The 72,089-nt window shown below is 31.5% G+C and overlaps 6 protein-coding genes and 1 pseudogene across 7 annotated transcripts in view; 2 read left to right on the forward strand and 5 right to left on the reverse strand.

The window, feature by feature from the left end:
• LOC125817947 (cell division cycle protein 48 homolog) overlaps window positions 1-1,547 on the reverse strand; it is a 5,745-nt gene extending 4,198 nt beyond the window's left edge. The window contains exons 1-2 of the mRNA XM_049497448.1: window positions 1,437-1,547; window positions 1,181-1,346 (exon numbers count right to left, since the gene is read on the reverse strand). Coding sequence (XP_049353405.1) covers window positions 1,181-1,346; window positions 1,437-1,465 — 195 coding nt within the window. The 5' untranslated portion in view covers window positions 1,466-1,547. The remainder of the gene's footprint in view (window positions 1-1,180; window positions 1,347-1,436) is intronic.
• Window positions 1,548-10,680: 9,133 nt separating this feature from the next.
• LOC125817986 (ABC transporter G family member 3) lies at window positions 10,681-19,391 on the forward strand. Its single transcript, XM_049497487.1, has 11 exons — window positions 10,681-11,318; window positions 11,405-11,484; window positions 13,311-13,597; window positions 14,559-14,730; window positions 15,497-15,610; window positions 15,936-16,064; window positions 16,836-17,027; window positions 17,374-17,460; window positions 18,418-18,690; window positions 18,887-18,994; window positions 19,105-19,391. The coding sequence occupies exons 1-11, from the start codon at window positions 10,847-10,849 to the stop codon at window positions 19,360-19,362; spliced, it is 2,172 nt and encodes a 723-aa protein (XP_049353444.1). The 5' UTR covers window positions 10,681-10,846; the 3' UTR covers window positions 19,363-19,391.
• A 445-nt stretch (window positions 19,392-19,836) lies between these two features.
• Window positions 19,837-22,600, reverse strand: LOC125817961 (elongation factor 1-alpha-like). Its single transcript, XM_049497464.1, has 3 exons — window positions 22,546-22,600; window positions 21,297-21,775; window positions 19,837-21,031 (listed from the first exon to the last, which is right to left on the reverse strand). Exons 2-3 carry the CDS (start codon window positions 21,756-21,758, stop codon window positions 20,150-20,152), a joined length of 1,344 nt encoding a protein of 447 aa, XP_049353421.1. The 5' UTR covers window positions 21,759-21,775; window positions 22,546-22,600; the 3' UTR covers window positions 19,837-20,149.
• Window positions 22,601-23,871: 1,271 nt separating this feature from the next.
• Window positions 23,872-30,676, reverse strand: LOC125817981 (protein disulfide-isomerase 5-1). 2 transcript variants are annotated; one of them, XM_049497482.1, is made up of 5 exons: window positions 30,468-30,676; window positions 27,254-27,312; window positions 25,549-25,724; window positions 24,384-24,489; window positions 23,872-24,251 (listed from the first exon to the last, which is right to left on the reverse strand). In XM_049497482.1, exons 1-4 carry the CDS (start codon window positions 30,585-30,587, stop codon window positions 24,395-24,397), a joined length of 450 nt encoding a protein of 149 aa, XP_049353439.1. In that variant the 5' UTR covers window positions 30,588-30,676; the 3' UTR covers window positions 23,872-24,251; window positions 24,384-24,394. The 2 variants fall into 2 exon arrangements, with proteins under 2 accessions (XP_049353439.1, XP_049353440.1); XM_049497483.1 differs by having other exon boundaries at window positions 24,179-24,222; window positions 30,468-30,669.
• Window positions 30,677-31,630: 954 nt separating this feature from the next.
• On the reverse strand, window positions 31,631-33,021 carry LOC125818326 (acyltransferase Pun1-like; annotated as a pseudogene).
• An 8,347-nt stretch (window positions 33,022-41,368) lies between these two features.
• Window positions 41,369-45,551, forward strand: LOC125818327 (putative disease resistance RPP13-like protein 1). Its single transcript, XM_049497863.1, has 2 exons — window positions 41,369-41,401; window positions 41,496-45,551. Exon 2 carries the CDS (start codon window positions 41,505-41,507, stop codon window positions 45,549-45,551), a length of 4,047 nt encoding a protein of 1,348 aa, XP_049353820.1. The 5' UTR covers window positions 41,369-41,401; window positions 41,496-41,504.
• A 13,387-nt stretch (window positions 45,552-58,938) lies between these two features.
• LOC125817970 (alpha carbonic anhydrase 7-like) lies at window positions 58,939-61,657 on the reverse strand. Its single transcript, XM_049497473.1, has 7 exons — window positions 61,522-61,657; window positions 60,789-61,009; window positions 60,182-60,288; window positions 59,814-59,916; window positions 59,502-59,669; window positions 59,311-59,364; window positions 58,939-59,061 (listed from the first exon to the last, which is right to left on the reverse strand). Exons 1-7 carry the CDS (start codon window positions 61,610-61,612, stop codon window positions 58,978-58,980), a joined length of 828 nt encoding a protein of 275 aa, XP_049353430.1. The 5' UTR covers window positions 61,613-61,657; the 3' UTR covers window positions 58,939-58,977.
• Between the last annotated feature and the right edge of the window lie 10,432 nt (window positions 61,658-72,089).

The following is a 72,089-nucleotide window of genomic DNA, read 5'->3' on the forward strand; positions in this document are numbered from 1 at the left end:
TGGAGAAAAACAAACTAGAAAATCAATGACCCTTGATACCCTAAAACAACTCAATCCCCATTCTGTTTGGGACAAGTTAAGTTGTCAAACTCTGAGTGAGCAACGACACCAAATAAGCAATGTAAAACATCAAAAAAAGTTGGAGTCAAAAGGAAAAGAATCTATTGATTTAGTGTAACGGAGGATTTTGAACAGAGTCCACTGCATGAACTATATTCAATGTTTTTCCATCAAAGATGTCAAATACAGACCTTATTTCACAACCTTAACAGCACAAAATCTATAAACACCAACACTATCCTACTTTTAAATCTAAAAGAAGGTTTCCATACCATCCTAATCACCGAGAAATAGCAAAACAGATCCCACTGCATGAACTACTTATTCACTCAATGCTTTCCTATCAAAGATGTAGAATACACAGGGGCGGAGGGGCGGACCTACAGAGAGTTTCGGGTGCTCGAGCACCCATTGACCCCAACAAAAATTTTGTATATATATATATCGAAAATACTGGAAAATGGATTAAAACAACTCGCGAACACCCACTGAACAAACGTCCTATAGGTACTTTGGCTCAGGAGTAAAATTCCAAGGTCATTGATGCCGTAAATTTTTGTTGAAAAAAGCTAACTCAAACTTCTTCATTGTTTTTTTTTTCACTCTTATTTTTGTACATTTTCACTGTTGACTTTTTGCTCAAATTTTTTATTATTTTTAAATTTCCTATTTTTTGTATTTCGTTTACTAACTAAACTATAAAAATATTAGTCAGCTTCTAAAAATATATTTTTTTTGCTAGCACCTTTAAGTTAAAAGGATTTGAACACCCACCACCATCAAATACTGGATCTGCCACTAAGAATACAGACCTTATATCACGACCTCAACAGCACAAAATCTATGAACACTAATACTATCACACTTTCAAATCTAAAATAAGGTTTCTATACTATCCTGATCACCGAAAAAACAACAAACACTCACCGAGAACCTAAACAAACAAGAAATAAGTCATTAGACAGTAAAAACTCTACACAATTAGAGATAGTTCAAACTCGAAACCCTAGAAAATCATCATCAATCCAAAAATCACTAAATAATCATCATAAATTCTGCATAAATTGACCAAAACACCAGAAATACTACAACAGTAAGTTTCAAACTAAAGTTCAAAAACCTTGATGAGAATTGTATCTCCACGAAAAAGCTGAAGTTTCTCCATAGTAGCAGGATGTAAAGCGACGACGGAGTTATCATCATTCACCGTTTCATCTACAATAAGCCTATTCGCAGCTTTCTTCCGCTCCAAAATCGCCGTAGAAAAATCCTTCTTAGCATTTTTTCTGCAAAAAAAATCATAAAAATTGTGAATCGAATTGTAAATCTTACCAAATCGATACTGAATTTCAAAGATGAAGAAGAAGAGAACTCACGAGTCAGATGACTCGGCCTGGTGAGACATTTTTTCGAATCGTTCGCGATCTAGAAAGTTGTGTTAGCACAGAGAAATGGGGAAGAGGAACTGAAAAATACGAGTAGATATTTTTTTCTATTGAGAATTATTTTCCGGGGCTTTATATAAGCGAGAGTTTTTCCTTCTTTTTTTCTTTTTTTCTGTTTTTTGGTTACCTATGTGTATTGGGAAAAGGTATTACTACAAAATATTCTTAAATTTGGACTATTATTTTAATTAGTCTAAGTAGGATTAAGAGTATTTTGATTAGAAATTGAATTACATTAGTGTCCTATTTGATTTAGAGAAACTTTGGAGGGCAGAAAGTTTTTTTTTCTTGTGTAATCACTCTAAAATATTACCATAACCACCAAGAAACAGTTACAAATAGAGACTAGAGAGTACCTATTTTTGATAACATAAGCTAGGCCTCTAACTAAACAAGTAGGGTGTGCATTGATCGGTTCGATTCGGTTTCGTTTTATGTATTATCGGTTTGGTTTATCGGTTTTTGATTTTTAAATATGCTAAATCAATAACAAACCAATAAGATATTCTTTATTGGTTTTCAGTTTATCGGTTTTTGGTCATTAACAGTTCGGTTTTCGGTTCTGCCCAATAAGAAAATGCTCATAAAATAAATATATGATTTCTCACTTCTTTAACAATTTGACACGATACAGTGAGACAATCAAATCAGTTATAAATGTTTTGATATAGTAAAACAAGAAATATAATGAGAAATTGCATCAATAAGAGTAGATGTATGAAGACTATAATAACATGCTACAACCAAAACATAATATGGAATTTTTTATGTGAAGTAGAAGTACTATGACGTGTGAAATGTGTAGACCGTAGTGTAGAGTATTGATATAATGTCTAGTTATGTTAAATTATTAATATTTAATATTTATGAAGGGTATAGTAGTAACTTACTATCGTCTGGGTTATAGGTTTACCCAATAACCCAATACTAAAAATCGATACCAAATCAATAACTCAATAATTTTTTTTATAAAATCATTAAAACTCCGTTAATCCAATAACCCAATAACAATGACTCAATAATAAAAAATTGATTTAATTTATTGATTAATTCGATTTTCGCACATTCCTACAAACAAGAAGTCTAATTGCATAGTAAGTGTTGAATGAAATGTCTACATTTCTGAACCTTCTTTGAATTACTAAGAAAGTGTAATCTCTCTATTATCTCTTTTTTTATTTGTGTTACTGCTTCATTTGTATGTACATTTTTCCTTTTGAACTTTTTTTTTCAGTTTCTAGCTCGTCAAGTGTGATATAGTATTGATCCACTAATAGACGCAAAAATCTCCTTTTGAAACTGTCCACTGTTTCACCTTTATTCTGTCTAGATCCCATTGTTTGTAAGTGTTATGCTTGTCCATTGAGTCATCTCTTGTCATACACATTTAGTCCATTTGCATTCCTCAAATAGATGCACAGTGGTCTCCATTACCTTCTCATCACATAGGCAACATTCAGTGTCATCAACCAGTCAGAGGCGTATCCAGGATTTCGGCTAGATGAGTGCACAATTACGAAAAAATGTATCTCTAATATAAATTTGATCGATTTAACTTTTAGTTCGTAATATGAATCATTCAAATTTAAAAATTATAGGTCTAAAATATATAATACTATTAGTTTTAAATTTTAATATGCACATTTGATTTAATTATATAAAAAATTTACAATGCTAAATTTTTTAATTAGGAATTCTCAATGTAACACACTTGAAAATTTTGAAAGAATAAAGGAAAAAAAACAAAAGAAAAATTAGTTGAAACGACAAAAGTGTAACTGATAACCACTTGGAAAAGTGTTACTCAAAGATACAAGATAGATATAAGATTTAAATTTCTATCTCTCACTTAGAGAAGTGCACCCAATCATCATCGCATTTTTATATGATACTTTGAACATTGGTTCACATATCTATATTTAAATATATTTTTAAAAATATAACACTTGGGTTCACATGAACCCACGGCACCCCCTCTAGATATGCCTCTGATCAACCTGAATGTGCAGTCTCAACTTCCTTTCATGTGTGAGAAATCAACCTTGTAGAGCCAACCACACCATGAATATGTGCTTAAGTAAAGCTATCATACTCCAAACTAAGTCAACAGTTCACAGTTATGGTCTATTTTATAATTGCCAAATAGCTTCTTGTGATAGAATAGTTACCATTTTGTGTCAGCCTGTATTTGTCTTAGTTGTATCGACCATGCACATGTTCCTTTATTGCATTGAGTTTTCTTCAATACCCTACAAATAAGCCCTACATATCTTATATATTTCATTTAGTATACTTTGGGGGAGAATCAACACTGCTCCCCGGAAGTTATGTATATAAAATAGTACAACATTTATCACTTGTAATATGTCAGCATATGAGAGTTTTTTTGAGTATGTCACTTTAATCCTTTGAATAATCTTGACAATCAAGGACCAACAATCTATTTTCTTCCATTTCTTCGGTGATAGAAGAAGTCCAAGATACTTTATAGGGAGTTAAAAGGTTATTGTAATGAGGATTTGGGATGAAATTTTTAAAATTAATTTGTAGAGTAATAATGTTTCAATATATATAATTTGGTTTGTGAATAAGTTGAGTTTCTTTTTTCACTAACATTCGTTGTTCATTTGCGCTCAAATGTGAACTTCTTGTAATCTCTTGTTGGGTCATCCTTTGATATGAGATTTGAATCTCTTTTTATTTTATATTAAGATTAATTCTCAGGTACTGGTACACACATTACGTATAATTATTGTTGATCTTTATTTGCGTCTTTTTATTTTTATTTTTTATTAAAGGTCATTAATGATTGTTCCGATATGAAGATTAATACTTCCTCCGTCCCAATTTATGTGGCACTTTTCGTTTTTCGAGAGTCAAACAGTTTAAGTTTGACCGAAAATTTGTGCATGGAATCTTCAAATTTTTTTGAAATGAAATTTATATATTTGTAAACTACGTAAAAAGTACTATAAATCGCAATAATTGATAATTCAAAATGTTTAAAAGATCTATGAATAACTTATGATCAAAGATAGACTTGTTTGAATCTTGAAATCTGAAAAGTGCCATATAAAATGAAACGGAGGGAGTAATATTTATATAAGAATCAATCAAATAGATAATGTAATGGTGAAATTTAGAAAGCACTTAACTTGTTCTGACGAACGACAATCTGGGATACCATTATATTATGCATGCCCCCGATGTATGCACTTGCTGCTTTCAATAAAAAAATATTTTGTCACAATATGGCAAGAACCGCCCTTTCGTATAATAGTATTGTTTTAATTTTTTGATCACGTAAATAAATAACACATTTTTCAGGAAAAAAGAACAACCTATGACATTATAACAATAATAAAATACCCAATGAAATTTTACTAAGTAGGGCGTGTGAATAATAGAATGTACACAAATCTTACTATTATCTAGAAAAGGTAGTTAGAAAGACGGTTTCGAATAGAACCTCAACTCAAGTGCATCAAACTAAAAGTACAAGATGAACAAACAATAAAAATACATGCAACATATACCTTTAGGTGATTAAATTTATAAAACTAATTACTAGGACTAACAACTAAGCTTTCATGTAATTTGAATTAGAGGCAGAGTTAGCATATAATATGCTCTATTTGTCCTAATTTATGTTACAATTTTCATTTTTCGAGAGTCAAATAGTCTAAGTTTGATCGGGAATTTGTGCAGGAAATTTTTAAATTCTTTGAAATGAAATTTATATATTTGTAAATTACGTAAAAGTACTATAAGTCACAATAATTGATAATTCAAAATGTTTAAAAGATCTATAAAAAACATATGTTAAAAGATAGATTTGTTCGAATCTCAAAATTTGAAAGTGCCACATAAAGTAAGACTTTTGACTTGTGAGTATGAATTTATTGAAATCAGTAACTTTTGTGTAAATTTTATTTATATCACTATTTATTAATTTGAGATTATTTTAGAAGTTTAAAATTTTTAAATTATAAATCCTCTTCTGATCGATAAGAAGATGATCATATTTTTAGTGTAACTTATGTAATTATTTATGTCATGATTTACCATTAATTATTTATCATCTCCATGTTCTTCAATATAATTATCTCATTGCTTTGTTACTTAATCTGCATGGAATAATTCTAAACTTATAAATAATGATTTCTTTTTATTATAATGGTGGAATGGTGGATTTGGAGCTTCGGACTTTTTAAAATGGTGTGTGGCTGTTAAAATAAAATTGTGTTATTTGAGGTTTAAACTTGAAACTTCTTGATTCAAAAAGGCATATTTTTGTCAAGAGTGTTCAACTTTAAATAAATACCCTTTAAATGTAAAATTTGACATATATATACAACGTAATTTTTCGATAAAGGATTGCCAACTGAACGCTCTGGGATGGCTATAACTCCACCCCTGACTGCTAGATTAATGTAAATTATCTGAAGTGGCATGATATTTCTTAACGAGCGTGAGATATCCATTCTAATTAACCTAACTATTTTATTTCTCAATTGTAATTTAATGCAATTTATGACACATTCAACAACAATATATAATGCAAAACTATTTTTGGATTAAAATTTTCTTAGATAAAATTATGTCTCTGACATTGACATATGGGTTCATCATTTTCTTACATTTTCCAAGAAAGCTAAGGTAACTTCAAACTCAAGCTATACTAGCCATGATAGGGAAATGAAAAGAGAAGGCAAATGAGTAATAATTATTACTCCTTCAATTTTATGTGACACTTTTTAAATTTTGAAATTCAAACGAGTTTATTTTGTATTGTAAATTTTTCATAAATCTTTTCAATATTTTGAATTATCAATTATTATTACTTATAATACATTTTATATAGTTTATAAATATATAAATTTTATATTAAAAAAAAATTTAGATTTTATGCGTAAATTTTCAATCAAACTTAAATGGTATATTCTTAAAAAATGAAAAGTGTCACGTAAATTGAAATAGAGGAAATAATAATTAAAAAGAGGAAGCAACCAAGATATAACTTTTGAAATGATAACTAAACGGGCATTAAATATGCTAGAACTAATTAAGTTGCTAAATAAGTTTGAAATAAAGGTTGCTATTCACTTTAATTCATGTCCAATTAAAGGCAATTTGATCTTCTAAAGTAAAACCAAAATATAAAAAAAGAAGCAAACAATCATCAGCCTATTTCCCTTTTAAGTTTCATTTTTACCTCTTTTGGACCCATAAATTTTTATGGAAATATATATTCCAGACCAAAAAAAAAAAAACACAACAGAATGGTAAGACGGTGAAAATTATGAGATTTTGAATCTCGAATATGAAAAAAAAATTATATTAAGGAGTGTTTATCTCTTAAATAGATTTTGTGTATGCAAATTTAGAGTAGTCAAAATTCTAATGTGAATATCAGACTTTTAGTAAAAGTAAAAAAATTATGAGATGTTAAAGCTTAAATTTCTACAAATACAAAAAATATTAGTATTATGTAATGTTTTTTAATCTAATAAAATTTTAGCAGATAAAAAATTTATACTCAATGGAAAATTATATGACATGCTTTTTCTTTTTGTTAGTTTGTATAAAAAAAATTATTATTTTTTAGTATTTAATTTTAAAATTCAATTTTATCTTTATTGAGATACTTTTTTGTGATCCATTTTACTACTTGTTATGAATATCGGGGATTGCTATTTTAGAATTAAGATAAATTAATTATTTTCTACATTTATGCTTACTCTGATAACTGTGTGAATAGAGATTAATATGGTGAAATGATATGTATCATTAAATTGACAAAAGACAAAATAGGGGCAATTCAATCAAATTATTCAATTATTTTTTTCTTAAAGACATTAAAAAAACATTATAAGTAAAAAATAGATGAAGAAAAAAAGTAGTTATAGTCACACAATATTTTAAAATTTATTTGAAATCATAAATTTCATAAATATGTATATTGTTCTTAATTATCGCGCTCAAATATAACAACATACATTAAGGATGGAGGGAGTAAATTCAACAAAATAATTAAAGTAGGTATAAATTGACTCAAACATAATATTCAAGAATTTTTTTAAGAAGAAAAACACAAATAAAAGGATGAAACTTGAAAGGGTGATGAGTACGGGTTCCAATTTTCATTTCATCTTGACAAAAATCTTTGTCATTTAAATAATATTTCATCAAATAAAATTGTATTTGATAAATATCAATAACTCTCGAATAAAGTATTAGAACGAAAAGATCCGGGGTAGGGACAAAAGACACCCTTTTGACAATAGTATAATATTTTCTCCTTTTACAAATGTTAAGGTGGCATTTGTCTAAACATGTCTTAATCATGAATGGTGCAAGCTGGAAAAACAAAGAAAACAAAAAGTATAGTGTTAATAGACCACTAAGCATTTCTTTAATTATGATAATACATATAATTATCATTAATCTTATTAATAAAGATACTTAGATCCCACTCAACATAATTCAAATTCTAGAGCTATCTTTTTCTTTTCAGAGGGAAAAAAAAAAAGGTTAGTGTTCCTCTCTTTTCTTTGACTTTCTTTTTCCCACTAATTAATATAATACTTTAATTATCAATTTAATTAGAACACTAACCAATTTTTCATTTTAATTGGCACTCATGTACTTTTAGAAATTACATAAATAAGTTGAATAACACAATTATCAGAATAATATCATCAACATTCCCAATACAGGTTAAGCAAAATGCAATAATTTGCAATTTTTTTTTTTTAAATAATCTTAATAATAACTACATCCTATTCAATGAAATTAATAATAGAGGGTATTATTCTTATTCTAATACATTATGTTAGTATTGTTCTTATTCTAGCCCCCCATATTCATTTAATATTTGGTAACAAAATATTTAATACAATAAATCAAATAACTGATCACATAATTAATTTTATGTAACTAATCTCAATATTATTGATACACTATATTCATTACCCCTTTAGTCTAGTATAAGTGAATTATTAAAGTATTACATAAATCAAAGTACTTCCTCGTGTTTTTCGATTGTTGTTGTAATTTTCGATAGTCAATTTAACTCACGTTTAAAATTAAATAAGATTACATTTTAGTAAGAGATTCAAAAATATATAAAAAATATTATAAATTATAAATTTTTTCTCATATCAATATAATGAAAAATATATATATATATATATAATGTTAGTCAAAATTCATAATGCTCGACTCTTAAAAAGAAAATTATGACAAGTTAAAAGGAACCCGATTCAATAATATTACCCTTTGTAATCAACGCAATACAATAAAATCATCACTTGTCAATAAATTAATGTAATCTTAAATTTATGATGAACTGATAAGTACTTTCCTCTGTTTTAAATTTAAATTTAATCGAGTCTCAACACCGCAAAAAAAAAAAGGTGGTGCTAAATTTTTGAACCCAGAAAAAAAGGGGCTAAAATGATTCCATGTCCAAGTCTGAAAGAGTAAAGACAACACTTGCTCTATTTCAGTGTTTCAGTGAGCAGCAGTCTTTACGCTCTCTCTCTAAAGTATTCTTCATCTCTCTCTTCTCTTTTCTCTTCAGTGTTCAGAATTCAGATCCAGGTTTGTGTTCTTTCTTCCTTACACCTAATGGTAGCTTCTCTTTTTTGCTTTTTTCGATGCTCAAATCAATCTCTGTCATAGTTTTTTCGCCATTTGGATTGGGTGGTCTTTTCTGCTGCTCCAATTGTTTTGCACTAGTTTAATTGAACTACTAGTATGCTTGAATCTCTTGTTTTAGGGGGAATTTTAGTAGCTGCTCGATTTGACTATCTGAACTTACATTATTCGCTAATGTTTGATTTACCAACTTGTAATCCGTAAAAAAAAAATCTGTATTTTTTTTTTGGGTTAAAAATAATTATTCTGTTTTGAGTTTGTTTTTGTTTCTGCTTTTGTGGGTGAGCTTTTTGGGTTAGGAGAGTTGAGAGTTTTTTGTTTGCTGAGAAAACATTGCTAAGTGTTGGCTAGAGCTAAAAAGTTTGGTGCTTGATGTTTGATTCAAATAGATGAAATTAAGTTTATAGCATTTCTCTTGAAAAGATAAAAAAAAAAGGGATTCTTTTTTCTATGGGAATATTTCTGGGTTAAAAAGATTTATAGGTATTCTTCAACTCATTTGATCACTATATCTAGTTACTATTCCTGATTTTTCTTTTCGAAAATATACCTAAATATCATATATATTTTTGCGAGTTTCGTGCTTTGAACTATCATGTGTTTGCGTTTTCTACCTAAACATCACCAATTATTTATTGAAAACACACCTTGACTAGTATCTAATGGTGCGTGGTGTGCACTCTCTTTTTCTAATTTAAAAATGGTGCCAAATGGCTCTCCACACAGATAATTAAAGGAAATAATTGGAATTTTTTAAAAAAATTTAAGAGATAATAATCAGAAACACACCTGAAGTATCACGTTTTGTGAGTGTTCTGGCTGAACTGTCCGTGTTTCCTACGTGAACTATTATTAACTATTTATCAAAGTACTCTTTGAAATTAATGAGTCAACTGCCATGTGGATGAAATTTATGGGCAAATTAAGTTGTCACGTGCCTTTTGGCGATTGTAGTCAAAACAGTTGATCTAGTTAGCTTCGAGGTGTGTTTGATAAATAGTTGGTGATAATTCAGGTAGGAATCACAAACGCCTGATAGTCTAGGTATAGAACTCACTAAAAAGTGACACTTCAGGTTTAAAGTTTGATCATTTTTTCTTAAACTTACACTAGGTCCTGTTTTTGCTGAAAGTTTTCTTCTAATGGGGTTAGAAACTTATATGTTAGCGTATGATAATGGATATTAAGAGAACTTCTAGTTTTAAAGAATACCCTTTTTATCTTTTCAAAACAAATTGAAGTATTCGAAATGAAATTGGTTCGAATAGAGCGGAATGAATATAGAAGATTCATATAGCTGGTGCAAGTCTGCAACTAATTTGGGATGGAGGCATGGTGATGAATTGATTGATATAAATTTGAAATGGTTCTTGTTTCACAACCAGCTATTGGTTCCATTTGATGCATAAGAGTCTATACGAAAGCCCTTTTGATGCTTAAAGTTGTTTGAATGTGGTTTCTTCTACTATTGTTGTAACTTCTTCTTCATTTTTCGTTTTTTCAGTGATTTGTAACTGTATATTTACAGAGTAGTTGCTTGCGACTCTGTCGAGGGGATTGAAAGAAGTTTTGAAAATCTCGTCAGAAAACACTTGCAGTTTTTCTCTCCCCTACGTATCAACTTGCAGTTCAGTGTGCCATTTCAGAATAGTTGAGCAGAATTGGAGAACTGAAAAGAAATGGAAGAAATACAGTCCCAATCGGATCATTATAGGTCTTCATCTTCTTCGGCAAGTAGTCCAGCGAGTAGGGTGCCATCAAGTAATTTCTTCTACTTGAGGAAACCTGGTTCACTTAGACAACCAATTTCATTTGAAGATTCACCTGATTGGGAAGACACGGATATTGAAGTCAGAGTGGACGAAGGAGGTGATTCCATCAATGCTGCAACTACACCAGCCTCCCCTTCCCTGTCAAAGCTTAACAGTGGTTCGTTGCCGTCTCCACCTTTACCAGATGGGGCAGTTATTACAAGGAAAATTGCTGGCGCATCTATTGCCTGGAAGGATTTGACAGTTACAATAAAGGGAAAACGGAAATACTCTGATAAGGTGGTCAAGAGTTCGAATGGTTATGCATTACCTGGTACAATGACTGTAATTATGGGACCTGCCAAGTCAGGGAAATCAACGCTCTTGAGAGCCCTTTCAGGTTTGTGTTCTATAGGGAAACGTCTATTGGATTGCGTATCAATCTGTATGAATCGTTCATAACCCATTTTTGTTTCTCTTCCTTAGGAAGGTTGCCTGATTCAGCCAGAATGTATGGTGAGGTTTTTGTAAATGGGACGAAAATGTGCATGCCTTATGGCTCCTATGTAAGTCTATGCTTTTTAACTTTGTAGTTGAGTTGCTGTTCATAGTAAGCAAAATGTTGTCCGTGGCTATTTTTCTTTAATATCCTGTGTGGAAACTATCTGACATGAACCTTTACAGTGTATTTGTGCGGTTTACTTGCTTTGCTGTTTAAAAATTAAGACTGTGAACATGCATGGAAGATAATAAAATATCAAGAAATGGAAGTTGAAGGAAAAAATAAAATGTGATTATTTAAATGGTTTACATTTTACAACATGTTCTAAATATCATTATAGAGTTACCATTTTGATTCACCTCTCATGAATGCGACCTCTTAAATGGAGAAGGTATTACAAGAAAAATATAGAATTACTATTTAATTTATCATATTGTAGAAAAATTTGGACTTGTAGTAACTCCATCCAAAACTGAGAAATTAAATATTTAAGGTGCATTTCTCTGCTCCTTCAGTTTTGTTAAGGTGCATATTTCTTATTCAAGTATTGATCTCAAACCTACTGAAGAAGTCCATCTGAAAAAGAGGTGGAAAGAAGGAGAGGAGTAATTCTCAGGAGTTTATTAGCATCCAGAGAAAAAGGGATATTCAATCTTTAGTTTCACTCAAAACTTATAGGGAGTTTATTAGTATCGAGAAAAACAGGGATATTCAGTCTTTAATTTCACTCTATGGGAACTGTAAAGCCCATATGGCTTATACTATATTTTTCTGACCCCAATGGAGGCAATTGGAGCCACAAACATTTAGTGATTAAAATTAGCATCCTGCAACTTGTTACACAGGAAGAGTAGCCATCACCAATATAGCTAATCCCTTAAGCAACTCTATGGTGTTCTGACTACAATGCTCAATTTGGATTTGTTCAAAAATATTGACCTTAGCCTGAACTTGACCTTTAAAACTAGCTCATCGAGTGAGGATTGTCCAAACCATATAAAGAGGCTACAACCAACCTCCAACCAATGTGAGACTCTAATCCCCACACACTCGAGGCTAGACATTTGGAGGGTGTGATGCCATCCATGGCAATTCAACGTCATTAAAATACAAGGATGAAGTTTTGGAAGCTCCAAAAAGACCAGGACAAGATCTCAAACAAAGAAGTTTTAAGACAAGCTTAATGGACTTCAATTAGCAATAAAAAAATCGTCTTATGATGGAAAAATCTCCATCCCATGGAAGATCTTCTGACCAAGTCTTACAATTATTTAGAGGTCAAAATTGACCTCCAAGAGGAAGTGGAATGTGGCCTGAATCTGCCCTGAAAAGGAGCAAGTACAACAGCCAAAAACTTACGTTTTCTAAACCTAGTTTCTAGAATCTATCTTTAAGACTTGTTTAATTTTATGTTGAGTGCATTGAACAAAGTGTACGCATCCTTCTATGCAACAGGGAATACCATTCCTATTTAGTTTTGTTTTTTACCAACCCCTTTCTTTACTTACTATATAAAAGGGTGCTTTATTCCTTCACTGTACCTCAAAAATGAAGATCAATATTATTTTTGTGAGTTCCACGAGGGCAAATGTGGGAAAATACAAGAACTTAATGAAAGTTCTTTTTATCACAACTGCCAGCCCTTCTTGTTCACGGGTGTATAAAAAGCACATTATACTAGAATCTACTCATGTCTTCACTCCTCTCAATACACAACCCAAACAATAATGCGTAAATGTGATGGTCGGTGGCTTAATGCAAATTTATTGCAGTCTTATTAAGGAAAGAGAGAATAATATTACTTCATTCAGTTTGATTTTAAGAGATGAGGAACTTGACTAGTCTTTATCATGAGCTCTGCCTTTTGATATGGAATTTTTTTGCCTGCAGGGATTTGTTGACAGAGAAACTACTCTTATTGGAACGTTGACAGTGCGTGAATTCCTCTACTACTCAGCATTGCTTCAGCTTCCTGGTTTTCTTTGTCAGAAAAGGAGTGTGGTGGAGGATGCTATTGATTCTATGTCACTGGGAGATTATGCTAATAAACTTATAGGTGGACACTGCTACATGAAAGGTCTTCGAAGTGGCGAGAGAAGGCGTGTCAGTATTGCCAGGGAACTTGTTATGAGACCACACATTTTATTTATAGATGAACCCCTTTATCGGCTTGACAGGTTTACTTCTTACACCAAGTTTAAATATCAAAAGGATTGTCACTGAACACTGTTAACTTTATACTAAGCTATTCATTGTTGGTAAATGCCTCCCTAATATGTCATGGATTAGATGGGAAAGGAGATTTATTGGCTGGTCTTATGTGTTACATATGCAGTGACAGAGAAAATGATTGAGTTTACTATCACCAAATAAATCTACATAAACTTCATCAAAAAAAGAAAAGAAAAGAGATCCACATAATCCTGCACATAAGTTACAAATATGTTACCTGCCTCAGAGCCTTCTCGTCTTTATTGGGTCATCAAATAATTCTGAACTAAATCTTGCATACAAACATCACACATACTTCCCCCCAACTAGGCCGATCCTTGGTCAGTCTAGTTTGCATCATAAAAACTTGATGTCATTGCTTTCCTCCCTGTCAACAAGAAGCCAATTAACTTTTGATACTTCCAGAGTTTCATCAGTACTACTATGTGCTGATGTGGGGTTTATATAGCCTTGGGCTCTCCCCCCTCAAGAGCTAGCTTTTGGGGTGTGGTTCTCCTTGGGTTGTAACTTCAATCAAATGAATGGCCTTTTTTGATTCTCTATAAAGTTTTTCTTCCAATCAATTTTTTTTTTTTTTTGAGATGATAACAAGTTTTATAATACTAAAAGCACAAATATTTATAGGGAGATGAAGTCAAAAAATTATCAACTGGCAAAAGTTCTATTCTTCCTTACAGAGACTCTGGTACTTCTAATAGAGACTCAGTGGCATCTATTTATTCCCGTTTACACCAGAATGAAACAACATGGCCAGTATAATCTTACTTGTAATTCACACAACAAAAAGAGAAGATCTTGTGATTCATTGCGGTTGAGATTTGCCGTTTTAGGCTCTTCACTCTATTATATATGTTTATTAATGCATTACTCCTAGTTACCTGATGTTCAATCAATTGTCACATTCAGTGTTTCTGCACTTCTGATGATGGTTACACTGAAGAAGCTCGCAAGTACCGGCTGCACTCTGATATTCACCATTTACCAAAGCAGTACTGAAGTTTTTGGCCTTTTTGATCGCATTTGCCTCCTCTCAAATGGAAATACATTGTTTTTTGGGGAAACTTTGGCTTGCTTGCAGGTAATATATTTGAGTATGCTTCCACACACTATGCCCTTCTTGATTCTTGTACAGTTGCTTTTCAGCAATCAGGAGTGCATCAAATAGAACAATTATATACTGAAAGATACAAATTGGTGTTGTGATAAGGCTTTAGTTGCTCGTTTCTTGTATGTAAGATTCATAGATAATTGAGGGATGTGGTTTATTTGAAAACTAAGAAGCCAAATGTATAATTCAGATGACACTCTTACTATAGGATAAAAGTGATCCCTGTAGTTGAGGCTTAAATGGTTTATGTATTACCATTCATTTAAGGGTGGTAATTATTTTGAATTACATAGTTTCCCATAGTTAGGATTATTACATTTTGTTGCCTGCTTCTCTTAGAATTGGGATGTGGATGCAAGATTGTCCCTGTTGAAACTTATTTTGCAACATTGAGTATCTGGATTTTAGTAGTCAAAAGTGGGTCATGTACAAGCATCTTCTGGTCAAAGCTGTCTATATCTCAGTATATAGTAGCATTATCAATAGGAGGAAATCAGTAACATTTACTTTGCTAGTTTCTAGGTAAGAGGAAATCATATATTTGAATTATTGGGGCAAAACTTATTCCCAAGGGCTAATATTGCACAATCACAGGGTTGTGGGGGAAAGAAGGAAATGATTTTGTTTTTTTATTTGGGGGTGGGGGTCGGTTAGAAGCTGTGTTTTCTTACACAGTATTAGGTTCTTGATAAGAATAACTGTCAGAGACTGACATCATTTTTTGGTGATGGTGAAGCACTTTTCAAATGCTGGTTTTCCTTGCCCAATCATGCAAAGTCCTTCAGATCATTTCTTACGTGCCATAAACACAGAGTTTGACAGGATCATCGCGATGTGCAAAAGTTGGCAGGTATTTTCCTGAAAATGTTTGGACTCCTTAATTTATTGCCTTAGCAACTCAATCATACTGATTCTTGCTGGTTTGTTAGCTAACAATATGAATAGAACATCTACGGTCTACTTTTGTGGAATATACTACCATCATCATGCATGACTCACTCATGCTGCTGTTCTATTGATTAGAGTCAATTCTTCTTCTAAAGAGGAGTATGTCATCGTTTAGGAAAGCTATCATAAGAGTGTCCAACTGTTCCCTCACAACCCTTCCCCTCCAAGAAAATGAAAAAGAATTTATGGTTTTCCTCTTAAGTTTGTATAACTTGTTTTCTGGACAGGATGACCACGGAGACTTGTCAGCAGTGAACATGGATACTGCTGTTGCTATACGTACCCTTGAAGCAACCTATAAATCGTCGGCAGATGCTGTTTCTCTCGAGACTATGATAGTGAAGCTCACTGAGAAGGTATGTTTTTACAGGAGATCTGATATCTGTCACTATTAACTTCATACAGAACTTGAATACTCCTACCTGTGAAATATAAATACTTATCTTGTATCCTCAAAAAAAAAAATACATATCTTGGGAGCTAACATATTTAATTCATTCTTGGGAGCTAACATATTTAATTCATTCAGTTGACGATGAAATTATTGTGGCAAACAGTTACTCCCTTCCTTCCATTTATATGGAACTTTTTCCTTATAGTCCGATCCAAAAAGAATGACACCTTTGTGTATTTGGAAATAATTCAACTTTAAAATGTTTTCATTTTACGCTTGATGACATGTTTCTCTGGCCACATAAATGCCATGGCAAGTTTAAGACTACAAGTTTAAAAGTCTTTCTTTCTTAAACTCCGTGCCAAGTCAAACTATGTTGTGTAGGTTGGAATGGAGTGAGTACTTCTTTAAGATGTAGTTTGCTGTTTGATGATTAAGAAATAATGGTTGTCCGGAGAATGACCAAAACCCTTGAAGGATGCAATTGTTATACACTCTCTGGTCATTCATCTTAGTCACTTCAAAATTTTGTTATTTCCCTCAGAACTCTTTAAAGTTTTAAATAATTAACTAAAGTATTTTTCTTCCTAAATTAGTAGTAAGATTTTAGCTTTATCAAACAACCATTATTGCTAGCGCCTGAACTTAGTAAGATTTTTAGGTTTTTTAAACAAACATTATTTCTAGCACCTGAACTCCAATATACTCCCTGATTTATTGCTATGTTGTTCAGGAAGGTCCATCTCTCAAAAGCAAGGGAATGGTAGGCAACTTAACACGAGTTGCAGTGTTGACTTGGAGATCCTTATTGATTATGTCAAGGGAGTGGAAATACTATTGGCTTAGGTTGATTCTATATATGCTTCTCGCACTTTGCATCGGTACTGTATTTTCTGGATTGGGGCATACCTTATCATCTGTTGTGGTAAGCTGATAACCATCAAGACATTAGATATGCCTATTTTCTCCTTTGATATTTCTTACTTAAGTAGTATGCTATATAATGTGTGGGCATGCCATCTTCTGAGCAGTTTGGTTATTTACCTAAAATGGTAAATTTTGTTTGCCAAGGCAACTTTTGATTTTATTTGTGTTATATGTTGAAAAGAGGAAATTATGTACAGCAAGAAATGCATGTATCCAAGATTGTTTGGTTATTTATGGACTGAGTTTCTCCACTATGATGTTAGATGTTCTTCTCATGATAACTTTTTGCGATCAATCTTCCTTATTTTTCTGATTTAAACATTGACATCTTTATTGTGATGCAGACACGAGTCGCAGCAATTTTTGTATTTGTTTCATTCACCTCTCTATTGAGCATTGCCGGTGTACCTGCACAGATGAAAGAAATTAAGGTGATCCCTATAGCTTTTTTGTGATTCTTTTGGATAACATGCATGAATGATTCTATGAAACTTATTGCTTATATAGTGATTTCATGTTGGAAATGAATGCAAGAGATGCATGTTTTCGAACATAAGAGGCCACATGATAGGGAAACTATAGACAGTGCTCATTCTCTTATTGTTGCTTAGTAGGCCATGACCATTCTTGTCAAGACTCAAGACGGTGTAATCTCTAATCCAGTTCCATCTTCAATTCCCTGGAATATCAAGTTCAGTATTAGAGAACCTATTCTATAGTTTTCTGTTATTCCCGGTTTCAATCCCCATATCAGAATCACTAGAGGTTATTTTCCACCCTTTTATTTTTTGATGACTGATCATCTCTATGCAAACTAAATGATCGCTTAAATTGTGAAGTTACGAGGTCTACATGTGATACTTGTATTGCAATTTTGGGGGATATATATTAAGAATGTGTACTTGAATGTATTCGACTGCAATGCTCCGTCAGGTGAATTATCTTATACTCAATTACAAAGTATAAACTTTCCCAGCATGTTGCATTTAAGTCAAACTCTTGGCTCAAATTCGTCAGGCCAAAAAAGAATGCTTTTGGACTTGCATCTTGAAAGCAACTTTTATGTGAGTAGATTCATGGAAATATTGCTTTTATGTGAGTGGATTCATGAAAATATTGTAAGGCTGAAGGCCTTGTGACATTAAGGTCTTAGAGACTATTCTTCCTGGAAACAGGATAGTTAGTATAGTATGTATCCAACCTTTCCTTCAATGGAGGTAAGGTAACTATATAATCTGTCACTGATTTCTATTTATCTTTTACTTTCTGTTGCAAAAGTTAGGTTTCGTTATTGAATGCTGTGTAGGCCAGTTTGTTCTTTGATCATCCAGCTCAAAAGAAAACAGGAAAAAAACAAAGACTAATCAGGGTGTTTCTATTACATGCAGATATACGCATGTGAAGAATCAAACCAGCATTCTGGTGCATTTATTTTCCTACTTGGGCAGCTTTTTGCCAGCATACCTTTCTTGTTTCTCATCTCCATTTCATCAAGTCTCGTCTTCTATTTTCTTGTTGGCCTGCGGGATGAGTTCAGCATGCTGATGTATTTCGTGCTGAATTTCTTCACATTCCTATTGGTAAATGAAGGGTTGGTACTCGCTGTTACTTCCATTTGGCAAGACATCTTCTGGAGCATCTTGATTTTTGTCTCCATACAAGTGAGTTTCGTGTTAAATCTTGATGTATTGAAGATATTATTTACCACGAATGAAGTTTACATATTTCAAGAAAAACTAGTATTGCAATTTTACTGATCTATAGGGTTGTTACACATGAGATCTTCCCTAGTCTAGGATTTATTTGATTTGACATCTTTCTTCTTCCATTCAACGGCTGTGGTCTTCTACATTTCAGGTGATGATGATGCTTTCTGCTGGCTTTTTAAGAATCCGAAGTTCTTTGCCAGGACCAGTATGGATGTACCCCATTTCTTATATAGCTTTTCATACTTACTCTATCCAGGCAAGTTCAAAAATGGTCAAACAATTGGCTATAAATTCTTTCAAATGCATGTACTTGATCACTAGGTGGTCATCTCTTATAAATATCTTAAAATCGCGTCTTTATTTCAGGGGCTCTTGGAGAACGAGTACATCGAGACCTCTTTTGCAGTTGGTCAGGTGAGGACCATATCTGGTAATCAGGCTTTGCAAAATGTATATGACATATCTGCTGATAGCAACTCTAAGTGGAAAAATTTGTTAGTATTGTTTCTTATGGCTGTTGCATACAGAGTTCTTGTTTTTGTTTTGCTCAAGTTTTATGTCAGGAAAAACCTCTTTGTACCCAAACTATTTCTCTGTAACCAAAATACAAGGAATTCAAGATAAATACTATACTCCTAGCAACTTTTGGTTCAGTTTCTTGGTTCATAGCTTTTATACAATGTGGGACAGTGGGAGTATATCTATGTTGTTTGGACTGTCCAAAATGTTGCTGCACCCATGTCGACTCTCTAAATATGCACTACTTTTGGAGTATACGACATGCACCTGATGGCTGTCCCCAGAACCCAAAAATTGTGTATTTGCAGCTACCTATTAGGTTGTTGCCTGATACAATGGGAAACCTCAATTTGTCTAAGTCAGCTTCTAAATATTTATCCAGAGATGTTGTGTTCTAAGTGACCTTGATTATTAGTGGATGATCATAATGGTAGGTAATCTTTTCTCATTTGTCTAAGCTTTAGTGAGCGGAGTTTTTTAATAATAACGGGTAGCAAGTATTCAATGAAATAGTTGAGTTGCGCACAACTCCAGAGACTTCAAGGGAAAAGACAGGATGGATAATGCAAGAAAAGATAATCAGCACAAAAACAGATAAGTACGATTTACGTATTATAAGAAACACAAATAACATATCTTTAGAGACGTCTTGGATGGACCAAGACACCTCTAAAGAAAAACCAAACGACTCGAACTATGTCTTTTGCCACCGTCTGTCAAGCACCCAGTTCTGGGAAAGGATACCTGACATACAAGGCAGAAAACAAGAACCCAACAACAACATAAAAGACTGAACATGAACAGGAAGAGTAAAGCATAGCAAGTTTTCGTAACACACTTTATTATAGTAGATATCGATATCTCTGGGTACTCCAGAGTTGAACTGCGCCATTCATTTTTTCTTCTGAGCAGCCTTGGTGACCTTGGCTCCAGATGGGTCCTTCTTGTCAACACTCTTGATAACACCAACAGCAACAGTTTGACGCATGTCCCTCACAGCAAAACGTCCCAATGGTGGGTACTCAGAGAAGGTCTCAACAACCATGGGCTTGGTGGGAATCATCTTAACCATACCAGCATCACCGTTCTTCAAGAACTTAGGCTCCTTCTCGAGTTCCTTACCAGAACGCCTGTCAATCTTAGTCAAGATCTCAGCAAACTTGACAGCAATATGGGAGGTGTGACAGTCCAACACTGGAGCATATCCATTTCCAATTTGTCCTGGATGGTTCATGATGATGACCTGAGCGGTGAAGCTAGCAGCCCCCTTAGCAGGGTCATCCTTGGAGTTGGAAGCAACAAATCCACGCTTAAGATCCTTAACCGCAACATTCTTGACGTTGAAACCAACATTATCACCAGGAAGTGCCTCCTGAAGAGCTTCATGATGCATCTCAACAGACTTAACTTCAGTAGTCAGACCAGTAGGACCAAAAGTCACAACCATACCAGGCTTAATGACACCAGTCTCAACACGACCAACAGGAACAGTCCCAATCCCCCCAATCTTATAGACATCCTGAAGTGGAAGACGCAGGGGTTTGTCCGAGGGCCTCTTAGGCTCATTAAGCTGGTCAAGTGCCTCAAGAAGTGTTGGACCCTTGTACCAGTCCAAGTTAGTTGATCTCTCAATCATATTATCTCCTTCGAAACCAGAAATGGGCACGAATGGGATCTTGTCAGGGTTGTAACCAACCTTCTTAAGGTAAGAAGACACTTCCTTCACAATTTCATCATACCTTGCCTTGGAGTACTTAGGTGTGGTAGCATCCATCTACACAAGGAATAAAAACATATTAGCAAAACATGAAACATCATTCTTCAGTTAACATCAGTTAGAGTAGGTTAAAGTCCCAATCATTGGGGAATGAACTCGTAATCTGCTTATATAGCTAGCATTTGGGGTTGAGTTAGGTCCAGATGCTATATATACCAAAATCAGGTCCATCCCCATTTGGGCTCCCGGTCCACACTTCAGTTGGGCAACTGGGCATGAAGGAAGTACTGGGAAATGAATCACACTTGAAGAAAGAGCAAACCTTGTTGCAGCAGCAAATCATTTGCCTTACACCAAGTGTGAAAGCAAGCAACGCATGTTCACGAGTCTGTCCATCCTTAGAGATACCAGCTTCAAAACCACCAGTCGTGGAGTCGATAATCAGGACAGCACAGTCAGCTTGAGAGGTACCAGTAATCATGTTCTTGATGAAATCCCTATGACCAGGAGCATCAATAACAGTACAGTAGTACTTGGTAGTCTCAAACTTCCACAAAGCAATATCAATTGTTATACCGCGTTCACGTTCAGCTTTGAGCTTGTCAAGAACCCAGGCATACTTGAATGACCTCTTGTTCATCTCAGCTGCTTCTTTCTCAAACCTCTCGATGACACGCTTATCGATACCACCTAGCTTGTAGATCAAGTGACCAGTGGTAGTCGATTTTCCAGAGTCAACATGGCCAATAACCACAATGTTGATGTGAACCTTCTCTTTACCCATGTTGATCAACTAAAAGTCTGTCAACAATAGAAACAAATGTCAAAAACATCTAAAAGTTTTGTGTTCTATGTCTATAAGAATCTGACAATTCAATCAAAACACAGACAGAGAAATTCTGAAAACTCGATTACATCAAAATCGAGTTTTGGTAGCCAATCAACGAAACAGATAATCCAACGATGATCAAACAATATACACAAAGACCGAACAATCTACAAGGCAAATGTTCTTCTCCAGGAACCATGAGACATTTAAGATGAACAAAACTAATGAACTTTAGTCACAAATCTTGAATTAAATTAATCAAAGCTACTATCAAATATATAGAAACAGAGCAATAATGAACATGAATCAAATTACTCATCAATCATGGAACAAATTTGCAAGAAAACTAATCAAAGCTAGTACTCCCTATGTGGCACAGTTTAACTTGACACAATATTTAAAAGAATGATATTTGTGGTTCAAAAAAAATCTTTAAATATTTGTATAGCTATAAATCAATTCATTACGAGTAAAAATAAAGTTTTAAAGGTTAATTGTTTCTCATAATAAAGTGACATTTCTTTTTTGGGACAGATCAAAAAAAAAAAAAAGGTCACACAGAATGGGACGGATCGGAAAGCGTACTAAATATATAGAAACTCAGCAAACATCAACCAAATTTGCATCAAATTACACTAGCTAGTATCAATTTTATAAAAAAAACTGATGGATCATGGAACAAATTTGCATGAAATATACATAAACTAAGCAAAAATGAGTGATGGAATATCATTTATCTAACCTTGAGAAGCACAGCACATATAATAAGTTGAAAAATGAAGGAGAATTTAAGTTTACAAAAGGTTATTGGTTCTATATATATAGAGGAGGATGAGTGAGCTTAAGTCGGTTTACGTTTTTTAAAAAATAAAATAATTAATATTTAAATAGGAAAAAAAACAAGTCAAACATCTTAACATCATGTCTTGAATGCAATTGATCAAATTTACTTGGCCTCCAAGTCTAAACATTACATTCTATGTCCACATTTCTCTTTTTATTTTTATTTTTTATGACATTATGATGTTGACATATTCCAACACTTTTTTTGAAATTATTTTACTACCATATCAACAAATTCAATATAATCTCATAAGTTAAAGTTTATTTTAATCTTAAAATTATTAGTATTATAAAAGTATAATGTAACAACAAGAAGTAAAATTTCATGGGTGTGGTGTTGAGAAGATAAAGTGTATGTAGACTTTACTCCTACCTCGTAAAGATAGATAGATTGTTTTTAAAAGACCCACAGTTTAGGTAACATATAACAGAGTTGATTTAAAAAGAAAAAGACAAAAACAATAAAGACACCGCAAATAATAGGAGAAACATTCTAAAGGATATTGAAATTTAGTTGTCGTATGATCGTACAAATATAGTGTGAGATGTTTTGTGCATCGAACTGATCTTTTATTTCGTGCTCTATTGACATTGTTAATGTTTATTAATCAAACCTAAACCTTACGCAACCAAAACCAAAACATTCTGATTTTTTAATGCTATTTCCTAGTAATATTGTGTGTATTTTTGAAAACATTATGTTATTCATGTCTACTCATACGAGACATGAATGCACATTTTGCTCCCATATTGATCCGGAATAGCATTCATTGACTACTTTTCGATCTCGTCTTTGAAAAATAAGCAGTATCGCGATAGTTTAATTTTACAAATGAAATTTAATGATAATATTCTGAAGTTTCACCTATGAAAATTCAAACCCTATAACAATATATCTATTTTTCGATTACAAGAACTGAAAAACAGTATTTACAAACGTTGTGGAATTTAATTTACAGTTTAATTCCAAAATGCTAATACGGTAACAACAACAACAACAACAACATACCCAATGAAATCCCACTAGGTGGGGTCCGGGGAGGGTAGAGTGTACGCAGACCTTAACAACAGCAAGGAGGACAACTCCTGCCCCCGTGCCGGAAGGTCAAAGAAGTTGGTGATTTAGCAACAGGAAACTCGATGAACAACGATCATAATTATAATGATCCTAAGCTAGCGAAATTCCTTTTGAAAAAGCATAACGATCAGGGACCCATGAAATTTCAAAATATTTGCAAGCATTATATTTTTTGGTCTTGTCATTACAGCTGCATTAGCTAAATATGACATCTTTACTCTTAGCCAAAAAGAATAGTAGTAACAAATTTCATATCTAACATCTCTGTTATCCTCTTCTCCTTTCGAGTATCTTCGGAGTTTTACATTAATCATTTAAGAAATCAACTCCTTCATCGTTTGCCAATGTCAGCCTACTCGGATTCAACAAAATCTTAGACAAGAAAACTAGGAGAAAAGAAGCCATCACCAGTACAGTGTCACTGTAAAAGAAGATGGTGGTAGTCTTCATCCGTTCTTCTAATCTTCTCAGTATTTTGCTTAGGAAACACTCCCTCCCCTGAAACATAGCAAAAATGTACCTGTTACCTGTCATTGTCAAACCACATTTCAGTGGACACTTGGGGATTTGGACCAAAAAGGGATGAATGCAGTGGTTTTCAACTTTGTATGAAATGATTTTAGATCGAAATGCAAAACTCGGAGGCATTTAGAGTTTACCTGACAGTAAGTTATAACTCTTTATCATCATCTGCTTCAGCTTTTGTTGCTGCTTTCTCTGCTTCTTCTAGCGCAAAAACTTTCAGCGATTCAATATCCCTCGGTCCTACAGCAACAGATGTAAAATACAGGATTCCCAGTCAAATAAAAGTTTAATGGGCACTGCAGTGGTGAGACCAGCTTATTACATCCTATAAATTCAAAACTTGGTGACACAAGCACATAAACGGCGAGCTGCGAGCTAACACCTAAATAAAATAGTGAAAGATGACACGGTACCTTGAATTTTAGCATGAATAGAAGCTAAACAACCGACTTAAAATGTTCAATTACGGACCTATACAACAACATACTCAGTAAAATCCCACAAGTAGGGTCTGGGGAAGGTGGGCATGTGGGGTGTAAGCAGACCTTACCCCTACCTTTGTGGGGTAGAGAGGTTGCTTATGATAGACCCTCGGTTTAAGAAAATCGGTATTCAGAACAGTTTGAAAGAAATGCAAGAGTAAAACGCTATGAAGTTACAGACTTAGATCACACATCAATTATTATCTACAAAAATCTGATCAACTTTCCTTTAAAAAACATCACTCTAGACACATAAATCACTAAATGTGGCTGCTATATAACCAAACATTTCAGCTACTTATCCACTTTCTTTTAGTATTCTTCATGTGGCTGACCTTACAGCAAAACATTCAGCTTCATAATCTCATCACAGGCGTCCTAAGAGTAAGTTGACATGGCCCACAAGCTCCATTACTAGATGTCCAAATATGTTTGATAACTAAACACTCCTTGCACTCAGCAAGAAATGGCTAAAACCTGCCTCCACCAAATTCATATGATAAACTTTCCAGTTTTAGATGTCCCAAATATGTTCGACACAGGCTTACACTATTATCTTGTTCAAGAATTCACTTCACTTAAAAAAACAAAAATAAATTTAAAGCATGATATGTAACGCTTATATTGTTGCACTAACTTCAATATTATCTTCTACACAAACTGATATAATCACAGGACAATTCAGAAAAGCAGATACAGATTGGTTGAGTAGAAAAACAAATCCAAATTACGTATCCTTGTAATTTGAAACAAGAAAAAGGATATTTTAAATCGACTATGAGATAGTTAAGATAAATTTCAAAGAAAAACCTTCTACCTTGGTACTTTGCGACTTCTTCTCCATTGTAGAAGATTTTGAATGTGGGGTATGAATGGATATCAACTTTGTTACACACTGGTTTATCTGTACCACAATCAACTTGTCCCACCTCTATCTCATCCTCCCCTTCCATTGTTTTCCCCAAATCATCCCAAAGTGTTCCCAGGTTCTTGCTGAAAAAAGGTTTCAGAATTAGCAAAACAGAAGACTCATGCGAGGAAAATACAGCAATGAACATATCAATGACTAAAATTCTGATGTATATGAATAAAAATCAGAAGTAAAACAGTCATCATCCTTTCCATTAATTATATCACTCACTTAATGATATAACGACTTTATCTACTTATTGGCAATATGCCTGACCTTGCAGTGAAGAGGCAAGCCACATTCATGCACTACAAGTTGTTCAGAGCATCAATGCACCTTTAGGAATTTAAATTTGGAAGTTCAATAAAAGCCTTCATGGATCAAGTGGGATATAGAACTCATATGTGGAGAACAAATGATGTCACTATGCCGTTTAAGTGAGGAGTGTGGAGGAATATTATGAAGGGGTGGAAAATTTTTTATGGTAACATTTCTTTAGAGTTGGAGATGGGAGAAGAGTAAATTTTTGGAGCCATAAGTGGTGTGGGGGACTTTTGGCTGTGTATTAGCAGATGATATATACATGGGTTCACGATGTATTGCCACTAGAAACCATGACATTGGCATTGGACTTGTGTTAGAGGATGAGTTCCCATATATGCATAGAGTTTCATGCCAAAGGGACTTATCTGTCCGGCAAATCAGGGGAAATCTAAGGGGGAAGGACGTTTTGAGACTTGAGTTACAGGAGGGATTTCCAAGATTGGGAGATGAATGAGTTTTAAAGATTGCTTGCTTTACTTCATAAGTGTGGTGAGCCAGCTGGTAGACTTGAGGCTTTGAGTTGGGAGTTGGGGAATAACAAAGTTTTCTACCTTACCTATCAAAAAACAATAATAATAACAAAGTTTTCTCTGTGAAGGCCTCCTATGAAAAGCTTTTAATTAGGGAGGAGGATAGTTCTCCATTGACTACAATGTAGCAGAAGATGATCCACATCCTCCCCTGCTTCCTTGTATAGGTAACACCAACTAATGCAAACAACTTTATGTTTCCTAAGGTTTGGGTTTTCCACCATCAAAATCACCCCTCCTAGTAGTTGACTATGTGAAAGAAACACCTTCCTTGGCTCCATAGTGATCCAAATCGAGTTGACAAAAAGAAGAAAGTGTGCAATATGCTAATAATGGTAATTAGCATGTATATAAAACGTGCTTTAGACTTTCCTGCATTTGACCAAGAGGATTCTTCACGTGCATTGCTAACAGAAGAATGTTCGATGCTGCTTAACACGGAGACGGTAACAATGGCTTCGAACCATGTTACAAGCATCCCTTTCAAAGATTTTTGCCCTAATTGGTTATCATTTAGATACTGATAGTAGACTTATGTAGCAATAAACACTAAGCTGCACTTGTCTTTTCAGAAGACAAACATTTCAGCATAGTTTCCAAATGGTTATAACAGATTACTACCAATTCATGATTTTACTAGGAAGCAGATGCTGCTGACATTTGATAATTTAGTCATCCCTGTATATCCCAGACAAACCCACCATTTCATCTGAAGGACAAGACGACATACTAGAGCAGGCTAGTTTTAAAAGACTTACCAGTGCTTACACCACGGAACACAAAATTTGACAAACCATGCCGTGTCCTTCTCGCTTATCTAAATGAAACACAAAAGAACAACATGAGTATGGTATAGGAGCCATTCAAAGAATTGCAAAAAAAAAAAACACCAGCGAACTCAATACTGCAACTACTATTTGTTTCAATGTTGATCACTAATTGATGGTAAAACAAATCATCAAAAAACATAAAGAGAACTTAAATATTTTACTTAACACGTAAACTGCTTATCTATTAAATTGGTCTCAATACTTGGGGGGTCATTAGGTTCAAAAACAAATTATGCAGAAGTTGGTAGTGCAGAGATTAGTAGGTAGGGATGGTAATGCAAGGATATGGGTACTACTGTGGAGAATATTTTTGTTGTATGTTTGATTTGTTTCAACTATGCAATGCGTAATTTGAAGTATGTGTTTACTTTTAAAATAAGATAAGTTTATTTACTTCTAAACTATGCAATGTGTAATTGAAGTAGTTCTGAATGTTTAGACAATCATTTTGTTATCAAATCAGTCATCAGCCAAATTTTTTTTGGTATACTTGAGAAAACTTGAGAGCTTTTTCGTCTTTTTAGTTGTTTCAATGCATGTATTCTTATTCCACATTTTATCTGCATAAAACAAAATTCATAACTTATACATGTATTATTTATGGCAACATAGAATAAAGCAACCAAATATGGTATAACTATTAAGAAATAAGCAACCAAATGGTGTATAATTTAAGGCCAAGTACATAAGCACCTCCTAAACTTGTTCGACACTTTCATTTTGACACCTGAACGGGGAGTAGTATCTACTGAACACTTGAACTCGAGCCAAAATGTGCCCATTAGACACAATTACACTTATTTTTAGTGTAAGTGGAACAACTTTTTTCTTTCATTTTCCTCCTACTCTCTCGCTCACCACCATCAACCACATTCCTCTTCCATCCCGCCACCATAACCAGAAGAAAGCCCCTACAGAAATTTCCTTTCTTTACAAAATGTCTAATAATTCACTTTCTTCTTTGTTCTCAGCCAATTAAATGCTCTAGAAACCATAAAAAAACTCTAACCCCACCTGCAGACGTCAAATTCTTCCAAGAAAGCATCTCATGGTTATTCTCTAACTTGCTTGGACTCGGGTGTGGATCTAGAGGTCAGATCCTCTATGATCTAAATATAAGATTCGGGGATATGGATCCATGTGCGGATACGGGTACCACAATTCGGCTAAAAATAGAGTTATAAACCTAAATTATGAGATATTATGTAGAAAATTCGAGAAGAAAAGAATGATCAAGAGGAGAATCTTGGATGGAGATACAAAGAAAGGGAGTGACAATAGAAATTTATATATACAAGATATTTCATTTTCTTCAATTTCACCTTAGGTTTTATTTTGATTACAGAAATCATTGAATCTATCCAAAATTTCTCCCTCGAATTTGGTCAAAGCATCCAATACCGGTTGACCAGATCGGGTATGGATCCCACACCCACGTCATGTCGACATGGGTGTGGCACCGAAAGTGTAGAGTCCGAGCAACTTAGGTTATTCTATATTCAAATCCTGAAATTGGTCCATCTAAATTTCCAAACCATTCTCCATCCTTTTTTCTATTTCTAGTTTCATTCACCATTATTGAATCATCCTCTGAACTCACAAACTTTGTGGTTTTGCTAACTAGAAATTCTAAGACCCATCTGGGGTTCACTCACAAGCACTAAACAACTTTTTTAACAGCTTGGTTTCTCAATCTATAGCAGCTAGAGTTCAGCTTAATGGATATTATTTGCGCTACGAGGTGGTTGGTATCAGACAATGGGGGGTTTGGCTGGCGATGGGTTTGGGACAATGGCAGGTAAGGGACGACAAGGGATTGGGGATGACTGATTTTTCTTCTTTTGTTTCCTTTGTTGACATGTCTTTCTAATTGGCCTTGTTTGCCATGCCACGTGCATGATAGTCATGCACCACACATAATTTAGAATTATCAAAGTTGCATTTAAAAGTTACATTTTTCTACAACATAAAGTATTTAATAGATGCTAATTGTAGTTCAAGTGTCAAAATGGAAGTATTAAACAAGTTGTGTGTGTGTGCGTGTATTTGGCCATAATTTAATGTTGGTTTTTATGCAGGTATTATAATGCTTATACATCATCAAACAATCCCTTAATGCTTATCCCCTACTTTAAAACAGTTGTGTCAAACATGCTCCAGTGCATACTAAACTCTTAGTATATTAGAGAGATAATCCTTAAGTACAGAGTAATGAAATTTTATCGACTAGACAAACCATTTATATTAAGTGAATACAGCTGACCCCAACTAGCTTGGTATTGAGGCGTAGATGTTGTTACAATCTCCTAATCACATTACACAGAAAAATAAATCTGTGAAACAATTAGGAGCATTGTAAGGACACTTGCATCTCATGCAATTCCAACCCAAAATGACACATAACATGTTCCAATATGGACTATGATGCTCAAACTCTTTAAATATGTTGCTGCACACATATCATATCCGCAAAAAATGTACTACTTCCGGACAAACAGACACTGAGACACACACTCGTCGACATTTTTTTGAAGAGTTCAAGCAATATCAAATATGGAAACACTCATTTCTTACATTGACAAACAAAACAAAAGTCGAACAAACAATCAAATTAACAGACACCCAGATCAAATTTAGACATCATCACTCAATAACTAATGAAATACTTATCTTTTAAAAAACAAAACAGCAAAATAGGAACAATAATTACTTGAAAAATCATCAAACAAAAAATGTTGTTGCACCCGTATCATAACCATTAAAAATGTACTACTTTCGAACGATCCGACACACACCAAACCAACAGACACCCAGATCAAATTTAGACATCATCACTCAACCACTAACAAAATATCATCTCAAATGACACAACAACAGCATAATAAGAGCAACAATTACACAAAAAGTCAAAACACGTACATGTTACAGATCGTATAAACCCTAGTAATCTTCTACAAGGCAAAACTAATCTCTGATCTAAAAAACAACAAACTAAACTCTATATTGCTCAAACTCTTCAAAAATGTCCACAAGTGCGTATCAATCCACCAAAATTAGTATATTTTGCAGAATCCGACACGGGTGCGACAGTATTTTTGAAGAGTTCGAGCAACACAAAAGCAACAAAAATAAGTTTTATTACCTTATCATTGAACGTATCGCCTGTGAGGGTAATAACTTCAGCTTTAGCGATGTATATCGAACTCAACAAAAAGATGCAACACAATAAGATACAGGAAAATGGGTTCATATAGCGTTTCATTGCAGCCCAGATTTTGATTTTTTTTACTGAAAATTGCTCTGAATTTGAACGAGATTTGGATGCCTGAATCGAATTTTGAAGACGATGGGGAAATTTTGAAAAGGAGGAAAGGGAGAGAGAGTGAAAGATAAAGGGTGTTTGGGGATATTTCTAAAAGTTTATGGACCATTTTGTCTTATAATGTTTCTTTTGTGGGTGAACTTCAATTTGAAGTTTGGTCCCATTATTTGGTGGCGTTTGGTCATGTTTCATTCTGATATTTAAAAAAAAATTGTATTATGAGTGAAAATTGATATGTGCAAATGACCACGAAATAAATTAGAGTTGTTTTTTTAATTTTCGTGAGAAAATATTTTAGATTGTTTTTGAATTATTTTAAAATTTTATGAGCAAACGTGTTTTCACGGTAAAACGTCACCTATTCGCTTTTTCTTCTTGAAAAACTAAAGTAAATAGTGTTCACCTACAAATATATAATATATGCATGTCGTTTAGGAAAAGTAAACGATGAATCTGACGAGTTATTTGAATGGAAAAAAGCCTTTTTTAAGATACAAGAAATATTATTAATATAAGGTTGACTAACATATTTTATAGTGTATAACAATATAATTTTCTTTTGACATTGTTGTGTCACTACAAAGGTTATTAAAGAGGGTGATAGGTAGTCTATTTTTGAACCATCATTTAAATTATATTCGCAATGTATAAGAATTTACAAGTTTACTACTATTAAATATGAGTCTGAAGTGGTAAAAATCTTATATATGAACTTCAGTCATTCAAGGAATTTTTGTGTGAACTTTGTGGTCAAATGAATGACATTCGAAATTCTTAAAGAAATATAAGACATATATGACTAAAGTTCACGTGAATAAATTTTTTCCCCAAAACAATTCAACCTTTAAATTTTTTTAAGGTAGATAAATTCAAAGAGGTTTTACATGAAATAACAAACATACCATAAAATAGAAATTAATGAAAATTTATAGTCTTGTTGAATTATAAGCTCCTTGTGACATGAATGCACATGTAGGAATAATTTAGAAAGCTTCCATGCAATATTTCTCTTTGTCCTCATGAACATTATCACCAACAGGACTAGCAAATTGTAGAAATTCCTTGTCTTGTTCAAAAATGGACATTTGTTGTTGATTCAAGTTAATAAACACTTCAATTCCTTTATTTTGATCTTGTGTATTCATCAAATAAATCATATTGCTAAATGGTGTAATTGCTATGCTTGCTCTTGTAGGTCTCCCCCATCCAAAATCCAATTCTTGGAATGGAATGTTACATACACTACTACATCGATACACATCGTGACATGAACTCTTCTGACGATACGATTGATCATCCTTTGTTCCTGTATTTATTTTATTTGCGTATTCAAGCATCTCTGATACCCATTTGTTTTCTTTGAAATTGTCTCTGGTGGAAAGCTCGTGTTTGGACTTTCTTATATCGGCTACTAATTTTGGTAACCTAAGGTCTTCTAGGTTATATATTGGTGTAGAGAAGGCGGTGAGAATGTTCCCGATTGTGGATGTTGATTTTATTGAAGGTGGAATTGTTTTTCGTAAATCAGATACTAAAATCATTTGAGACGAAGAATCATTACCATTTGATATGTTTGCACCAGCAATTGCTGCACATTTGTAAACAATTACACTAACAACCTCAGTAGTTGTTGGATTTTGCACTATTGATGATGGATCATCAACGATCATTGCTTTGAGAGCTCTTATATTGGATTTAGATAAAAAAAACCTCTTTTCAAATTCGACACTTTCTTTTGCATTTGGCTCAACCACAACGGGAAACTTAGTGGGCCATCGGGTAGAGATGGCATTAATGAGTCCTGAACATAATACGAAGGACATGATAATTCACCATTTGGATGTTCTCGGGTTAATGTAGCCCAATCCTTCAAAAAGGAGAAGGCACTACGCGCATCACCCACCTTATGTGACATACACACACTTATTGCCATTCCTCCACAATCAAAGTGGCTAAGTTGAGCTACGCTCAATCGGCCACCATCATTTGCATGAGGAACATTCTTCCAGGATAACCCTGGAGGAAATGTTAAGTCTGGGCGATGAACGACTTGATCCATTGGACAATTAACTTCAACTTCAAAGAACTCAGCCTCAGTGTCATCACAGTGAATAGTGGCATTATCTCTTAAACCTCCAACCCATGGTTGATGATAAGTCAATGCTTTTGAAAATGAGTTTTCTAGAAGTTTAGAGAGTTGTTTTGGACCTTGTTCTAGTTGGTGTTTTGGGTAAAATAAAACAAGGGGCATATAAAAATTACCCATACATTGATCAAGAAGTGAAAGTTTGTGAATTCTTTGAGTTGGAGTGGGAGAAAAAGGTTTCACAACTTTCTTGGAGATTGTTGATAGCAATCTTGAAAAACTAGACATTTTTAATTATTTCTTTTAAATGCAAAATTAAAATCTCACACTAATGAATTTTTCTTCTAAGTATTTTGTTACTATATATAGATACATTGGAACACAGCATTTAAATACTAGCCAAAAAAGTATAAACAATTTTTTTTCTCACTTTGGAATGATTGGTCAAATTTGGATTGCCATATACTATATAATATAACTCTTATGTTATTTATTTAGTCAAAGAGCACCATTTGGAACTGTTCTAGCAATGTCAAAGATCTCAATCAGCTTTATCAAGATATAATATCGGCGTGATGTGATCGAGCTAAATTTAGATGAATCAAAATAAATATTGTCAAACTATATTGAATATGGGTTAAAAATATGAATCATATCCCAACTCGTTCAACTCTTAATAATTTTTTATTTTCTTAATTTGCTTGTATACTCATAGAAAAGCTAAGTAAATAAATTGTTCTTTATTATAGCTTTACATGATATATCAAATAATAAAAAAATATTTTTTATTTGAATTTTTGACAAGATTTATCATTAGTCAATTTAGGTTACATACTTAACTCAAATTATTTCAAACTCTTAAACGAGCTAACAAATCAAGATAAACTAGATTAATAATGGACAAATTAATACTTAAACGTATTAAACGAACAAAATTTTCATAAACTAGTTTTATCACCACAACATCGATTATTAATTATTTTTAAAATAATGGAATAAATACATGAGCAGGGCACACATAACATTGCAAACTCCTAAAACAATATCTTTTTTTTTTTGCCCATATTTTTTTTTTCCAACTTTGCACTGTGATAATATTATTTTAAATTAAAAAAACAGCAAGAAAGTCAAACTTCTTTGATATGATGAATGTAAAATATTGAACAACTGATATCTGGTCTTAGTACATAATTACGTATCATGATTCATGCTAACTTTATGGTGTAACTTATTTTTTAAAATTATTTTTTCGTATTCAACGTGTATATAATTTAAACTCATTCGAAAAATAATTTCTTTCAGTGTTAATTTTTTTTTATATCATTGTGTTAATTTAATCGGTGCCAACATGTTACTCTTTTAGTTTTTAGATTATAATATCAAATTTAATTAGTATTAAACGTTATGTATTATTAAAAATAAAATTCATAATAATATAATAAAAGAAGTTATATATAGACAGTATATCAAACTTAAATTCTAATAAGTCCCACAAATCAAATTACTATTATAGTGTTGTCTCAATTATAAAGAACATATATAATGGGATAATCAATGGTCAACTTTCTTTATATGATTTTTTTCATTATCTTTTCTTTATTTATTTTACTCTATTTTTTTAAAAAGATATTTTTTATTAATAAAAATAAATAGTCAACTTTGGATTGCTATACTAGCTCTTAAAATTTCAAGGTAAAGGGCGGGACCCAATTTGGCAATCTCAAGTTTTTATTTATTTTTGAATTTTATAAATTTAATGTTCGTCATCCATTCGAAATTCGACTAATTTGAACTTTATTAAAAAGTTTCACCTAAAAAATAAAAAAAAATATTTTTTGACTTCACTTTTTCAAAAATAATATTAACCTTTTATTTTTTTAAAAACGGCAGTCAACTTTTTTGTGTAAAATTCTTACACTTAAAGCAATTATTTTCTGCATGGCAATTTGGTCTTTGACATAATTGTAATAATTAATTATAATGAAGTGTTGAACACAGATTTGCTTATTGGAATAAATAGCTGACAATTTCTTGAAGAAAATGAAAACAACAACTACTATAATATATTTGTAAAAAATACACTCTATGATTTTATGTCACTACGACCAGAGAAGTTCTAACTCGTCGAGAATCTATTTGAGTCATAGAAAGATAAAATTAACATAAATAAATCATATTTTTAAGATACAACTAAAATAGGTTTAGTGTAACTTTTTCTTTTTTTTATTTGATGAAAAATTTAAACACATACGTTAATCTATTAACGTCTAAATTTTATAACATAAAACAGAAGTTTTTCTTAAACTTTATAAAGTGGAAGTTTCTCTTCATAAAAAAAAACTAACTCAAAATCTTCATTAAAAAAATATTGAATTTTTTAGTTTCTAAAATAGGAAAATACAATACATAGTTTTAATCTAAAGATATATCATGGTAAAGAGAATACTAAAGTAAAATCCCTAATGCTTATTAGATATGGTAGAAATTTTAGTTGTAGTATTTTTCTGTCTCTTTGATAGTTTCTTCATTTCTTAATTTTTCTGATCTTTTTACTTCTCATTTCATGTTTCATTTTTATTTTGACAAGAAAAAAACATTCTAAATTTAATATATAATTTGTCTAAGAGGATTATGAATATGCACAACACATAATTAATGTGTGTATATGTATATGTCTAAAAAGTTTCTTTGAGAACTCTTTGTTCTTTTTCCTTCATTAAAAAAATGATAAAATAAGATTCATCTAAGCACTAATCTAAAAGAAAAATAAAGAAAAAACAATGTTCAATGTTTATCTTAGCACTTATTCTAAGAGAAAAATCTTGTTTATGACTTTTAATTATTTATAAACGAAATTTTGAATAAACTAGAACATCAATAATATCTTTCAAATCTTCCACTAATTTGTATATTAATCTTGAATCAATGAATAAAAGATGAAAAGAAATAAATTTCTAATTTTAGTTAAAAAAATTGTGGGGTAGATTGTTGGGTGGTCAGGTTGTGCTATGACCCGTCAATCTTTCGAAAATCTTCAAAATAAAACCTTCAAATTTTTAATGTGGTGTCGACTGTTGGGTAGTCAGATTGAGGATCAGTGCAGGGTTATGAAATTTGAGGAAGAAGTGAAAAGAGTAATATTTTATCGTGGAAGAAAAAATTACACTTTATAAAGTGTAAGAAAAACTCCACTTTATAAAGTGACAGATAAAGCTTTGTTTTATAAAGGGTAAGAAAACTTTCCATTTTATGTTAAAATTTAGGCGTGCCGTTTAAATTTTTGATAAAACGAAAAAAAAACTACACTGAGCATATTTTAGTTACATCCTAAAAATCTGACTTATTTATGTTAATTTTATCTTTTTATGACTCAAATAGGTTATGGACTGTCCTTACTTATAGTTAAAGGTGAATTTAGAGCAAATTATATAAGTTCAACAAAAATATTAACAATAACTTTCAACCCGAACCATAATATCTATATATTGTACCATATAATAAGAGGCTACAAACACATAATTATTATTTAATTTATTATTTTATAAATTTGATGTTCGTTATTCTTTTTGAAATTAAATCAATTGAACTTCATTGAAAAGTCTCACCTCAAAAAGAAAATATATTTCTTTTATGGGATAATTTCAAAGACCTTCCTCTAGGTTTCGCTCTATAACACTCACCTCCTTTATGATTTACAATATTACGCTTGAACTTATTTAAATAAACATAAATTCATTATAATTTAACAAATTTATCCCTCTTTATATTAATCCATAGTATTAAAAAATGGGTTATTTAATAAATACTTTAAAAATAAATTAATATGAAGACAATGTTATACATGGACCTAGATAGAGACCATGATGATAATACTTTGGAGAAGACTTACGAGAGTTGTCTTGACTTTGTAGGTAACATTAATGTCTCTAAATCATTAATTAAGAAAAAAATATGAAAAGAGAAAGAAAAAAAATCTAGGGCAAAGGGGAAAATATACTCCTTAATTTTGCGATTTAGAATAGACATATTCCTCATTAAAAAAATAGTGAATATATATCTTTGTCGTCTAACAAATAATGCATACATACTCTTATCGTCTAACAAATAGTGTATATATTTACCCTTTTCGCTAACAGACCGAATTAAAAAATATCTTAAAATTGATTTTTTAAATTTCACAAATGTCATGTGGCTTAAAATCATTACCTCGTCAATTTTTTACCCACCCAGATCCTATCCAATTAAAAAAAAATCTCAATCCTTCTTCTATTTAGACTTGACCCAAATCCATTTTATGATTGAGTAGATGAGAAATTAAACTATTTTTTTCATTTGGATCGGGTTTAGAGGTGTAAATATAGGGTGAAATAATTTTCTCAAGTCACGAGACATTTTTAAAATTAAAAACTCAGTACTACAAAAATTTTTTCAATCAAGTAAATATAGATATGTTAACGAAAATGAAAAATATACATTATTTGTTAAATGATATGAATATATATGCATCATTTTTTAATGAGAGATATCTTCGTTCTAAATCACAAAGTTGAGAGATATATTTATCTCTCTTCCCTTTTTGCTATGATTGCCAACTATACAGATATAGTAATGAATGATCAAACATACCCTATAGTTGCTAGAAAAATCTCCACCACTAGATGTCTTATTCTTATCTCTAGTAAGAATAAGAAAGAGAAAAATGTCTTATTTAAAATTATAAAATACTGATAAATTCATCTACAAGAATGATTTCTCTTTTAACAAACAAAAATAATATTTTAAAAATTATAGAGTAAACATATTCGTGATATGATAGGTCTTTTTTAACGTCCTAATAAGTTGTGTAGAAATTTATCATTTCAAGCTCTTTTATTTTCGAGTCCCCACCCATAATAAGTATCGTTCCTCTCTGGCTTCAATTATTCAATAGAGAAAGTAATGAATTGCTTCAATTTATCATTGTGTTCTTGTTTGAATGAAAAATCTTACTTTTGAAAAAGAGAAAAAATGACAGTTTTGCTGCAGATTGTACCACTAGCAAAAGAGACAGAAATCACTCATCATTCTTGTTTGCAAATTACACATAAGTGTTGTTTAGTAGTTTGTTAGAATTATGCAGATATTAGTAATATATAAATTTGTCATGATAAAATTTATGTATTATTATATGTTAAGTATTTTCTCTAACATCTCGTACCAAACAACATTAAATCCTCTCCTTCCCAACCATCATGATCCCCCCCCCCAATCCCACTCTTTTCCCATTAGGGATGGCAAATGGGGTGGGACGATTGTGGTTGTGGGGAAAATTCATGTAAATCCGCAAGGATTTCAACCCACCTCGTTTTAAATAACACAATTTGTTGTTTTCACACCTTGCATGAACCTGCCCTGTATTATTATCATTTGTCATGTTTTTCAGTCTCTATTTTTTTTTCCTCGGAGTCTTTCAAGTTAAATTAAAAAAATGAAAAGACACGTGATTCCAAATTTTTTTAGTTAATCCAAATGATATATTTTTAAAAAAAAAAAGGACATGCTATCGAGTACAAAGAGAGGAGAAAAAAAATGCTTTTAATTATAATAAGATGGTTTAATTTAAACTTAGCAATTCTATAACCCGTAACCGGTTTCCATATATTTTCTAAAGAAATTATTCGAACCCCACGCCCGCTCCATTATCACTCCTACCTCCCATTAATTTTTATTAAGTTTGGTTGTATAACTAAGAGGAGTAAGTTTCTCAGGTAAGTTGGATTGATAACAATTGAACTTAGTCAATTTCTTTTGGCACAACTTGTTATGTCTTGGTCCCATGCTTTAGTCCTTTTCCACTACATTATAATAACACAACAACAAATATAGAATAGAGCACATGGTTGCAGAACATATATATTAACTCCGTTCGATTTAAGTTTTTTGTTTATTTGAGCACAAAGTTTAAAAAATAAAAAAGAGACTTCTGAAATTTATGATAAAATTAAAATTGTGTAGTTTTTCAAATTTTGTGGTCACTTACAAGGTAGAATGTAGGAATTAGAGAACTTATTAAATATAAAAAAAATGCTCTTTTTGAGACGTATTAAAAAAGAAAAGTAAAACACTTAAATCAAAATCGAAGAAGTATATAAGTTTGAAGTTTGAACAATTTATTTTGTTGAATCTTTACTTAAAAATTCTACTGAGTTAAAATATTCAACGTTTGTAGCTTCTTCTAACACATTATTACTATAGCAATTATATGCACCTATTATTATCTCCAAAAACAGGTATTATAAATGTTAATGTGCTTCTTCAAGGAACTCTGTCACTAAACATTGAGCTTCAATACACGGCAAAGACAGTTTGGTGCACAAAATATTCCACGTTAGTATGGTCCGAGAAAAGGGTGCACCTCAAGTACTTAATAAAAAAATTAGTATATATTTTTTCACGACTCAAATCTATTACCTATAAGTTACATGGCAACATATTCATGATAAGATAGTCCCTTTTATCAGTATAAGTAAAATGAGTTGTGTAGAAATTTAGTAAGTAAAAAAATGTAAGGAAGAAAGTGCGATGATTTACCAGAATGTAAAGTATCATTTAAACAAGGGATCCAATTCTGTTAAATTCAAAATTCCTAAATAATAATATTTTCAAGAATGATAGTTTTTTTTTTGGGAAAATGCATAAGTACCCCCAACCTATGCCCGAAATCTCAGAGACACAGTTATACTATACTAAGGTCCTATTACCCCCAAACTTATGTTATAAATAATTTTCTACCCCTTTTTGGCCTACGTGACACTATCTTGTGGGCCCAACGCGTGTTGACAATTTTTTCAAGGATAGTGCCACGTAGGCTAAAAAGGGGTAGAAAATTATTTATAAAATAAGTTCAGGGGGTAATAGGACCTTAGTATAGTATAAGTGTGTCTCTGGGAATTCGGGCATAGGTTGGGGTGATACTTATGCATTTTTTTATTTTTTTTTCTTTTAAAAAGAGAAAAGAACTTTTCAAAAATGTTAAGTGAACATATTTATGATATGATATGTCCTTTTAAACACTATAATGAGCTGCGTAGAAATCTATCATTTTAAGCTCTTTTATTTTTGAGTTTCCCACTACCCCCCTTTCTACATCCCAAATAATTTACCATTTTTCTCTTGCTTCAATTATTGAATTGACAAAGTAATGAATTGATTCAATTTATCCCCCCACCCCACCGCCCCACTATGAATGCCAGTTGTAGATTGTACCAATTATACATATTGATTGAGTAGTTAAGAGGGGTAGGTTTCTGGAATAAATTGATTGATGACAATTAAGTTTTATCATTTACTTTTGACACAACTTGTGTTGTCTTGGTCCTATGCTTTAGTCCTTTTCCACTACATTACATTAACCTAACAATCAATCTATAGAATAGAGCACATCGTTGTAGAACGGATGCACTAACTCTGCTCAATTTAAGTATTATAGTTTGTTTGAGCACAAAGTTTAAAAAATAAAAAGAAAATTTTGAAATTTATAATTAAATTAAAGATGTGTGTAGTTTTTCAAATTTTATAGTTTTAAACTTACAAGGTAGAATGTAGGAATTGAATATAGAAAGAAATACTCTTTTTTAAGACATATCAAAATAGAAAAATAAGACACTTAAATCGAGTCTGATGAAGTATATAAGTTCTAACATATTTATTTTGTTGAATCTTTACTTAATATTAATAATTCTATTGAGTTAAAATAATGAACATTTGTTGCTTCTACTAACACACTATTACTATAAATTATAATAATTATACATGCCTATTATTATCTCCAAAAACACGTATTAGAAATGTTAATGAGCTTCTTCAAAGAACTCTGTCACTAAACATTGAGCTTCAATACACAGTTGATAAGGCAAGGGTAGCTCTGGATGCACAAAATATTCCACGTTAGTATGTTTCGAGAAAAAGATGCAACTCAAGCACTTTATAAAAATAGTTGTATCTATTTTTCACTGTTCGAATTTATGACCTATAAATTATTCGAAGGCAAATTCACCGTTACTTTAACATATTCATGATATGGTAGTCTCTTTTAGCACCGTAAATAAAATGAGTTTAGAAATTTATCATTTTGAACTCTTTTATTTTTATTTTTGAGGGGCCCTTTTACACCAACCTTTACTCTCTTGGTTGAATTATTGAATTGAGAAAATAATAAATCAGATGAAGTCTTTGTCTTCTTATAGAGTGAAAAGTCTTTGTCTTTTTTTTTTCTCTGACATTGTACCAAATGACTAGTAAGTGTCTTAAATAGGAATTACTTTATCTTAACAAAATCTCTACCATAATTAGGTTTTATTTTATCCTTAATTGATAAAACAATAGACACAAGTATGATATATGAAAGATGTGTTGCTCGAAATTACTATTGTCTACTTATATTTTAATTCAGTAGGATTATTACGTAAATATTGAACAAAATAAATTTGTTAAAATTTACATAGTAAATCAAGTTGACGGATGCATGTGCATGCATCCTCACATAAACGCGTGGGTCCGCCTCTGTCTACAACCCTAAGTACCTTCAATTATTCAGTTGAGAAGGTAATGAATAGGAACTAGCAAAAGAGAGATATTGAGAGATATCAGTGATCATTCTTGTTTGGAAATTACTCTTACCATTCAACAGGTAAAGTAAAGTTGTTAGTAATTGAAGATTGAAAAATTTATCTTGTCAAAATTCTTAAAAAATCATTTTGTGTTCTCCTTGTTTTGCTTTGCAGATTTCAGAAATGGAGGTAGTTGGTGGAGCATTTCTCTCTTCAGCTTTTGATGTTCTCTTTGATAGGCTTGCTCCTGAGGGTGATCTGCTCAAAATGTTTCGGAAGCGTAAGAATGATGTTCAGCTCTTAGAGAAGCTGAAATCGACTTTGCTTGGTCTTCAAGCTGTGCTAAGTGATGCAGAGAATAAGCAAGCATCAAATCAATTTGTGAGCCAGTGGCTTAATGAGTTTCGACATGCTATCGACTCTGCTGAAAACTTGATTGAACAAGTCAATTATGAAGCATTGAAGCTTAAGGTGGAAGGTAAGCATCCAAATCTTGCAGAAACACTATTGAAAAATTGGAGATTTTGCAACCTGTGCTTGGGTGATGATTCTTTTCTTAAAATAAATGACAAGTTGGAAATGAGTATTGAAACATTGCAGAATTTGCAAAAGCAAATTAGTGACCTTGGCTTACAGGAACGTTTTGGTTCGACTAAACAAGAAACTAGAACTTCAACTTGTTTGGTTGATGAATCTGATATCTTTGGTTTACACAAGGAAAAGAAGGATATGATTGACCGTTTATTGTCTGAAGATGAAAGTGGAGGAAACCTGACTGTAGTTCCTATTGTTGGAATTGGCGGCTTGGGTAAGACAACACTAGCGAAAGTGGTTTACAATGATGAGAAGGTGAAGAACCATTTTGGTTTGAGAGCTTGGTATTGTGTTTCTGAGCCATATGATGCTTTGAGAATAACGAAAGGGTTACTTCAAGAAATTGGCTCATTTGACTTGAAGGATGACGGCAATCTGAATCAGCTACAGGTCAAACTGAAGGAAAGCCTGAAGGGAAAGAAATTTCTTGTTGTCCTTGATGATGTGTGGAATAATGACTATAATGAGTGGGATAACCTGAGAAATGTTTTTGTACAAGGAGTTATGGGAAGTAAGATCATTGTAACAACACATAAGGAGAGTGTTGCTCAGATGATGTGTGCTGATCATTGCGCAATCACTGTGGGGACTCTGTCTAGTGAAGACTCTTGGGCTTTATTCAAAAGACATTCACTAGAAAATAGGGAACATCCAGAACTTGAAGAGGTTGGGAAAAAAATTGCAGATAATTGCAAAGGGTTGCCTTTAGCTCTAAAGGCAGTTGCTGGTACTTTACGTGGAAAATCAGAGGTGGAGGAGTGGATAAAAATTTTAAATAGTGAAATATGGTATCAGCAAAGTTGTTGGAATGGTATATTACCAGCGTTGATGTTGAGCTATAATGATCTTCCTGCACATTTGAAGCGATGTTTCGCTTTTTGTGCAATATATCCCAAAGATTATGAATTCTGCAAAGACCAAGTAATTTACCTGTGGATTGCTAATGGTCTTGTAAAGCAATTTTGTTTAGGTGAGGAATACTTTGACGAGTTGAGATCAAGATCATTGTTTGAGAGGGTCCCAGAGTCTAAATGGCAACCGGAGAGATTCATAATGCATGACCTTATCAATGATTTGGCCCAAACTGCATCTTCAAAACTTTGTATTAGGTTGGAAGAGAGCAAAGGATCTGATTATATGTTGGAACAAAGTCGGCACATGTCCTATTCCGCTGACGACATTGGTAACTTTGAGAAATTGAAACCACTCTCCAAATTAGAGCAGCTGAGGACATTGCTTCCAACCAATATCAGTTACTCATATAAGCTAAGCAAGAGGGTGTTGCATAACATACTTCCAAGACTGACATCCTTAAGGGCATTATCATTGTCATATTGTAGGATTGAGGAGTTGCCAAATGACTTGTTTATCAAATTAAATCTCCTCAGATTTTTGGACCTTTCTGGGACAGATATTATAAAGTTGCCAGATTCTATTTGTGCATTGTATAACTTGGAAACACTTCTCCTGTCATCTTGTCAATATCTTGGGGAGTTACCGCTGCAGATGGAGAAGTTGATCAACTTGCATCACCTCGACATAACCAACACTTATTCCTTGAATATGCTGCTACATCTGAGCAAGTTGAAAAGCCTCCAAGTCCTAGTGGGAGCCAAGTTTCTTGTAGGTGGTAGCGGTGGTTGGAGAATGGAAGATTTGGGTGAAGTACATAACTTGTATGGATCTCTATCAGTTTTAGAGTTGCAAAATGTGGTTGATAAAAGGGAAGCTCTCAAGGCAAAGATAAGGGAGAAGAATCATGTTGACAAGTTATTATTGGAGTGGAGTGAAAGTAGTACTGCCGCCGACGATTCTCAAACTGAAAGAGAGATACTTGATGAGCTACACCCACACACAAATATAAAACAAGTCGAAATCACCGGATATAGAGGGAAAATTTTTTCAAATTGGCTAGCTGATCCTTTGTTTCTTAAGTTAGTACAATTGTCTCTTAGCAACTGCAAAGACTGTGATTCCCTGCCAGCACTAGGACAACTCCCTTATTTAAAATTCCTTTACATTAGAGGGATGCATGGAATAACAGAGGTGACGGAAGAATTCTATGGCAGTTCATCCTCCAAAAAGCCTTTTAACTCTCTTGAGGAGCTTGAATTTACAGATATGCAATGGCACATTCTAGGAAGTGGGGAGCTCCCTATACTTAAGTACCTTTCAATTCATCAATGTCCGAAGTTGATGGGGAAGTTGCCTGAAAATCTTTCTTCTCTGACAAAATTAAGTATTTCAGAGACACCTCTTTTTGAGGAAGCTCAACTGTTTAGATCCCAATTTGAGGGAATGAAGCAGATTGTTGAATTATCTATTTTTTGTTGTAACTCTCTTACCTCCTTACCTTTTAGCATACTGCCCAGTTCCTTGAAGACAGTAGAGATATCTGATTGTCAGAGATTGAAATTGGAGGAGCCAGTTGGTTATTATAACATGTTTCTCGAGCAATTGACACTGCGAAGTTGTGCTTGTATAGATGATATATCACCTGAGTTGCTCCCAAGAGCACGCTCTTTGGACGTACATACTTGCTATAACCTTGCTAGGTTTTTGATTCCTACTGCAACTGAAAGTCTCACTATTTGGTATTGTGAGAATCTTGAAATACTTTCAGTGGCAGTTGGAACCCATGAGTCTGCCATGACGTCTTTGCATATTTGGTATTGTGAGAAGCTCAAGTGTCTGCCAGAAATAGATCTCTTCAATTTACAAGTCCTTGAGATCCACCATTGCAAGAAACTAGTGAACGGCCGAAAGGAGTGGTGTTTACAGAGACTCTCCTGTCTCACTAAGTTAGAGATCAGACATGATGGCTGTGACGAAGAGATCCAACATTGGGAATTGCCTTCCTCTATTCAAACACTTAGAATAGAGAATCTGAAAACATTAAGCAGCCAAGTTCTCAAAAGCCTCACCTCTCTTCAATCTCTAGATATTACTAATTTACCTCAAATTCAGTCACTGCTGGAAGAAGGTGGGCTTCCCTCCTCTCTTTCTCAGCTAAATTTATGTCACCATGATGAGCTCCATTCACTACATCTTTGCCACCTCACTTCACTTATACGTCTTCACATCTGGAAGTGCCGTAATCTCCAATCACTCTCTGAATCAACACTGCCCTCCTCCCTCTCTCAGCTGACCATCGAGGATTGCCCTAATCTCCAATCACTCTCTGAATCAACACTGCCCTCCTCCCTCTCTCAGCTGACCATCTCTCATTGCCCTAATCTCCAATCACTCTCTGAATCAACACTGCCCTCCTCCCTCTCTCAGCTGACCATCTCTCATTGCCCTGATCTCCAATCACTCTCCATATCAGCACTGCCCTCCTCCCTCTCTCAGCTGACAATAGATGATTGCGATAATCTCCAATCACTCTCCAAATCAACACTTCCCTCCTCCCTCTCTCACCTGGAGATCAAATATTGCCGTAATCTCCAATCCCTTCCAGTAAAAGGGATGCCCTCTTCCCTCTCTACACTAAATATTCTCAACTGTCCATTGCTCACACCACTACTAGAATTTGACAAGGGGAAATACTGGCCAAATATTGCTCAAATTCCCATCATACAGATCGATTGGAAATACCTGCAATGCTTAAAACTAATGGTGCTCCCACTGATGTAAGTTATTCTTTTCCCTCAGAGGCTTGTTATTTTTGTTTACTTTACTTTTTTGCTAATTTTTCTCCTTTTCTTTTTTATTTCTTGTCGAGCAGTGTGGAATGTCTTTTGCTCAATCCACACCGAAAATTGCTCATACTTCCACCATAAATGTTGATTGGGAGAACCTGTAATGATTATCACGAGTGGTGCTCCGATAGATGTAAGTTATTCTATTTCCTTAGTATCTTTCCATTTTTGGTTAAATTCTTTTTCTTTGTTAAATCCTTTTGACCAGCGTGTATCATCTATTGCTTCAATGAAGTCGAGGAAATAGCTATAGATCAGGATAAACTCTTTATATTTGCATTAAGACATTTTAAAAGAAATATAGTATAGGTAGGAATTGAGATAATTTGCTCCAGAAAGTTGGTTGTTTAATATATATCATCAGGATGTTTATAGCAATTCATTTATCACTACAAGAAAAAGCCTTATTTAAGACCAATATTTTGGGACGCACTAATAATCTTGTCTCTAAAAGTATATCTATTGGGACGAGATTATATTCTAGTCCTTATTTGTATAGTCTATTGCGAAGGTATTAAATTTGGTCCCGAAAAAACTTATAACTAGTCCCAAATGGTAATTGAAGGTCTTTGAGCGGGACATATTTCCCCCCAAATTTAATACTAAATTATTAAAATAGAAAAATTGTTTCAACAAAAACATAGGCGCCAAACTTTTTACATTGAAAGTGAAAAATAAAAAAAAAGAGCGCTTTGTCTTCTCAAAAACACATTGCGCCGCCGGTTGCGAAGTTGCCCTATTTTCTCTTCAGTGCAACGTCTCCATTAGATTCTTCATCTCCAATCGAAATTCTCTACCCTAATCCCAACATTTTCACTGTGCTTTTGTCGCAGGTCAGCCCTAAAAATTTCATCGCAGCAACAGAGTTATAGGTTTGTTCTTCTTCCCATTGACTTGCTCTATTTTTTTTTTCCATAAGTTGCTTTGATGACGTTTTTTCTTGTTATATTGAAGTTTCTCTTCTTCTTCCTCATCTTTTCTAACATTAAATAGGTCACTGATTTCATAATCTTGTCTTTTATTTTGTACAATCAGTGAAAACATTATTGGATTGAGGTTTCTAATAGGTAGATAATCTGATTTCATTATCTAGTTTTATATGATCAATGTTTCAATTATTTACGAGCCAAATAAGGACTTGTGTTGTTATTCTTATTGAAAATTTTATTTACATCTGAAAAGGTTTCGACAAAATTGTTATTCATGTTCAAGAATATATAAATGTATTGTTTACCTTTAGTTATTGTGATTTACTTAGAAAATTGAATTGTTTTGGAGTTTGGACATATAAACGTTGTAGTAATATAAATAGTTAATATATAGTTGTATGTTTATTAAGATTAGCAATTTCTAATGTTGTTAGTTCTTCTTTATGCATTACTTTGAGGCAGCCAGTTACTCATTGCAAAATATAAGATGATGTGATTAAATCATCCTGAACTATTGAACAAAACCAAAATGATCGCCTACTGATATTTTTACATATAGTAATTGCATGTAGTTTCTAGAAACCTGCCTGAAGTGATCATCTGTTAGATTATTGGTATCCAAGTTCCCAACGTATTAGTCTTATTAGGGTCATGCTCATTTCGAGTTTCAGTACATTGATATGAAGCATAGTCATAACTTGTAACTGCTCGCTCTCATCCCCTAATCTAATAAACGTGTAGCTCTTTATGTTTTCTGTTACACAATCTGTTACAACTTTAGCAGTTTGATTAAAGGATAATTGACCTTGAATGTCTCCTAAAATAAGTAACATGTGATATCAACTGTCAAATCATTAACGAATATATTGTATTCATGAGTATTACCTAAATATTTTTCACCTGATCCAAGTGATGTCCAATTTAGACTAAACATCTGCTCAATATTAGGCATCAAGGTACCATTGTATGCTTCTAGATTCATTATTGAAGCTGGATGACTATTAAACACTAATTATGTACCTCGCTTTTCTGGTTTCTTCTCTTGTGGAGTGACTTTCGGTGAGGTAAATAATAGTGTTCTGTAGTTTAGAGATATATGCAATGTAACATATAGTTATGGAGGGCAATTGTGATTTAGCGACTTCTAATTTTCTTGGTTTTTTTTTTGTATTAGTTGAGGCTGCGATAAATATTGTTTACCAACTTGAAGAAGCTAGTTTATGAGCCAAGTTATGTCAAACATACAACTCCTACTGTATCCATATAAATGTTTCTTCCATAACATTAATTATTAAGAGAAATCTAAGTGTTTGTAGATAAGGGAAAAAAAATAGCAGGGCACATGAATCTTGATACGTGTGTGATCTTAAACCAACTACCAACAAGAGATTTTTTTATTGACAAATTACTTTAATATTTGGTAGGCTAAAAGGAATCATGTATACATGTTTCAAGAACTAACATCTTAATTACAAGTTAGTTTATAATCTTTTATTTTCCATTGTGCCATTTGATTGTATTTTTATTTTTGATCAAACGATTGTGTTTCATTCATCTTTGGAATCCAAAAAGTTACAAGTGATTTAAGCGAGCTGTGTAATAAGCTTCCACATTAGAGAATTGATACTCCATATATCTTATCTAATCTTAAGACTCGTTAAATGCAACATGGAGAATAATATCTATACAAGTTACATATTCCTCCAACAATTTAAAATATTAGTATTGAGGATCAAAATTCAGCCTAGCAGGTGTTCTTCTTTGTGTTCTTACCGAGAGAACTTTCCATCTATCCATATTCAAAAGTCCCTTGATTTCTTTTGGGAGTATGTTGAAGTTAGTGTATATGTGAACTTGGTTTCAATTATATACTAAAGAAGACAATCTATCATCCACTTTGTAAGTTTCAACATACATAGTAGTTGCTTGTAATCATGTATTGGTTTAACATATCTTTAAAGGGATCAATTTCATAAGTAATTACTTTAAATTGTTATGTGTTATGATAGAAAATGTTCTTTTATATATTTGTAGGCTCAACTTGAAGAAATGGTTCAAGCTGATCCATCTATACCTACTATAGAACTTGTTGAAAAATTTTGAGGACCTCAAAATTGTAGCCATGTATTTGTATTTTGGGGTGGAGTAAAGACGAAAGACTTGAAAGGTGGAACTTCTTCTAAGGCTGATTTATTATTTGCGCTACGTTCAACTCAAGAGGATAACAAATACTTGAACGAAGAGAACAAATCCTTGAACAATTGCTTATCTACCTTAGAAGATGAGATGAAAGAAATAAGGAAAATGCAAGAGCTCTTTGCTGCTCAAGAATCACATGTCCAACCTATGACATCGCCCGTTTCAACTGGTTAAGCAATATTTTATGTTGACCGAGTAAGTAAAAATATACTTGTTTGTTGGAGATTGTCGAACTGGATGTAGTGAGATCTATGTGCTTTTTACGGTTGAAAAAATCTTTCGAATTGTTGTCTGTTCACTGTTCGGCTCCATCGCTAACTGTAGAGGTTTTTTACTTTTAATCTTAGTAAGTAAGCTAGTAGACTTGCTTATAGGATTGATTCTTGGCTGCTCGGTTTCAACAAGTTCTTCATTCAGGTAGGTATTTTTCACTCTTTCCTCTAAGCTCGTTTTTGACAAGTTCTTATAAAGATGGATTCTGCCTCATTATGTCCATTAGGTTGCCTCTCATTTTCTGACTAGGAGTTTGTTGTTTTTTGTTTCCAATTTCCTATCGTGATCCTGCTTATTTTTTCTCTTTTTCTTTCTTGTTTTGATGCTAGAGATTGCCGGTTTGAACATGACTTTGCTTTTCTTGTTTTGGATTACTTTTTTTCTTTTTCTTATGCTTCATTCATACATAATCTATCAGCCATGATCTGGTTATCATCAAGTGAATGACCAATATTTTCTGTTGATCGAGGAAGTAAAAATATACTTGTTTGTTGGAGATTGTAGAACTGGATGTAGTGATATTTATGTGCTCTTTACGGTTGAAAAAATCGTTCGAATTGTTGTCTGCTCACTGTTCAGCTCCATCGCTAACTGTAGAGGTTTTTTATTTTTAATCTTAGTAAGTAAGCTAGAAGAGTTGCTTATATGATTGATTCTTGGCTGCTCGTTTTGGACAAGTTCTTCATTTGTGTAGCTATTTTCCACTTTTCCTCTGAGCTGCTAGGAGACATAGAAATATTCACTTGGTACCATTGTAATTCAGCTGATTGTTGCTACTTTCTGCCTCATTATGTCAATTAGGTTGCATCTCGTTTTCTGACTAAGAGTTTGTTGTTTCTCTGTTTCCCCTTTCCTGTCGTGATCCGGCTTATTTTGTCTCGTATTCTTTCTTGTTTTGATGCTAGAGATATATCTGGTTTGAACATGACTTTGTTTTTCTTTTTTTGGAGCACTTTTTTTCTTTTTCTTATGCTTCATTCATACATAATCTCTCAGCCATGATCTGGTTATCATAAAGTGAATAACCAATATTTTCTGCTAACTGAGGAAGTAAAAATATACTTGTTTGTTGGAGATTGTAGAACTGGATGTAGTGAGATCTATGTGCCTTTTACGGTTGAAAAAATCATTTGAATTGTTGTCTGCTCACTGTTCAGCTTCATCGCTAACTGTAGAGGTTTTTTTATTTTTAATCTTCGTAACTAAGCTAGTAAACTTGCTTATATGATTGATCCTTGGCTGCTCATTTTCGACAACTTCTTCATTTGGGTAGGTATTTTCCACTTTTCCTTCTAAGCTATTAGGAGACATAGAAATTTTCAGCCTGGTACCATTGTAATTCAACTGATTGTTTCTGGTTTTTGCCTCATTATGTCCATTAGTTTGCTGGTCATAGGAGTTTCTGGTCATAGGAGCTTCGCACCATAGAAATTTTCAACTTGGTCATAGGAGTTTGTTGCTTCTCTATTTCCCTTTTCCTGTCATGATGAAGTCCCGTATGGCAGCTCCATAGGGCGGAGCGTGTAGTTAACTCTCTAAGAAATGATTGTTGTAGATTAACATATAGAATACGTATAGAGAGAAAAATGTAGGAGGGAGAATTTACTAAAACTGTAGCTACTATTAGTAAAAATAAACTAATAATAGTTAATCAGTTCATTAGTTTCTATTATTTGCCAAATTCCATTTAGATGTAGTTCTTCAAAATAGATTTTTGATATTGGTAAATGCATCTCATTGTTTTTCTAATTGATTTTTCTACTTTTTTTTTGCAGCTTTTGTTGATGTTTCTGGACAACACTCGATGAATTAAAGATTGAAACTTGTAACTTTTTGCCAAGCTTTTGTTGATGCGCGAGCTCCCTATTTGTTTAGCACAAATTTATGTTTTTCAAAACATGATATAGTATAGTTCGGATATTAGATATGTTTTTTTAAGCAAATATTATAACTAAAATCATGAGATGTTAGCCACTTTATTGTAATTAATCGTACACTCTTGATCTCTATCTTCTTGTCTCTTCTTTGTATATTTATATCATCTTTTTGTTTAAAAAATTTTAGTAGCAGATTAATATTTGTGGATGATTTGTATTCTAGTGGTATCAATTGCTCTAGGACCATTGGTGGTCAATTTGAGACCAAAATTATTGCTCGTCCCTAAAGGTCAATCGAAGACGAGAAATGTTGCTCGTCTCTAATGATTAAGCTAGGACTAGAATAGCTTGATCGTTACTAAATCTGTTTTAGGACCAGGTCATTGAACATCGCTAAATCTATTCAAGGACCAAGTTGTTGATCGTCTCTAATCTATTCTAGGACTAGGTAATTACTCGTCTTTAATGTGTTTCTAGGACCAGGTGGTTGCTCGTTGCTAATGATATTCTAGGACCAATTTATGATCGTCCCTAAAGAGGGTTAACGACCCGAAATAAGTTTTTTCTAAGATATCTTAAATGTATTTGAGACCAGAATTGTGGTCTCTAAAATGACTGAGGCGACCAGATTTCTTTCCCGTCCCAAAACCATTTAACGACCGTATTCTTAAAGTCGTCTTTTTTGACCAATAGCGACGGAAGCTACTAGGACGAGTGGCGACCAGCCTTTTCAGGTCCCAAATGCTTATTAGGGACCAGATTTGGACTTTTAGGGACGGGATTTCCCTTCCTTAGAGACAGTTTTTCTTGTAGTGATAACTTATCTACTATAGATGTAGGAAAAACAAATTTCATACCATCATCTTGTTGGCCCCCCATCCCCATCCCTACTTAGCTTTCGTAGAATTTGTTTAGATATATACAAATACTTTTAGAATAATATTTTATTATTTACATACCGAACACAAAAAATATAAAAATAAATAAGAAATCGACTTATTTTCCTAAAAAATATGTTTCACGAAAATATTTTCTTTCGTACTGAATACATCTCTATAAGTATAATTAAATTTGGAAGAAGGTTAACGCGGTAAATTAAAGGTGGTCAATTTTTGCTAGAGCATATAAAAAAGGAAGTTGGCAAAATGGACCTAGTGAAGTTTAATGACAATTAGTGCAAGGAAGGGAGATTAAAGAAAATGTTAATCACAAATAAATATTTGTTTATTAATTCGTGGGTTATTTGTTGAAGGATTTTGTTTAAAAAATTCTCCCTAATAATCTTTCTTTGTCAACTTTGATTCTCTCTATATATATAAAGTTATTGTATTCACATTAATTTGTAATCGAGTCTCTAAATTTACTTTTACTATATGCCATGTATCAAGGAATACTATAATCTAATCAATTCAGATTTTCCTCGAGTAGATTTAATTCTCTTAGTAAAGAAGCATTCCTTATTAGGGATTTCTCTGTTTCTGAGTTGATTCTAGTTAAGAATGGAGAGTACTTTCCATCTATTTTACCACATCTTTTAGTGACTTAGATTTGAATCTATTATTCCACAATATACGAATTCTTTATTTTATTTTTACTTGAGTATTATTTATTTCGAGCATTGACTAATTAATTTCATGGAGAAATGCTAGCTAGCTATTTTGGGTGGTAACACACTATTCCTATCAAAGATGGCTTATTTTTCTGAGTTCGAATTTGAAATATTTAATTACCATGTCATTATAATTTTGACGTTAGAAAAAAGAAAGAAAAAAAGAAGAAGATTAATTATAATATATTATAAAAAGGAAATTTTAATTTGTGTATTTTCAAACTTCTTGGCTTTCTACCCAAGGAAAAAATCTTCAATAATCGTATTACTTATTAAGTAGGTTAAAATTTTCTTGGAGGCTGCTAAGTATCAGTCTAATTAAATCATTTTTTTGAAGTTTTAATTGATATATTCAAATATGGAGAGAATTTTCAAATGTTTGTTATACCTGCACAGATTATTTGATTAATTAAGTAGAATACTATGTCAATCTTGATTTGTTCTTTTTTTTTACACACGTTTCTTAATTTTTTCCAAATCACTACCTAATTCATGCTTTACTAGAAACGCTGAATGAGTAATTAAGGTTAATTATTTTGTTTAATCATCCATTCACAAATATTGTACGAGAAATTAAGGTTATTACCCCATTTATTTCAATTTGTTTGGTTTTGACTAAATACAAATTTAAGAAAGTATACAATAAGTTCATAGTTCATACTATAATTTAAGAGCGTAGTTTTTTAAGATAATGATCAAACAGTGTTACCTTTGTGAAATTTCATATCTGAATTATCAAGTATTATTTGTGTTTTCTATCTGTATTATCACTAACTATTTATCAAAACACAAGAGTTTTCCTACCTACAATAACAATAACAACATATATACTAAGTGTAATTCCACAAGTTAGATTTCGGAGGATGGTTTACGTATGCAACTCATCCTACCTTGTGAAGATAGAGAAACTGTTTGTTATAGACTCTCAACTCGAGTAAACATATAAAAAATTAAGAAAGTATAACAGATACAATAGTAAAAAAGTCATGTGTAAAACAAACAAGTACCAACAACAAATAATATGATAAATAAAGCAAAGAAAACAACAAATATCGAGGCAAGAACTACACTAATACTCAACTACATACTTATTAATATTCTACCCTAATCTTCGACCTCCAAATCTTTTTATCTGTATATATAAAATTGAACTCGCACAACGAGGTAAAAATTTCAAGCACATGCGGAAATTAATGAGAAACGTGTTCCAGGATCAAGTCAAAGGTTGACATTATACTAATGAAATTTTCACATTGAATTACACACAATGTAAATGCTTAATTGACATGTACTTATCCGTTTCATATTATTTACCGTATTTCTCTTTTACATGTCCTTTAAGAGATTATAAATAAAAAATATTTTTTATTTATGTTATTTTTATTTCTCTTTGATAAATTACACTCGATTTAGTAAAAAGGATAAATTAACATTATTGATATTTGAACAAACATAAGATCAACCAATAATCACTAAGGATTAAATGAAAAAGAAATAATTAATTTTGTTCTGATTTTGCACAATGTTTACATCCCTACTTTATTTAAATAGGGAAAAACGTCGTGATGACTCGAAAAATAATCAATTAACTCAATTGTAAAAAGAATTTTAAGAATAAACGAATTTTGAAGGAGTCTCCTCCTAATTTTAGGAAAAAATAGGAAACCATTTAAGTGATCTACGAAACCATTAGATTCTAGGTAAGTGGTTCAAGTTATTCCGAAGGGAAGGTGTTAGGCATCCTTCGAAATCCACAACTGTGATTCCCGACTGAATTCATTTTTTTCAAATTGAAGAGGAGATAAAACAATATACAAGTAAAACAAATATGCGATATTCACAAGTAATAAAATAAAACATAATATAAAACACGGCCTAAAGTTTGCCTAACATCGATATATACAAAACAATGAATACACAATATAATTCGAACTTCATTCGAATAGCTCCAATGAGAAGCAACTTCATGTACCTGTAAAGACGCTTAGTACGTAAAAGTGTTAGTACCAAATAAACATGAATAAAAATAAATGAATTAATTAATATCTTAAAAATAAAATTCCGTCTTATTAACATGGGATGCCTTGGAAATCAACGATAATTTCTTCATCGGCCAATTTTAACAAATAATGTATCTTGCTCAATATTAAAATAACTAATAATCAAAACAATCATCGATATATACAAAACAATGAATAAACAATATAATTCGAACTTCATTCGAATAACTCCAATGAGAAGCAACTATGTGTACCTGTAAAGACGCTTAGTAAAAATGTTAGTACCAAATAAACATGAATAAAAATAAATGAATTAAATAATAACTTAAAAATAAAAATCCGTCTTATTAACATAGAAGGCTTTGGAAATCAACGATAATTTCTTCATCCGCCAATTTTAACAAATAATGTATCTTGCTCAATATTAAAATAACTAATAATCAAAACAGTCATAATAGTGACATTGCAAATAATTCCAAATTGGAAGTTAATTTATAGAGTGAACAAGTCACTTGAAAACTCATCACCCAATCAAAATTGCTTAAATAAATATACAACTCTAAATAAAAACTCAATAGAAATAGAAGACAACTCACTAGATTTGGAACTCGACATTAATAATAAATTAAAAGATGAAGATTGAAAATACATTGACTGATAATAACAATAACAATAACAATAAAACTTTAGACAACATTATGCAACAATTATCTATCAACTAGATATATAAAATAATGACAATAAAAGAATGGTAAAATCACGAGAAATAGAGAAGTCATAGTAACATTTGAATAAATTTTCAAAGTATGAAACCACATAAATCAGTAACTAAAAATGTAACAAAAGAAACATAAAAAAGAATATCCGAAATCACAAGAGTTGGCATCAACAACAAGAAATAATTTACCATGAACAAATTAAAACAATAGTAACAATTTAAAAATAACTACTGTGAAGTCTTAACATAAATCCATTTAAGAACAAAAAAGTAAAAATAAATAAAATAGAACATAATTAACACTTATGAAAGAAGAAAAGAGCAGACCAACTTTTGCAACTTCAATAATAAACAACAACCAATTAACAATATTAAGGCATTAATAACTAGTAAAGAAAATCATCAAATTATGAATCCTAAAAGAATTTCTTAAGACTTAAAAAATCTGAAATTACTCCTAAAATTTTATCCATCACCATCTAACTTAATGACTAAGCTATTACTTAAATAGAAAATTGAAAACCACATATAATATAATACTATTATCTTAAAACCGTGGGCCGAAATCGCTAGTTAAATAAAATATTTGTGTATGAAATCTTATCTATATTTGAATGAATTTCTAGACTGTGCAAAATATCAAAATGAATATTAACAAATGTAACGAATAAAATGAATATTAAAAAAAATGTAATGAACATAACTAATGACATGTAAAAAGTGCAATTTAACAGAAATAACGATTTAATGAACAAATATTTGAACGTATTCAACCGGTTATGAAAAAAAATAATGCAATTAAAATTAACTTATAAAAAATCCTGAAATTTGACAAATAAGGATGAATATCGATAAACTTACTTAAAATTATAAAAAATATATTTTGAACTATTGAATAAATAAAACTTAAAAGTTACGAATTTTGAAAATGTTAGGCCAAAATTAAGTGTCAACACACACAATAAGAAATATTTTAAGACAAATACTTTTAATAATCTTAACAATTACTACGAGACAAACAGAGTAATATATGAAGGTTTACCGCTGTAATTTGTATAGTAGTAAAAACTAACCTACATAATTACTCATCCAACCGCTAATACTAAAATTGCTAGATGGTAGATATACAATATGCGTATATTTTCTATATAAAAGTATATCTATAATAATATATAGTATATGATATATGTATATCGATTAGAAAACGTAAATAATGAATATAATTGGCTATTTAAAAACTAGTTGGTTTGGCTCATTTGATATTAATTATTAAGCTATTAATAATTTTGCTTGTTTAAAAAAGGACATCAGTCGCTCTTGTTCACGTGGTTGAGGGAGTGTTCTCCGCACCGCTAGGTCACGAGTTCAAGACTGATACGATATGTTGGGAAGTTGAAAAGAAAAAATAAGGTATTATAAAATATCCTTTTTTTAAATATATTTTTAAAATTTAAATACATTTTGGGACATATATAATATTTAATATGTCATTTAGTTAATTTACTCAATTTTATAAACCTACTACGCTTCATAACAGAAGACTATTGGATACATAAGATTAAAATATATAATATTTTATGATTTTTAATCAGCTCTGAAGTCATTTTATTGTTATTTATTTAAAATTGTGAGATTACTATCCCATATAGAATTTGGGATAAAATAATCTGATACTTCATCCCCGCATATCAAGATTATTATTTTTTATTAGGGAAAATTGTACATAATGGCAAACTATTAATTCAAATTAAATGGTATAACCACACTTTGATTTAATTGTGCCCTACAGCAAATTGTTTGTCAGCCGCCTCTCTCCCTCAAACTCTCGCTCGCCACTCTCCCTCTATCGCTCGCCTCTCTCGCTTTATACAACAGAAGTGCATAAATTGTGTTTCTGTTTGTATAAAGCGAGAGAAATTTGTATATACACATGCAAATACATATATATTCGTCCTATACACTTATAATTATACAATAAAAATATGCTACTACCCAGTTCTCTTTTGCCTTTCTCTTCTCGTTTTATACAAACACAGATTATACAAATATAATGTATTTTGTTTGTAATGTATAATTTATGTTTGTATAAAGTGAAAGATAGAGCGATTTTTAATATACAAATATTTTTGTCAACGATTTATACAAACGAGAGGCTAACAACAATTTATACAAATGGCCTACCAGCAAAATTATACAAATCTGAAGAGGAGCCAACAAATTATACAATTGCTTCTTTTTTGTATATATATATATAGCAAAATAGACATAACTTTCAATTGTATATGTATAGCGAATTATACATATATATGTTTGCTATGGAGCACAATTATGCAAACTTTGCTATAGTATACAAATATGATTTTCTTGTTTGTTATATGTGAAAGTTGCTCTTTTTATTATAACAATTCTTTTAATTTAAAAGGAGAACAGTTGACTAACAAATAAAATTGTTGTCATGTGATCAAGAAGTTAGGAGTTCAAGTCGGGCTCTTACAAAATGTAGAAAATACTACATATAATGCTATACACATGAGTTGTCTTACAATTAAATGCATTGCAATTAGAGAGTCAAACTTGGCCTCAACTGGCAAGTAAGCACTTCAGCTTCAGAAGTGCACATCACACCTCAAGTTGGTCTTAACGGGCAACTTAGCACTCCAACTCGTCCCAAATGTGTCTCATGGAGTGCTAAGTTTCTTGTTAATCATATTCATGTTATCAAAAAAATCAGTTGTAATCTCACAAGTAGAGTCTAAAGAAGGTGGTGTATGTCCAACTGTTATCTACTTGGCAAATAGACATACAAAGTAGTATGGGATATTTTCTTCATGTTTATGATAGAACCTGCTAAGGTATCTAGCTAGTAGTGTGACACAATTAATTAGTAGTTTTTTTATTTAGTAAGTCGTTGGACTATGAGCTACTTACCATTATTTGGTTACCTTTTAACTTTGAATTCGAGTTTTTATTGATCGGTTTCATAATCATTTCTTAGTACTAATTTTTTTTGCCAAATTTACCGACATACAAAATTTGTAGCTTAATTGTAAAATTCGTCGCTAATCCTATTTAATGATGAATTAGCAATGAATTTTCATTAACTACGAACAAATTAGTTATGAAGTTTATAGTTAAATTCCAATTTTTTCAGTTGTATACATAAGTTTATTGAAGAAAAAACAACAAAAAAATAAAAATAAAAAAATCAGATGGACAACAAATGAAAGTTTTCAATTAACAATTTTTTACAGTTGTAGGTATGCACAACCCTATTTTTTTTAGTGTGGATATGAATTTATTGAGCTATAATATAATACGGATACTGTGCGTCGAATCAAAATTATATTGTAATTCTTTGATAAATGTTTGACATAATGTTGTCCAATTAACAATTATTTGATGGTTTACTAATTATAATTAATGAACCTTTCAACATTTGTTGCTTTTTGTGGGGTTGTTGAGAGAATAATTGATTAAGACAAAATAGGTCAACAACAGAAATATTGAATAATTATTTTGCTATAATAATTTACTATTGAATAATCAATATATAATACAACAAATAAATATACTATATAATGGAAAGAATTACAATCATGCTATAATAAATAAATAAAATATAATAAATAAAGGCCATTTCTAGCTCATATATTGAGCTCTTATTTTTTTGGTACCATAAACAAAATCATCATAATTATTATAACTAGAAGTATAGAAATATTTTTTATTTTTGAGATTATATTGTAGAATAATCAATTATTCTTTAGGATCATTTGGTCTATAGAGTTGAATTGTTCGTTTGTTTGTTGCTTGGACTGGTCTTGAATTTGTCTCAGATTCCTACAAAAAAATAAATCGAGAGTGTTATTGAAATAATTTATAGGTACATAAATATCTACGACTTATATTGAGACGGAGGAATATACTCATAAGACTTGCTATGAAAACTTATATATTATCATATGTCAACTTAATTTATCGTTGATCAATTTTAATGTCAACGTATATTATAATTAAGTTAAATCTAAATATGAAGCTAGAATAATTGATAAATTATTAGGATATAAAACATAATTATAAATAACTCACATCATGAACTGCTTCGCGAATTAACTTCATTTGTTCTTTTGTAACAGTCCTCACCTGATAAAATACAAAACAAATGATATCGAATATTAACTTCAAGATATATTACAAGCATGAAATATTGCGCTTTCACATAAATAATACATATTGACTGATTTCAGTCGAACTCGTAATTTTAGAACTTTTGAAATTACCTTTCTTACAATAGTCCATACAACATCTTGAGTGCAAGGAGGAACAGTCAAAGAGCCAATATATCTATAATATTTTCTGCTACCCAATTTCACCTTTTTTGGATCAATTACTCCTATATTTCTCTCCACATTTTTTGTATGTGCTAGAGCTTTCAAATCACTCTCAATCTGAAATTAAAAATATATCATAGTTAATATTATTTTATCAGTGACGTACACAAGATTTTTTTTATGTTCTAAAATTTATTATAGTGTTGAATTTTTTTATACTGTCAATGTATAAAAATTTAATTCGTGTTTAGTGTAATGTACCATAGACAAGAAGGGATCAGCTCTTCCAATTTTGTACATTATTCCAACAACTGCAGTCTTTCCATCTTCACTTTCATGTACCAAATGAACCTCCAAATCAAATCTGCATTATTTAATTCATACAATATTTTGTTATAAGAGAAAAAAAAATAGAGCTCGATGCACAAAGCATTTTGTATTCATGCAGGGTTTCTTGAAGATCAAGACACACATCATGAGATGAGATGTAGACAATCTATCTATCCTAATACAAACATTAGTGACTGGTTCCATAACTCGAAAGTCGAATTCATGAACTATAAATCACACGGAGATAATTTTGTTGTTACATTGAAAAAATATGTAATAGTAATAAATAAATTAAGTACCTTCTTCCATTGATGGTATGTTCAGAAGGTGAATGCCAATGAGCTTGATTGAGTTGATATTTAGTTCCATTTATTTTAATATGTCCAGCTCCACCTTCCCATCTTAACTGCAAGTAATAAATAATTTATTATTCATTAAATTCATCACAATTTTTTTAAAAAAGAAATAATAAAAATAATCTTTTAATATGGGAATTTAATTTCCAAAAAACTATACATATATTTACTAATTAATCAATACAAGTTGCTAATGTAACGACCCCATATATAACTTCCCTCTTAATATCAAGAAATTAAACACCTAACTTTATATTATATAGTTGCAAATTCAACAAAGTAAGGTGGTAGGTTAAATAGTAATTAACAGTAGACAAAAATGATTGTATATTTGATTAATTTCATGTGTAGTAGGTTAAGTTTGTTGATTTTATGTTTTTTAGTTAGTGATATATGAAATTTTTAAAAAAAATAATAATATTAACAAATATTGATTATATGAAAGGAAAATGATTTCCGTCCATAAGTAGAAAAAAAAACATTTTTCCTCTTTTTCAGTTATTTGAAAGAAAAATGAGTTTCATCGTACCAAACAGATCAAAAAACTTACCATCATATCATGTCCTCTATTCAAGAGAGTAGCATAGGATGATGTTTTGTAGCTTCTATGAAGTCTTCCCAAATGAGAAACAACTTCAACTCTCTCATTTAAAAGATCAATTGGAGATTGCAATTTTCCAGAGTTACACATTTTCCATTCTGGATGAATTTCACCCCAATGTGTTGGTCCATTTTCACTCTCTCTATCATAACTAAACTCACTTTCATCATCTGTAAAAAATAAAATAAAAATCATGAAAAAATATTATAATTAGAAATCATAGTATATAGTTGTAAATCGATAGATAAAACTCTCTTTTTATCATCTTGTGTCAAATGTAACATAAAGTTATAAATTGTGACACAAATGATTATTAGAGCTCGATCATAATTGAATGGCAAGAGGTCTGTCAATTCGGTTGTTCGTCAATAGACGAAGCTCTCTCTTTATCATCTTGTGTCAGATGCAACGTAATGTTGTAAATTGAGACACAAATGATTATTAGAACTCATAATAATTGAATGGAAAGAGCTCCGTCAATCCGATGTTCATCAAAAAGATAAAGCTCTCTCTTTATCATCTTGGGTCAGATGCGACGTAAAGTTATAAATTGAGACACAAACTATTATTAAAACTCATAATATTATTTGAATGACAAGAGCTTTGTCATGATTAACGAAACTCTCTCTTTATCATCTAGTGTAGAAACAATCATTTAAGAGACAAATTAAAGAATACTAACCAACTTCATGACATGTTGCAATGAATGCATTTGTGAGGAAAAGAAAAGAAAGGAACAATATTTTGTTGGTTCTTGTAAGCTTTGTCTCCATATTTATTTTCCCAAGAAGAAAAGAATTTTGTGTTTTGTTGTTGTTAAGGATGCAATTTTAGTAATATTAAACGTTACTTATATAGAAGAAAAAACTAAAGCAGTCTTAGTGGAAATTGAAATGTGAATGTGAAATTGACCAAAAAGATCTTAAAAACTATCTTTGACTACACATGAGGAAGAAGTTTCTAGGCTCTAGCTATTTCAGGTGAACATGTTTCTTTTGATTTCTTATCCGATGTACGATATTCATATTGTGAAATAAGACTAATTTGATTCGCATTGCATAACGTATGTCTCTTACATAATATATAAATGTGTCTTTTAACTTGGCCTCAACTGATATTTATGTCTTCTAATTTATGGTGTGTAAAATTTATACAAAATTGCACAAATAGACATGACATTCGTTCTACATGACATCTTACATGACAATTTTGTGTCCTGCATGTTCAATTTATACAAATTAAAGTGACTAGTTGTACACACTCAAAGTTGAAGGACATATATATGTGTCAGTTTAAGCCAGGTTAAAGGACATATTTATGTATTATGCCGCCATAATTTTTATCAAGATACTTTTTATTTTCAAGACTTGAACTCAAAATCTATCGTTAAAATTGGTGAACATATTCTATTCATCTAGTCGAGCACAAGGGGGTTTAAATTTTATTAATAAATTATATGTATATATATATATATATATAACAACACACAACTAACAATAATAATATACCCAGCAATAACTTCTTGCAAGTGGACATTATATTGAAATTCGTAGGAGGTTTGATATTTATATTGAGATCATGGCTAATTAAATTGATTCAGGTAATGTATAACACATTCTTTAACATTTTTAATTTTATTTTCAGGAATATTTGAACTCAAAATTTATCTTTAGAAGTGAAAGAGATCTTGTACATCTCATGGGTTAAGTCAATATTAAATTTTTTGGAATTATGAATATTTTATATTTTACATTTTTAGTGAAAATACTAATTCGATTTTGTTACAAAATTCATTCCACCACATTTTTTTAGCAATAGTAAAGCAAGTTTGAAGCATATGTTGTTTTCTTTTAGTCAAATCATAATTAATACAAACATAAAAAGACAATCGACAGTTCTTTTTCAAATATATTTTCTTTGACTCTTCATGTTGGAAATTCTATTTCAATTTTTCAATCAAATTCATTTTATTGAAAAAGATCCCCTTTTTTTAATTAAAAAATGCATGTGTCTTTTACCTGAATTATTCGTTTATATTAGGCATTATATCATGTCATATATTTATTAACTTGATAACTTCATTATATATTCATCTATCTATAGTTATTTTTTTATAAGTTTCCGTTTTCTTAAACTCTAAACTTATCTTGATTTTTAGTTTGTATTTTCAACCGAATATTCTGAAATCATGAGTAATATAAATATTTATATTAACCGTCAATTAATCAGTATTAAATATGTACAAATCAATTTTTTTATTCATAATTTTTATTTAATTATTTATCTTGTCTATTCAAATTCGATCCAACTCGACCATTTGTTATTTTGGTGGCTGCAGCAGTGCGCAGTACTAGGAATTTCACCTACCAATATTGACCGTAATAAAATACTGCAACTTACATATATAAAATTATATTGACCATTATAATCTAGAGCTATGTTATTGTGGGGATTTCGTTAGAAAATAATACAGTATATATAAGTAAAATAATATATAAAATAGTTAAACAATATATCTTAAATATCCTTAGCATAATAAGATGTTATTATTTCTGAATATATTTTTAAAATTCCTTAAATAGCCCTATTATAGCCGTCTATTTTTGCAACAAAAAAAGAGAGTAAGATTTTATCGATAAATAAAAATGAAGCATCAATACTTTGATTTCAAAAACGTATACATGCACCTATATAATATCTCATTTTAATTAAAAACTACGGGTTATATTATATATTTGATTGTAATTATATATGTATTTTTAAAGTAAAAGTTGAATGTATGTCTGATCAACTTTATGTCAGTATATATGGACACTAACAATCAGTGGTGTAGCTACAGCCACCCAGTGTACACTCTTGTCGGAAATTACGTTCTATATATATGTTAAATTCTACATTTAAAGGATGTATATTTAAGGTTGGACATCCTTGACAAAAGTTATGCCTAGGGGTGTTCACGGTTTGGTTTGGGTTGGTTATTGGTCAAAATTAAAACCAAACCAACTTAATCGGTTTTAAAATTATCAAAACCAAACCAAACCAAATATAATATACATTTATAGGTTTGGTTGTTTTCGGTTTCGGTTTGGTTTGGTTCGGTTATTAACCATACATAAAAATAAAAGAAACAATTCATTCAAAACGTAAAAAAAAGTGACAACAATCTATTCAAACAAAAAAATAGTTAGAATGATTGGCATGACATAACTTTTGATCATTGAATTTACTGAATAAAACTTCAAAATTCATTATTTTGGCATAGAAGGAAGAGACAATGACATTTTCAGTCCCACAAAGAATTTCCATAGACACTCATATACATGAAACCAATAAGAAAAATGTCTCACCTTGGACATTTTTTCTTTCATAAGTAAATTATAAAGAAAAATAAATTTTGATGAAACATATATAAAATCTATAAAATTGTTTATGAATCTAATATATTATGTATGTATAATAATAAAATTTATGTATATAACTTGTTGATTTGGTTCGGTTATTTCTTCGATTTTTTTTGAACAAAATCATAACCAAACCAAATACTATCGGTTCTTAACAATCTAAAACCAAACCAAACCAAAACCCAAATTAAATCGGTTCATTTAATCGGTTTGATTTGATTTTTCGGTTCGGATCGGTTTTTATCCAAACCATGAACACTCTTAGTTATGCCTTTGCGTAGTGGCAATGAGTGTCCATATGAATGAAGGAGTTCCTGATTCGAACACCAAATAACATAATATTTTTTTTGTTTTATTTTGACAGTCACACTATTATTCTTGGATATATATATATATATATATATATTATAAAATTGAATAATTCATTATGGTATGTAATTTTTTAAAGTACCATTATATGGACTGAATCGAGATCGCTACGAATTTTGATAACTTATTTTTCTGCTTTTTTATTGCCACCTTCTAGACACCATTGGGAATCCTTAGTTAATTAAAGTGCTTTTTTAATTTATTTATTTAATTCTTTGATACTTGAAATTATTCTTTAATTTGACATAATGACAAGTATTATATGCTGATCTTTCTGAATTCTGATGACCTATCAAGTATTTCTACAATATTTCTTTCTTAATTATAATAAGCATACAAAATCTATGAATTGATTTTGAATCCTTTTGTTTCATTATTTTTTTCTTGAAATGATCATTAACAGATTATTTTATATGTTAGTATTATTTGGAAATTGTTTGTTAGATTTGATAAGAACCTAATGTTGAAAAATAAAATAAATAAATACTATTTATGTAGAAGTGTGGATATTTAGTTTTTTTTAAAGATTCAAGTCTATTGTGACATAATCTTCACTGATTCAACAATATAACTTTTGACTTCTCTCCCTCTAGGATACAACTCCGAATTAGTTGAAGCTCAAAAAACATATTCCTTCAATATAAAATCATGACTCTCTTTGTATAGTAAAAAAGTTGAAGACTTGGCATATTTTTCTTCTTCTCAACCTAGAAATTAAGATAAATTAGTTGATACAATATATTATATTACATGGATAATTAATATCAAATTTTCTACAATATTACATTGTAAATATTTTTCTTAGTTGCTACCTTCTAGACACTCTTGAGAAGCCTTGGAGAGTTGTTGCGTGTGGAGACCCCTTAATTAAAATAATTATTCTTCTATGATTTATTTAATTAATGATACTTTAAATTGTTCTTAATTTGACACAATGACATCTATAAGTAGATATGCTGATTGTTTCAATGACCTATCATAAATTTCTAGAATATTTCACTGTTATTATACTAAGCATAAAAATCTATGGATTAGTGTAAATTAAATAACAGCAATAAATTCAATATAATTTTATAAGAAAAAAAGAATAGAACACACATACTTAATTCCTATTACATAATAACAGTAAATCCAATATAATTTTATAAGAAAAAAGAATAGAACATACATAGACTTTAATCCTATTAAATAACACCAACAAATCCAATATAATTTTATAAGAAAAAAAATTAAGCATACACAGACTTCATTCCTATTTCGTGGGATAAAAAAATTGTTTAAAATGTGTGTAAAGTGTAAACATGTGTGAGAAATACACTATTCATGCCCAATATTTGCACCAAATGATGTTATATAAAAATCTTAAAAGTCAAAAATCAAATTTAAATAAGATTTACATATGGTATAATTAATCATCATTAAGTTTGGCCAATTTTGAAAAATATATTTGTTGACACCCAATTTTGGACCTCCACATTATATATTAATCGCCGAGCCTCTTCAATTTCAAACGATTTAAAATAATTAGTCGTATAAAATTTCAAAATAATAATAATAATAATATGTAATGTAGTTTGCAAGTTATTTCAAATAGTTTGTCGTTTTATACTTATTTAAATAACGCATATGTTCTATATAAATATGTGTCTAATTAGTATATTCTATGAATATTCGAAAATCATCTCAAAAATATTTTATTTTAATTAAATATTTGGTTAATCATTTTTAGTTATATAATAGCTTATGTTTTAAATTGTTTAGTTTATAACTAAGTCAATTATTTTATTTCGTTAAGGTTAAGAAGCTCATTATTTAATTTATACAAATTTGTCTTGTTTAATTTTTGGCTAAATTAGCTTGCCTATTGTCTAATTATAATTTTTAGCCAAATCTATCAAATTGGTTTCAGTCCATTGAGAGACCAGATTTTGGGCCCATTTCGTCAACCCAAATCACTTTCCATCAGCCCCCCATTTACCACTTGATTCCACAAACCCATCAGCAAACATTACAACATGCAATACATACGTACACCAATGCCTCTATTAACCCAGGCCCAGCTGTTGCGGCAATACCAAACCCAACCCTCCTGAACCGACCCAGCCCATCCCATTTTTATTTCCAGCAAATCCCACCTTTGTAATTCCCAGACCTGGCCCACTTTCCATTGACCAAAAAGATTCTAGCAACATACAACGTTCTCAAAGCATTTAACCCAGAAAACGACGTCAACGACAACAACAACTTCATGGCTTCGTCCTTGCTCGTCTTGAGATGGATCCACGTTGCTCGTCAGGACGATGGGATCGATCCCAATCGTCCATCTCCCTTTTCCTTTTCTAGAATGGGGCAAATTTTCAGAAAAAAGGTGTTTGTCCAAATCGGTGAAAGATTTTGATTTTTGAATTTTGAATTGGGTCTTTGGTTTGAAAAATTTGAGGTCCGTTTTCCCCCTATTTTTTTTCGAAGCCGATTCTCCCTTCTATATATTTGTTGGCTGTTCACTGTGAAAAGAAAAACAAAAAATTTTGGGCGTTGAAGAAAATATCGGAAAAATTGGGGAGAAAAATCAGAAGGGAAAAAGGGGTTGGGAGGAAACCAAAAAGAAGATATATTTGCTCTTATTCACTGTGAGAGGGGAGAAGACAGGGGGATTTTATTTTATTTTTGAACAAAATACAAGGTAAGTTTTCTTGGCAGAAATACGAAGAACAACCTTTAGGAACAAGTAGCAATACACTCGAAATACGCTCCTGAATCGAGAACTGCTAGGACTTCTGCCCGGTTCCTCGACTATTGTTCGTGTTCAAGTTTCTCGTGGTGGAAAAACCATCGTCCTCTACTCGTTGTCTTAGTTCGCTGCCCCACAAACGGTAATCTCGGCACCTTTTCCTTGTTATATCCTACCCTTCTGTTTAGTATGTTTGTATTAGTTTAGGAATCCATGTTAGATTTTCTGTTAATTTGCATTAAAATGACAATTATATATAGTTCAAAACTTGCAGTTTTTGCTCTATGTTTATATGTACATGAATCACTTTCTAGTATCTGAACATTGCTCCATCAAATTCTAATTCTTTGTTTTTCTTTTACTCTCTATTAAACATGGCCATAGTTGGAGTCAAGAATTTATTTCTATACATATCATATCTAACTTTGAGATTCTGTTTGGAAAGTTTACATTGAGAATAACTATCTCATTTGAATATATGTACTTGTTTTTGAATGCTTGAATTAGTATAAACTCAATGACTACTAATGTAACACTAATGAAAAGAAATGTTTGTTTGATGTGAATTTACAAGTCTGTGAACTTCATAATTTATTTATTATCTAGCTCACATGTTTGATCGAGAGTATACTATTTTCTAATCATTTTTATCTCGTTTATCTATTTTGCATGAACACTGGAGCCGAAGAGTTTCACTTGAGACTCGATAAGGTCGTTGATGTACAGATTCCATTTATTATCACCCTCGTTCATCTCTATTTTGTTAAGACAGCCAACCTACAGAAGGAAAAATCTTTTATGGAGCTTACATGGCTCTTGATTATTTTATATTACTTGCACATCCTTACTTTTTCCTGCTTCATATTTGTTCATACATCGACTAACGGAGGAGATAATCTTTTCTTCTGTTAGAGCCAAGCATAACCTTTAATTACTTCAGCTTGTTTAATTTATTTGTGTTGATGTGATTAGTGTTTTTGGCTTTACTTATATGTTCTCTAATATATAACTAGTAGTTGTACTTAATTTGGAGGTTTCTTTAAGCTATGAGACATTTCCCTCATCACATAAAACTCTTATTTTAAAGACTTAAAAAATAAGTGACCCATCTTCTTCTTTTGGCAAGACCATAATTAAAACTCGTAAAAAGACAAAATGGCTTTCCTACACTTTTGACTTTAAGTTGTGTGCTAGTTTTCCAACTTCTTATATTGTTAATAACTAGTTCTGCCCGTGTCTTGCTCTAAATTTGATTACACACTTTCCATATAGCCGTGTCATCCTGTTTCTTATATACTAAGTATTAATTATTATTATTATATTTTTTTTTAAAATGAATAAATAATAAAGTAAGAAAATCAATCACTTTTCTTAGCCTAATTAATTAACATAAGTTTGGCCGGTTAATTGTTTTTAACAGATTTTAAAGGATGTCTTACCCCTTCCCTTTAATATAAATTAGAACCCTTACCTAGAATCTCACAAGGTTAAGTAAATTTTAATATAGAGTTAATTTAGTATAATTTCAGCAAAATAGGTGTCCTAATTCACCTTTAACATAATCAGGTGGCGACTCTTTAAAATGGTTTTAAGATTCACCAATATGTTGTACACCATTTGAACTTCGAGTTAAAATGGGGTATAACGATATTTATTTGATTATTTGTATTTGACTAACCTTTTATTTGAATTGGTTTTATTTAATTAAATTCCCCAAAAGAAAGTCATATGAGTTATATTCTTAAAATCTTTTAGTTTATTTTATCCCCCAAAAAAATAAATAAATAAAAAAAATGAAATGAATTTTCTTAGTTAATATTTTCTCAAAATTAGTCAAAGTCATTTTAGTCAAATCGCCGGTCAACCGCAAGTTAGCGGACATTTCGAGGGCCTAACACCTTCTCGGAATGTACATTGAACTTCGAACCCTTTTATTTTCAATTGATTTTATCTGTTTAAATCTTTTGAAAACCTTATATTTTTTCTTGATTTTTTACTAAAAATTAAGTGGCGACTCTGTTCTTTTGGAAATTCGATTTCTCTTCAACTATAAGTTTAATCGATTCTCCAAAAATCTCAGTCATTTTCCCTTTACATATCTTTTTTAAATAAAACAATATTTTGTACGAAAATAAAAATGAGAAAAATGACTTCTCTACTATAGAAATAGGAAAAACAAATTCCACATTGGTTGTGTCTTCTCCACCCTTCAAAATACTTCATCTTCACCGTCATCTTGTAGACCCCCATCCCCATCCCTACATTAGCTTCTGTAGTATTTGTTTAGATTATATACAAATACTTTTAGGATAATATTTTATTACTGAACACACAAAAATAATAATAAAGAATCCACTTATTTTTTCGAAAAACATATTTCACTAAAATATTTCATTTCATACCGAAAACACCCTTAAGTATAAATTTGGAAGAAGGTTAACGCGCTAAATTAAAGGTCGTCAATTTTTACTAGAGCATATAAAAAAGGAAGTTAGATTAATGATGTGCAATGACAATTAGTACAAATGTTAACTAATGACTAATCTTTTTTTTTGTCAACTTTGACTCTCTCTCTCTCTCCATATATATATTGTTATATAATTATATTACGTAAGGATATTTGGGATTTAAGGTTTACGAGTTTTAATAGTGACCTCAGGTTAATATTATATTAAGTAATTTTACCACAAAATATTGTTAAAAAATTAGGAATGTATCGAATCTGAACAAAAGTTATTGAAATTACATGAATATGTAATCGGCCTCTAGATTTGATTTTAGTATTTGTCATGTATCGAAGACTACTATAATCTAACCAAACATATCTTCGTCGAGTAGGTTTAAATCACTTTGTAGCGAAACATTACCTATTAGGGACCTTTCCATTTCGAGCTTGATTCTGGTTAAGAATGGAGAGTATTTTTCATTTATTTTACCACATCCTTGGTGACGACTATATTTGAATTTATAACTTCACAATATGTCTTATTTGGTCATTATTCATTTGGAGCCTTGACTAATTAATTTCTTTGAGAAATACTAGCTACTGTGGGTGGTAACACACTATTCCTATTGAGGGCAGTTTATTTTTTGAATTTAAACTCGAGATTTCTAATTACTATTCCACTACAATTTTGACGTTGATAAAAGAATTTTTTTTTAAAAAAGATTAAGGAAATTTTAATTTGTGTGTTTTCAAACTTCTTGGCTTTCTGCCCAAGGAAAAAATCTTCAATAATCGTATTACTTAATTAAGTAGGTTAAAATTTTCTTGGAGGCTGCTAACTATTAGTCTATTTAAATCATTTTTAAAAAAGTTTTAATTGATATATACAAATATGGAGAAAATTTTCAAATGTTTGTTATACCTGTTAATTAAGTAACATATTATCTGTCAATTAACTTGATCTATTCTTTTTTCCACACATGTTTCTTATTTTTTTCCAAATCACTTACCTAATCCTGATTTACTAGAAACGCTGAATGAGTAATTAAGGTTAATTTTTTTTTGTTTAATCACCCATCCACAAATATTGACTAATAAATTAAGGTTATTACTTCATTCGTTTCAATTTATTTATCTGATTTTGACTTGTATCTCACTATTAAATTTACACCTATACAATAAATTCATATAATTTAAGAGTGTAGTTTTTTTGAGATAATGATCAAAATCATATTTGAAGTATTTTTTTCTGTGAATTTCGTATCTAAATTATCACGTGTGTGTTTTTTACGTGAACTATCATCAACTATTTACCAAAACAGAAAAAAAATCCTATATCTACAATAACAACAATATATCAAATGTAGTCCACAAGTTGGATCTGGGAGGATGATGTTGTATGCAGCTAACCTATCCTATCTTGTGAAGGTAGAAATATTGTTTTCGATAGACAGTCGATTCGAGTAAACATATAAACAATTAAATATGTCAAGCAATACAAAAGAAAGAAGCCATGTTGAAAACAATTAATTAATAAGAGAATAAGTAGCAACAACAAATAATACGATAAATGGAAAAGGGTTTAAAATACCCTTCAAGTATAGGGAATGAAAAAAAAATACCCTCCTTCCACATTTGGGCTCCACAATACCCTTTCATCCACCTATATGGACTTATGAGTCAGTAGAATTTTTAGTGGGTCGAGTAAAATATAGTTGGATCCGAGTTTGATTAGGAGAAATTATTATTTTTGGTTAATTTAATTTTCAGCCAATTAAAGGTTGTCACGTCATTAATAAAAGGATTAATTATTACTCTTAAAGAATATGTTAAGTGAAATGGTAATATAGGTCCATATAGGTGGATGAAATGTTATTTTGAAGCTCAAAGGTGGAAGGAGGGTATTTTTATTCCATTCCCTATACTTAAAGGGTATTTTAGGCCCTTCTCTGTATGATTAATGAAGCAAAGGAAACAACAAATATTGAGACAAGAACTAGACAATGCTCGACTACATACTTATTAGTGTTCTACACTAATTTTCGACCTCCAAATCGTTTTAACTGTACATATAAATTGAACTCGTAAAACGAGCTAAGATTTCAAGCACGTGCAACAATGAGAAATGTGTTCCAGCATCAAAGTCAAAGGTTGAAATTATGTAATGACCCTAAAGGTCATTTTTGAAAATTCTCAAAAAAAAATATCATTTTATCCCTTCCGATAGTTTCCCCAAACCTTGTTTGATCAGTTTACGAAGTTGATTTTGAAATTTGATTATAAAGTTGTGATTTTTGGAAGTT

The sequence above is a fragment of the Solanum verrucosum genome, unplaced genomic scaffold (genome assembly GCF_900185275.1).
Source record: "Solanum verrucosum unplaced genomic scaffold, falcon-dt-bn FXZP01000253.1, whole genome shotgun sequence".
Classification (NCBI taxonomy): Eukaryota; Viridiplantae; Streptophyta; class Magnoliopsida; order Solanales; family Solanaceae; genus Solanum; species Solanum verrucosum.

Bases quoted from the DNA above. Each gene is read 5' to 3' on its own strand.
- LOC125817986 (XM_049497487.1), top strand. From the start codon at position 10,847: ATGGAAGAAATACAGTCCCAATCGGATCATTATAGGTCTTCATCTTCT. The intron at 11,485-13,310 runs GTAAGTCTATGC...TTTTGCCTGCAG, and splicing joins GCATGCCTTATGGCTCCTAT to GGATTTGTTGACAGAGAAAC. The intron at 17,028-17,373 runs GTAAGCTGATAA...ATTGTGATGCAG, and splicing joins ATACCTTATCATCTGTTGTG to ACACGAGTCGCAGCAATTTT.
- LOC125817961 (XM_049497464.1), bottom strand. From the start codon at position 21,758: ATGGGTAAAGAGAAGGTTCACATCAACATTGTGGTTATTGGCCATGTT. The intron at 21,032-21,296 runs GTTTGCTCTTTC...TTCCTTGTGTAG, and splicing joins TGATTTGCTGCTGCAACAAG to ATGGATGCTACCACACCTAA.
- LOC125818327 (XM_049497863.1), top strand. From the start codon at position 41,505: ATGGAGGTAGTTGGTGGAGCATTTCTCTCTTCAGCTTTTGATGTTCTC.
- LOC125817981 (XM_049497482.1), bottom strand. From the start codon at position 30,587: ATGAAACGCTATATGAACCCATTTTCCTGTATCTTATTGTGTTGCATC. The intron at 25,725-27,253 runs GTAAGTCTTTTA...ACCTTTTTTCAG, and splicing joins GTTCCGTGGTGTAAGCACTG to CAAGAACCTGGGAACACTTT. The intron at 24,490-25,548 runs GTAGAAGGTTTT...CTGTTGCTGTAG, and splicing joins AGAAGTCGCAAAGTACCAAG to GACCGAGGGATATTGAATCG.
- LOC125817970 (XM_049497473.1), bottom strand. From the start codon at position 61,612: ATGGAGACAAAGCTTACAAGAACCAACAAAATATTGTTCCTTTCTTTT. The intron at 60,289-60,788 runs GTAAGTTTTTTG...TATTACTTGCAG, and splicing joins ATAGAGGACATGATATGATG to TTAAGATGGGAAGGTGGAGC. The intron at 59,670-59,813 runs GTACATTACACT...TTTTAATTTCAG, and splicing joins CTGATCCCTTCTTGTCTATG to ATTGAGAGTGATTTGAAAGC.